The sequence below is a fragment of the Zonotrichia leucophrys genome, chromosome 1A (assembly GCF_028769735.1).
Source record: "Zonotrichia leucophrys gambelii isolate GWCS_2022_RI chromosome 1A, RI_Zleu_2.0, whole genome shotgun sequence".
NCBI classification, from domain to species: Eukaryota; Metazoa; Chordata; class Aves; order Passeriformes; family Passerellidae; genus Zonotrichia; species Zonotrichia leucophrys.
This window is the reverse complement of record NC_088170.1, coordinates 50,836,225-50,908,313: the sequence shown is the minus strand read 5'-3', so window position 1 is coordinate 50,908,313 and position 72,089 is coordinate 50,836,225. Positions and strand designations below refer to the sequence as shown.

The 72,089-nt window shown below is 39.7% G+C and overlaps 1 protein-coding gene and 1 long non-coding RNA gene across 4 annotated transcripts; one reads left to right on the top strand and one right to left on the bottom strand.

Moving 5' to 3' along the window:
• The first annotated feature begins 11,905 nt into the window (after positions 1 to 11,905).
• LOC135457862 (uncharacterized) lies at positions 11,906 to 19,907 on the top strand. 3 transcript variants are annotated; one of them, XR_010442786.1, is made up of 5 exons: positions 11,906 to 11,984; positions 13,950 to 14,748; positions 16,520 to 16,624; positions 17,486 to 18,115; positions 18,891 to 19,907. It is a non-coding gene; the product is annotated as an uncharacterized LOC135457862 (long non-coding RNA). The 3 variants fall into 3 exon arrangements; XR_010442784.1 differs by having other exon boundaries at positions 17,486 to 19,907; XR_010442785.1 differs by lacking the exon at positions 16,520 to 16,624 and having other exon boundaries at positions 17,486 to 19,907.
• Positions 19,908 to 37,583: 17,676 nt separating this feature from the next.
• LOC135442669 (ADP-ribosylation factor-like protein 8B) lies at positions 37,584 to 60,410 on the bottom strand. Its single transcript, XM_064702740.1, has 7 exons — positions 60,058 to 60,410; positions 55,476 to 55,556; positions 46,981 to 47,054; positions 46,481 to 46,574; positions 43,982 to 44,049; positions 40,668 to 40,738; positions 37,584 to 37,990 (listed from the first exon to the last, which is right to left on the bottom strand). The coding sequence occupies exons 1-7, from the start codon at positions 60,244 to 60,246 to the stop codon at positions 37,941 to 37,943; spliced, it is 627 nt and encodes a 208-aa protein (XP_064558810.1). The 5' UTR covers positions 60,247 to 60,410; the 3' UTR covers positions 37,584 to 37,940.
• Positions 60,411 to 72,089: the final 11,679 nt, after the last annotated feature.

Below are 72,089 nucleotides of genomic sequence, written 5' to 3'. Positions count from 1 at the left end.
GAGCAGGAAAAAAAAGAGTGGAACAACATACCCAAAGGACAGAAATGATGACCAAAATAAACTTTTGTTGGTATTATGTGCTTCACACAATCAATTTTTGTTTTGTGTCTGAGAGATTTTCTTCTTGAAAAATCTGAAGTGTAGCAAGTGCTAGGTTATGTCCCACAGCTGAATCAACTGTGTCACCAATTCATCACATCCAGAAGACTGTTCATATCATTTATTTGCTTGCTAAACTAGCTAAAACCCAAGTTTTTACGTGAAGGGATATTCTACAGATGTTTGCTCTGATACAAAACCTGTGGGTGTTTCCCAGGAGCCTTCTTATGACTTAAACAGGGCTGTATCGAAAGCTGTGCATTGAAATCTGAGTGCTCAGCCATAGGCTGTCATGTCATTCTGGCTGGAAGAAAATGCTGCCAGCTGTGCTGAATAAGACTGCAACTGAATACCAAGTAGTAGAAGAAAACAGGAATTGGTTTTTCCTTTTTATGTTGTTTTGGTTTTGGAATTGATTTTTTTAGTAGAAGTCCAGCCAAAATAAATTTCTTACATCTTCCTGTATTAAAGAGTTTTCCTTGATGCTAGAACAACAAATAACTGGACTGATTCCATAATGTCGTATTTTCCCTGTGTTCCAGGAAGATACTCTATCCCATGAAGCCATGGCACAGTTCATACAGCACATCCATCTCCCCCCATACCTCTGTGACCCAGTGGGTTCCCTGAACTCAGCACCAGCTGGCACCCTGTGACAGGGTGGGAGCCAGCAGAGGATGCCCTGTTGTCTGCAGTGCCACTTCAGTTTCGGATCTTTAAGTCAGGAAGAGAAAATTAGGGAGGGGATTCTATTTGAGTCATTCAAGTCTTGACTTTCAATGTGGCTTCGTGTTAGTCTGGATGAGGGGAAGCAGAGAAGCTGTTTCTAACCCTCCTCATGTAACTGCCCAAATTCTTGCTTGGTTAGTGGAGAAAAAAATTAGCCAATCTGCCTTGTTGACATGGGGCTTAGGGAGATGATTTGTGGTGGAGCTAAGATTGTTATGTTTATGGTTGGACTTGGTTATCTTAAAGGTAATTTCCAACCTAAATGATTCTGCGATTCTGTGAAAAGGATCTCTCTTCTCCAATGAGTTACACAGCAGAACAGAACAAGTCCTTTTGCTTAGATTGGGAAACTACCACTCTCACTAAGAATACAAGTAAGTCAATTGGAAATACTAGACCTTCATCTTCCCAGCATCCCATTTGAAGAGCTCTCTTACAAAGATAACTGGAAAAGATCAAAGGAGATGATGGTAGCACTTGAAATACACATTGCTTGAAGTCTCCCCAAGGAAAGAATGCCTTTGGTCAGGCTGAGGGAAATTGTGTCCATGTGTTTCCTGTACACAAATCTGAGGCATAGGGTACTCAAGGTGAGAGCAATCATCCCCTGTATCCCTCAGGAGGCACCACTACACAGGGAGGATCCCATGCCAAGACAGCAAAATTCCAGAGAGAGTCAAACTCAGTACTAGGGAAAGTGTATGTGGTTACAAAAACCTTCATATGTTTTCATAAAAGCAAACAAACAAACAAACATTTTTTTAAAAGCAAGAATAATCTTTATAAAGGAAGGAAAGTGCTCCTTTCAACTTCCCCATCCCTCTCCAAGTGAACCTTAAACCAGCATCATTTGAACTCTTAGCTGACCTCCCTTTGCCCTGACATTGCCATGCTTTTCAGTACACATTAAAAGATGAGAAAAATATGTAAAGTGTAGGAGAGAGGAACTTCAGCCTGTAAAATCTGCCTGGCAGAAACACCTAGAGACTAACTTTAGGAAAGTGGATGAGTGCCTGTGGTACATCTGGGCTAGAGGAAGAGAAAAGAAGTTAATGATTTGCTTCACATTGCGCTGACACCTCTGGCCAAAGCAGAGCTGAAGAGGTGCCTCTTTTTTAGCAGGTTACCATCTTTTCACTTTGGGTGTGCAGCTGCATGCATGTTTGGTTATAAATGAATGGTCATGTTTCGATTCCTTTGAGTTTTTCATTCCAGGCCTCTTGACTAGTTATTTGAAACAAATATCTTTATGGTTGTCATAACTCCTGGAAGCAAAATATCCTCTGACAGCTAAAATCTTTTAGAACTCACAGAGCAGGAAATGGCAGCACTTCACACTTTCTGACTAAACTACACTGAATGAAAAAGTAATATTCCTTTAAAAAAGTGCAGAAATCAAATGTACATACTTCAGAAGTGAAAACTCTCTCCATTAATATGATATTCAATTTCCTCTCTCCTTTGGTTAGCTGAAATTATCACCCACTTAGGTTTCATATTCAGATACATTAAAATCCTGGTGTTCACCACAGCCATTCACTTTGCAATGTCAAGGGAGAAGACCTGCAGGCCAAAGAAAACAGAGAAAAAGACCTCTCTTTGTGGGGTGAAAAAGGGAGGAAAGAGTCTAAATGGCCTTCAATAGAAATAAAAAGTATTTATGAGAGAAGAAGCTTTAGAACTGCTTTCATTCAGCATTACAAGACAATAACAAGTTTCAGCTGCCCCTGGCTCTGCTATCATGTAAGATGAGGTAGTCTTATGCCAGTGGGGTTGAAAATGTCAATTCAATCACTTGTGCCTGAATGATTTCCAGTGCAAATCTATAGGCCTGAAATGTTCAATACTGCACATTTCTTCCCCTATTCTTTGCTTTCTCCTCAGAGGGTGGGTACTTGGGGCTGGAGGGGGAAGAGGGTGGAAGTTTACAGATAGGCTGACTGATGAAAAGAAGAAAACTTAAGGGGTAGAAAAACAAATCACAGTGGCCTTATGGAGCAATGTCCATTTTTTTTCCTATGGAAATCATGAAGCCCACATAAAGTGAAGCCAATTAATCAAAATTGCACAGAATACATTAAAATTTGAGTCTGAAGACAGCAAAGGCACATGTGAATGCACATTGGTTTCAGGTTAAATGGAACAAAAACTCAAGGGACAAGGAGGTTTCAAGAACTTCTGAGTTTGAAATGCTCGTCCAAACTTCCCCAAACTCTTCAGTCCCATGCACATTCATGTCTTGGATGTTGTGAAAAAAAGGTGTCCCTTAGATGATGTGTGAAAGTTATGAGACCTGCTTTGCCTTTCTACTGCAGATGGTGGAAATATTGGTCATTCCTCTCCTGGCAAACCAAATCCAGCAGAATGCCATCACCCTTTCTTGCTTCTTTAATATGATGATGAAGGGTCCTCATAAAGGTTTTTTCTGCCACTTAGATTATAGCTTTACTACCATAACCCAAATCCAATGATTCTGTGAATCTAACATCGTGCTTCATACTCATATCTGCTAATCAGAAAATGTCTTCATAAACCCCCAGATTTTGTAATCATGTTATTTTGTCAATATCTTACAGTAAGTATTCTTATGAGATTTGAGTGACTTTTCTTCATTGAATAAAATTAGCAGATGAGATATTTGAGGTATCAAGCAGTTTGTATCTAATGGGTTCTAGAAGATTAACTCTTCAGTCACTTCAAGTAAAGAGTTGAAATTCAGCTTATTCATTGGAAACAACTATTCCAACCAGTAGGCAGCTAAATCAATAGTTAAGCAAAACCAGTTTGACAGTAGCTGAATAAAATACTTATGCTCGTTCAGTAATGATAAATCCAGCTTTGTCTCTATTGCAGATGCAAGAAGTACTTGGAAGCAAAACACTGAGGGGGAGAGCTGACTGAACAGAGTATCTCATCCAGCATGAATTAGTAGATTACTGTATTTTTTTAGGTTTTTTGCAAGGAAAAAAAATAATTCTTTCTTTCCATTCAATTAGAATGGAATTATTCACTTTCTCTTCTCCATTAAATGCAAAAAACAAAACAAAACAAAAAAAAAAATAGAAGGTATTATTTAATGGGATTATAGCTTTAAAAAAATAGGATTTTTTTTTAAAATTACCAAAGGATTAAAAATATTGGTCAGGCCTAAGTGGATTGAAGTCCAGTACAAGAACATCAAGGAGGAGAAACATAGTATGTGAGGATTTGAAGAAGTGAGGATTTGAAGAAGCCATGTGCAGCATATAACTGAAGTGAGGTGTTGTGGGATTCTATAAATTCCTGAGTATTTTGTAAATAGTCTGAGAAAGGACAGAAATGGCATGATATCTGAAGAAAAAGCAGTTAACAAAAGCTGTACAGATGTAAGCAAAACCAAGACAAAGACATCAGTGTTTTCAATGTGTTGATGATCTTTTTACAGACTCTAATTTGTGTTTTGTTAGAATAACCTAGTCACCCATTTCAATATTTTCAATGTGTGTGAATATATAACTGTTACAATTTAGCTGTGATAGATAGCTACTTTCCTCACATTATACATTGCTATCTGCTAATACAACAGAAAAGGCAGGTTCCTTAATTTTTAAAGGCATTCCATATAAATAATTTATTTTATTATTTATCACGAACTGTAAGAACTTCTTCTGCAGTACCGCTGTTTAAATGTGAATCCCAAAAGCCCTACCTGCCCATTGACTCATAGTACTGCCATGTGAAATTTTCAGAAAGAACAATTCCTCTGCTGAGATACTGGTATGAAACAGATGATCACACAGTTGATTGGAGTTAGAAAATAATTCTAAGTTAAACTTTACCGTGAATGCAGTTTCTCTATCTAATTCTCTTCTGATTTCCTTTCATTCCCCAGCTTTAGCTAACACTCAAGCAGTATGATTATGTATATTGATGCACACTTTTAAAGCTCAGTGAAGTCATGAGACTCTCCTCTAGCTGAAGTGGGCATTGGATCAGGATTCACATGGGTCAGCATAACATCACCAAGGGATTATTTTCGTATATGGAGACTTCTACCTCATGGTCTGCCAAGAGAAATGAAGAATAGCACTTATGGGGCAGAGTTTTCACAGCAAAGTAGATTAATACTTCTACAGAACGTGGTGCTAATAAGACCAAGGTTGTGCATTCAGTCCCTGGCTGCGCCATTTACTTAAGAGCTGGACTTGATGATTCTTGTGGGTCCCTTCCATCTCAAAATATTCTGTGAATCTGCAAATCTGCTGAGGCTTTATTTTTAATGGAGATGGCACACCTAATCCAGCATAAATAACATGGAGCAAATTTAGTAACAACACTCCATTAACAGTGTTCCCCCTCAGCTGCAAAGGTTTGTTGTACACCCCTATAGCAAAGTGGAGGTGGAAAATACCCAAAGTGCTTAATGGTATACTGAGAAGGCTCTGGGACAGACTGGTGCATAAAAGAGGCCAAAGGCTGACAGCTGCAGGAATGGCATCCAATAAGTCATAAATGTTTCTCTTCTTTCTTGTTTTCAAATGTTCTCAAGACATTTGTATGCTCTTGCTACAGGGAGCGCATGATGCTCTCTGTGAATTCTAAAACTGGCCCAGCTTGCTGCCCCAAAAGAACTGGCAGTGCAAACAGGTAAAAGGGAGGTAAAGTGCCTGGCCAGAAATCACCAGAAGGCTGGTCACAGGATCCAGGTTGTCTCAATCCTACACCACTGCCCAATACTTTGCACTGTTTTGCCTTTCATCATTTATGCTCCCAAATCTTCAATCTTTTTAAAAAATGCTGTTTATCTAACAAATTACCAAAGGTTAGGCTGCACAATCCTTAGTGCCTTTACATACACTTCCCCCTAGTGCTCAAAGGTAGCAACTCAACGTGTTCCCAGGAGCTATTAGCTCGTCTTTGATTGCCACACTTACTGTCAGCATCACATTCCTCTCTGCAGTAAAATAACATCAAAATAAATAGCACCTTAAGTATTATAGGAAAAAAAAATCCTATCACTTTCTGTCCTTCAAGAGATACTGCAAGTCACGAGAAGAATCACAAAGTCAGGGTAAAGATTCAGAGCCATAACATATTCATTAAATCCTGTCAGGTATTTGTGCTCTACAGCTGTGTGTTAATATTGGACCTGACTTTCAATCATTACCTAAGACAGTACTGCTGATATTAGGAGTATTACAAAGTAGAATATGCTTTTGTCTGGGTGTGTGAAAGGACATACTGACAAGTAATGCCCTTCAGCATAATAGCTGTCAAGCCAAATTCAGAGGGCATGCTCTGAAAGTCTCTTATTCTAGCCATGGTCAAGGAAGTCACTGAGTTTATTAAGCCATATAGTGGCTTAAAATTTGAAATACTGTAAGAGGATATTCATGCTAAATTATAAACATGGAGGAAAAAAAAATCCCTGTTAACCAGACTGGACATTTAGAGAAATATGAATACTGTGAACAAAGCCATTCAGCCAAAGGAGAATCCATCTGAAAGCAGACGAATAGTCTAATGGGTTAAAAAAATTCATTCAACAAGAACAAAATTTTCACAATATATGTTAAAAAAAAGAAGTCTTTGTCCCTGAACAAGTGGGTATATTTTGGCTGGTCAATACCTGAAGCCATTTCTACTTGGTAATCATATTTCAATTAACTAACATGAGAAAAGTGTCACCTTAGCTACACTAAACACTGTCCTGACGCAGCTTGTCATATCTTTTTATGTGTTAATAAAAACGAAAAGAAAGTTCTAGATAAACCCTTTAAAACTGTCCATGGGTACCTTTATAAGCAGTATGAGGGCTCCTGAAACTTGCCACAGTAACATTAGCATTAATTTTCCAGTGTCCTCTTGCTTCTTCCTAAATAATCTTTTCAGCTCCTATTTGGATCCCCCATGATCTTCCATCCCTGCTGACGAAGGAGCTGATGCAAATGAATGCAAACTGTTGCTGTTGTGATTAGGTGGTGCTTGCTCCAATTACCTCACAGAGGTAAACATCCAAAGGAGACCAAAAACACAAGAGATTTAGCTTCTCTATTCACAGGGCTGTGCTCTGTTATATTCGGGAACCTGAGCACAACAGGTGCCTAACACAGTCACAGAAAATGTCTTCTGGGATTCATTTAATTAATAAAGCTGTGACCCTACAATTCTCCCCGCTTGGATGTGCTTGCTTCAGCATCACCATTTTGGTAAGTCACATACATAACATTTATTTGGTTCACAGTTGCAACTGGACAATGAAATACACAGGACCAGGCCTCAAGTTCTGAGGATTTAACTCTTGAAAAACTGAAATAGGTAAAAACCTAATACAGATGTTCTGAAGAAAGACTGACCAACCTTTTTTGGACTGCTAAATGTTTGCAAAAAATTGAGTTCAAAGAAACTGAGTCTGCTAGGATTGAATGAAGCAAATAATTTTGTTTATAAAAATGAAGGAAAGAGTTGGAATACTCCTTTTTAAAAATTCCTATGTTAAACATCTTGACACCAACATGTGTTGCAGGTGGATTCCTTAAAAGAAAATAAAGCCAATAGCTGAAATCTTGTTATCTCCCTGTCACTTTTCCAGATTTTTCCTTTAATCTCAGAGCCAAAATGCAATCCAGTGCTTTTACTACACAACCCCTCCTGCTTCTGACTTTCTGCTTTTCATGTGGCCCTCTAGACTTCTTTTGGTACCTCCAAACAGGTAGTCTGTAGTTTTGTTTGTGTAAATTAAAAACTAAAGATTTCTCTTGAATACTGCAATTGAAGAAGGCTGCTTAGAGGAAGGTGGCATAACTAGAAAGACTCATAAGAGATATTTATATTTTCATATGCATACTTATACATGAAAGTGGAAAGACACTAGTTGACTAATATAGGAGCTGAAGGAACATGAAGATTTTCCCTTCTAAGCCACTTTTATAAATTATGTCTAAAAATGCTCCTATCACATCATAGCTTTCTCTCCTTATGCAAATTGCCTGGCATTTTACTTCTTGAGTAATTAACTTCAGAGAGGTATAACTTGGAATGAAACACTCAGCAATATGACCCAGAGCAAAACTCAGTGACCCACTGCACACACACATTGACTGTCTGCCAAGAAAACTCCCACAAGTAAATCTCCTGCAGAGTTGAAGTCTCTAATTTTAAGTTTAGTAATTAATCAAAAACAACTTGTGTGGGATTCATGCCTGCTATCCAAAGTCCTTTAACAGTTGTGTCTTGAAGCCTTGCTCCCCACCCTTTGCTCTGTGTAGTAAATAAAGTGAAAGAGCTTAGAGAGGTGATTCCTTTGTCCTGTCTTCCTTATGAGAGTTGGACAAAATTACTTTCTGGAGGTTAATATTTCTGTACACTGAATGTAAAAATATTTAAGGGTAAAAAATTCAGATATGCAAGTCCAACTGCTAGATGGCTACTTTGGGGCCAGTGAATCCTTTCATTAGCTCAGACGTGACAGTGGCTGTCTGAGACAGGACAGAGATTACTCAGAAAGGCAGCATCTCTTCCCTGAGATGCACCAGTGAGTTTGCACATTGTATAAGTGGTCAGTCTAGCTGAGGAGTTAAGTCACAACATACCTCATAAATCCCAAATTAAGCAATAAATAATTAAATTATAAATTCAACTGACAAGTTGTTTTTGCTGACTAGGGTTGCCATCTGGTTAACTTGCTCTTTTTTGCATGTGGGTTTTGGGATGAGGGATAAACTATTGGTTTTTAACAATCTAAAAATGAGTTTGAATAGAAACAAAGATAGAAAAAAATCTTCACAATACTCTGCTTGTGACATAAGAAAGCTTATAATACAATTTTCTTCTCTGTTAATCTGAACTGAGGAGCAGACAGTGTTGCCCTGTTAATATAATTACTATTCAGATCTTTTCCAGTTAACCATTAAAGTTCTGGCCTTCACTGTAACAGCCTGACTTTTATGTGATGTACTCTGAATGTTTATTTGTGAACTGCTACACATAATTGAGGTCATCAAAACTCCCAAAAACATTTGATGCATCTCAGAAAAGCTGGGTTTATATCTTTTTTTCTTTTAAGTGCATTCAGTAGAGGTTCAGAGAAGCTAGCTGTCAGTCCATTTTCATCAAACTTGTTCAGATCATGTCTACAGCTGCATTTTGCTTAAGACATAAGTATGCCAAAAGTAAGGGATGCATCTGTATAACAGGCTATAAAAGTAGGTCAATATACAAAGGCATTCTCTCAGTGACAGTTCTATGTCTTAAAGCAATAGAGCATCCAAGACTACTTGTGTTTTGAATTCTGATAGTGAATTTTCAAGTAAAGATATGAAGTTGATGTATGGTCCTTTAGCATTCAGTTTTATTCATTGAAATCTGTCCATGGAAATTTCAGTTCTAGGTAATATCTTTCCTAAAAGGTCAAAGTTAGCAGGGGCACTGAATTGTCTTATTCCTTCTTTCCTCTTAAGCAAAGTTCTTGCACATCGGCATTGTCATACTCTGCCTACAATATCCAAGAGTTGAAAAAGTCAAGTTTAAGGATCTCTGCAAAAACTGTCAGAACTACAATTGTTGGGCAGGTAATGAGTAACTCAATATTCACTCATGTAAACTCATATGGATGTTTGAAAAGGAGATATAATGTTCCCAGCCAATGAATCTCTTCCTAAAGCCTGAAAAAGCTTCAGCAATACAAACACTTAAAACCAGGGGCCAATGGACAACCAAATGGTTAATTCTTTCTAAAGATTGATGGATTTGATTTCAGTCGTCTTTTTTTTTTTTTTTTTCCTTAAAATTTGCAATGCAAGCTCTTCTCAATACCTATGGCTTATTTGGAAGCATTACTAAGGGACTAGATTTTGAATTTGTTGACTGAAATTATTCATTTTAATTATACATTATGCTAACCAAGCCTGTTGGTATTGTTTTTGTTTTCTGCCTGTGATCAAATTTTTTTCATGCTGAATAATGAATAATGAATGACAGGCACAAGTCCAAGATTTTAATCACTAGCAGAAAAATAACACTGAAATATTTGAGGGATTCTCAGCCATTTGCACACAATAGACTCTATTCACAGTGATATTTATGTATAAAGGACAACATGGACCCCAGAAAAAGCCACAAACTTAGGACAGCACCACATATTATTGGAAAATTGCAGTCTCAGCTACTTTTTAGGAAAAAAATATTTTTTGACATATTTAGGGAGTGTTAGTCTTCTTGGCCACTGCTACTTTTTGAATCTTCTCAGACCAATGAATAGTGTGAATGAAAGTGCCAGTAGTAGAATATCATTCTTCCTTCAAACCTCTCATCTAAAAGTGGTTTTCTTCCACTGTACGAGAAAACTGAAAACTCAAGAAGAAGTTATTGCTATTTTAATGGTTATTTGTTACATTGCAACTAGCATGATCTGTTCTCATTCATTATCTGTAGTACAGTAAGTTCTCAAGGCTTGGAATACAGCATGATGCCAGGGAGCAAGGCATAGCACAGAAACAGAAAACCACTGTTCCACTGTAGAGCTTACAATATAGAAAGGAATGTAATTGTTAAAAAATCCTCTACAAAGTATGATACAGTCAGGCTCAGCAAAATGAAATAACAAAAACTCTTAGCAGCTCAGGCAGCATAAAATCACATAGACATCAAGTTTTGAGTTTTCTGTTCTGCTGTACACCAATAGTTTTTAATTTCCTATATTAGGAAGAAAGAACGACTTCAGTAGTCAAAAATTCCCCTACTAAGAATCTTAAAACTTCAATGCCTAGAAATTTTACTGCAAAAACCCAAAAAAAACAAGGAAATAAACCAACCCAAAAACCATGAATAAACCATACTATAGGTCATAATGTGGTCTTTTCCAAAAAAAGAAATGTAGAAAGGTACAGCTAAAGTCTCAGAAGAAACACTGATCAGTGTGGACCCTCTGTTACTGGCACAATGATGCCACAGAAAACTGAGAGTCCAGCTATGAGCAGTCAACATGAAAAAAAGTCTAGAAAATATTTTTGGCAAGCTGATTTGTTTAAATTTACACTGACAATCATTTGTACTGTCAAGACACAAGAAACTTCTTTGTGAATTACACACAGGGCAACATATCATGACTTATCTAGTGACCTACTCAGACTGAGAGAGTACAATGTTTCTCTTATAAATGCATATAAGAGAAGACCTGGAAGGCAAGAAGGCAGCAAGTTGTTTCTTTCCAGAAGAGAAGGAATAGGCAAGCATTATGTTATGAAATGCTCGTGGCTCAGCCTGCTGAGAAATGGAGAAACAGGCTCTGGAATAACCTTCCCAAGAAATGCATTGAACTCTGATACTACAAGAGGTGAAAGTGGAAAAAGATTAAAAAACAAAGGCCAATAGAAAAATTTTTACTGCCTGCTGTTCAGTGATGAGAACAGATTCTGGTAAATTCTGAGAGTCTGCAAATTCCAAATATATTTTTCCTGGAGAATCATGTACATCTTTTGCTGAATCAGACAGTAATAACTAATCAACAGAATAAATGCAGCAAAGTAATTAAGTTGTTTGTATATTTGAGTTTCTTCTGAAAATGGAAGAAGTCAATCAGTATGAGCAGAGTCTGAACAGTCTAAAATTTGGGCAGTGCCATCTGAGGCTGAAAGATTTCTTACTGAATATTTTGCTGACGATGCTCTTGGGTGAAAAATTACAAAAAAAACAACACTGGAAAGGACCTTGGAATGTAATTTAATTTTCCCTGTGTCATGCTCAATAGCAGGTTTCACAGTATCTTGTTCCTCAAAGACATTGGTTTCATCTGTTCTTTAAAACCCTCAAAAAACAGTGATTTCACAACCTCCGCACACATTCTATTGAGTTCTTAACTCTCCTGCCTATTAGAAGATTTTGTTGAGCATCAGTCCCAAATTTTATTTAGTCCAGTTCAAGTTTCTCAGGCATTATTCTGTAGGGAGATAGAGTATAAGAAAGGCAGTATATTTTTACCTCTAAAAGTTGCAGCTGGGCTAGTTATTAAAGATTAGGAGCAGGCCTGACTTTAACAGACCACAGCTGTAGCCAATAAGAAGAAGAGTGCTATAAAAGAGTGGGTTGGTTTGTTGAGGGGAAGTTAGAATCTGTTAGCTACTGCATGAAGAGGGAGGATGTAGTGCTTGGAGGAAATACCCATGAGAAACATCAAGGAGGTACAAAACTCTTGCAATAAGGAGACAATAATATGGAAGCCCTACAATGTAATGACAACATTATTCCATCTGCAATATGCATGAGGACAGTTTATTTTCTTCCTTTCTGCAAAGATATTTTTTAAATATTTGAGATTATAGCTATATCTCCTGATTAGTCACTGTGCCATATTAATCTACCTCCTTCATTCTTTGCCCACAAATTCTGTTTTCCTCATTTTTCTGATGTTTGGCTCTAAAATTTGATCTACCCTGTCCATGTTTGTCTTGATGTGCAATATCCCACATGGATGTGATATTTCCTTAGAGGCGCTATTTACTACTGGCTCTAACGAATGAAATGTTAAATAGGATCTACCTGCTTCTTATTTATGTATCTCACTAAAAATCTTTTTCCTAAGAGGTCACTGATTCTTTTCCTATCTTGATTTTGTGTTATCCATTATTCCAATGCACAAATAGTCTTTTCAACTTCTTCCTGTTTAGCAGCCTCCTACTTTTCAAGAACATATTCTGAATTTATTGATACCTACTCAAAAGTATAGGACCTTCCCAACTGAATTCATCTTCAGATTTAATAGAAAACTCCAATTCCCACCTCCATCACTTTTAATTAAAATATTGAATGGACCCACAACAAAGATTCATGGAACTCTACTCAGTGTGAAACTTGCCAGTTTGGCAGTTAAGTATTGATAGCTGCTCTCTAATGACCAAAGTAATTTTATTTTAGACAAATTGTCAGAGTCTGGCCATTATAGGAAGAATTATTAAGCAAAAATATTGAGTAAGATACAAGCCCAAAGTTTTAATGATATGGGAAGAAAGTTTTAGCAAGGAGCATGAGATTTTACTTATAATGTTCTGTAATTCTCTTTTTAACACCCTAAGGTGTATTATTTGCCTCACAGTTAATACATAGCATTTTGAAATACAATGTCTGAAATGCCATTAAGTAAGTTTAATTTTTATGCATTGGTGCATGCTAACCAGATATTTTTGACTATTGGCCTTTTCTTTGGGAAGTGCAAATTTGCTGAGAACAATGGCCAGTGGCTCTCCAGTTGCTCTCCTCTCTGTCACACATGTCCCCCTGCACCCCAGACTTCAGCTCTGACCAGTCATTTGGAAGGCTGCAATAAGTTTATGCAGTAGGAATGTAATGTTTTATAGAGAGTGATTTCTACATGGCCACAATCATTACCCAGCTCTCTAACTCCTATGGGAATCTCTCTGCCTTGTTGGTTTGACAAACTGAAGGATGCAAAATGAATGGACCAAAAAATGGTCGACATAGAAAAGCACGAGTGAAAGTGTTTCAGTGCCAGCTGAGGACATTCAGCCCAGAAGGTTCTGCTTTCCTCAGGGTCCAAAGTGGAGTGCTCAGTGCCCCTCTCCTCCCCAGTGTAACAGCCCACTCTGAACCTCACAACTTTATGCTCGGAAAATGCTCACAGGGAAATACAACTCAGACAAATGTGGTTTTTTTAAGCATGTTTTATACCTCTTCTGTGAGGTTTTTGTCCCTCCTAGGAGAGAGTATGGCTGAACAAAATTGATCAGGATTCAGCTTAATCTACCCAACTTCTCCTTCCTTTCATTCATATGGCTTCCTTTGCTGCAGCTTCCTGACAGCTAGATATCCTTTTTTTAAGGCTATCTGTCTGGCACTACTCGTCCCAGACAAGTCCTGTTGCTCCCACTAACAGATGGGAACTGAGATAATTATCTGGAATGGATTTAGGTGGTGCAATGCTGAAACTTCCAAGGCTCTTGCAAGGTGCCTGAATCTCAGGAATTTGTTGCCCAAAAATGCCTGAGCATTGGGTCGGGAAGTCAAGCATCTCCAAATAAGACTGACAATAATTCATTACACTAAACAGTGTGTCTTAGGAGCTACCTAAGACAGCTATTAGGAAATGCTAAAATTAATGGTTTAGATAAACTCCAACTTTCTTTCTCCAGGCTCATAGTAAGGACACAAAGTCCCTCCAAGGTATCTATGTCAGAAAAGCATTTTGTATCTGGAGTTTCAAGAGACAATCTCACAGATAAGACAAGGGAGACATGGACTTTACATCCTCCTCAACAAAGGGACCTTGGTGGTTCAGGATGAATGCCTGATAGAGAAGGACTGGACTGCAGTAGCTTGGGAAACTTAGCAATTGAAATCTGAACTTCTGAGGGCTTGCCTAAAAGGTTTTAGGCTCACACTCTTAGACTAATATTGAGGATAAAAGAACCTTGTGCAAGTGTCAGTGGCACTGATGTGACTTTGGTGTTTCTGGGTGTATGTGAGTTGCCCAATGCTACACAGTGCAACCAGAATGGATTGAAGGGAGTGTTGTAAGGCCAGCAAGAGTCCACCACCCTGACTGAGGTCTGTTACACCAGAAAGAGCTGTTTTTCTGGGCAGATTGTAGGAGCAGTGACACACCCAGCACACGTATCAGCACTGAAACAGGCAGGGTCCTGGGCTGCGGCACCAAGCTGTGCACCAGAGATGGAGAGAATGAAGAATTTCACCGGTCTCATTTAATAAGATTGCTCTCTGTTAATGGGGTTGGTTTGCTTCCAGATGCTTTCAAATGTAAGACTAATTAACTAAATAACAAAAGGTGCATACGTGGAACATAAAGGTGAATAATATCAGCATGGTTCATGTAGCACTAAATAATGTGAACACAGCATCCACAATGCATGGCTTAACACTGGCTGAAGATAGGAGCACCTCTGAAAACTCATGTTGCTGATCTATCTCCAGGTAATTCCCCTCCTTAATTATCAATATAAAGTACAGTGGGATGAAAGTACTTCTCATGTCCAAATAGATTCTTGGTGGCTAGATGAAGGTTAAAACTCCTGTTGGCTAATTGCCTCAATTTAATGCTGTTAGCAGATGCATTTATAGTTTTTAAACCCCTTTTATTATGTCTAAGTAATTGCATCAATTTGGCAGCCATCTACTTAATTTTAAACAGCTTTAACAGAATGCCTACAGTTGAAAACAATTCTTGTCAATGCTTACATAAATTGACTCATTTTAACTGCTTTTTTTGTATAAGGGGGCAATTTGAACAATTACTCTGCATGGAAAACAGCTTTTGTCACTGCTAAATTGAGCTACTTAAACTGTTATTTACATGTGTTGTAAAATTTTATTTACTGCCAAAGGAATGTTCCTGCAATTGAATTTTCATTGTGATTCTTAGATTTTGTTTAGAGCGAAATAGTTAATTTATTGGCTTCCATTATGTGCTCATAGCTGGAAAAAAAGTGATCATAACCTGACTTATTAAAGTAAAATTCATCTCCATCCAGCATTACTTAGGTTAAAAAAAACCACCTTTATTCACTTCCAGTATTAAAAGGACTTTTATTGAAAGATGAGAGTCACTGATTGAGTTTTCATCATCTTCCATCTCAAAGCCCAGCTTCTCTCAGAATTTTGCAGCTGTTTCTATTACACAGCATATCCTTATATGCCAAAGTAACTGTAGATGCAGCAGCTAACCCCAGAAAAGATGCAAAATGTCCACTGCTGGTTAGCAACTAGCTGGTCCATCAGACAGCCCCAGCACTGCTGACATCAGTTATGTCACTGATGTCTCCCAGTTTCATGAATTGAAGCAGTTGTCAGAAGTGCCAGCTTTGGTGAGTTTAGGCTTATTTGACCAGATAAAGATGAGACACAAGCTGTGTTTCCTGCTCTGCCCTTTCAGCCTGCTTTATGGCTTGGTAGAGAGCTCACCTGAGATGAATGGTTTGGCCTCTGACCATTTGCAAAGGCCTGTGACGGGAGGACTCAGCTGGTGTAACTCACAGAGGGGCTGTACACGTGGGCTTGCCTGCATTAGGAATGATGAGCATTTGTCTGATGAGCAGTTATTTTTGTCTGACCTCAGGGCTGCTGGTGAATTGATAATTCACAAAGTGAAAGGTCTTAATGAAGAGAGGGACTGCAGTGGCTGTTTGACATTTTAAAATACCAACCAGCCTCCACTGCAGCAATGCAGAATGATCACACTTGGCTGAGTGGAGCTGGGATTTCCTGGGCATTTCAGCAGCCTCACCCCCACTATAACAAGGACTTCATTGCTTTTTCTGGATGATGATGGGATTAAAGTTTTGTGTGCCTTGGGCTAGTGGGTGAATTTAGTGGGAAATCTCTAGTTCCCCTTCAATTTGATTTCTCTGATGATTCTTCAGATTATTCTACCTCCATCCTCTGTGTCACACCCTGTCTCTCAACTTTTCCTCAGTTCTAGACGAGCATTACCCCTTAACCCTGGCTGTAAGCCCACCCAGCACACACATACTCCACCTCCTCTGCTTCTGGCTGGCAGTTCCTTGGTTTCTTTCTTGCAGACCTGCAGGCTGATCAGGGTTTCTGATCACACACACAATGTTTTCACTCATATTATAGGTGCAGCTTGTGGAGGGTATTGTCAAGGTCTTTCATCCTCATCTTCTTGAGGCTGCTGTCTCAGGATTCCACTGCAAATTAACTACAGATCTCTGTTTTTTTTCTTCAGTGCTGCGGTATGAATGATTCTCTTGTGCTAATGGCAGAACTGCCGCAGGCAGAAGAATCTGTTGTGTTTACTCAACAGCAGTGGCAGCAAATAGCTATTATTCTGGTCAATTTTAGTTCCTTTAATGCCACTATTCCTTTTGCTTCCAGAATCCCAAATGTTTTTTTTATTTTGGTTCCAAGAACTTCTTTGACCATCTTTTGATTTCTATTTTTGTTGTTGAATTTGCAGCTGTGGCATCAGGAAAGTCAGATGCCATCTCTTCCTTGCAGTTTAAATGGCTGCACCTTTTTCCCCATCATGTGCCTACACAGACTCACTAGTAGATATTGAGAGACAGGTGGTTATATATACAACAATCTAATGACTTGCTTGGCACATCTGGGCATTTTCAAATGAGTCATCATTATATAAGTGGGTTGTTTTTCTGTTAAATATGTTTGCTAAGAGATCAGACCTCTTTACTGTATTACTATTAATTAAAAAAAATGTTCTCTTTATAGTCAACCACAAAAGCCACCCTCCACCAAAGAGGGAAGCTATTTGGAGTAGTAAACCAGTGCATTAATTCTGAGTCCTTAAAATATATTACAGTTTTAGACTTCTTCCTAATTTGCTTAAATTCTGATGGATATGAGGGGATATTTCCCATACATCACAAATCTGATGTCCAGCTGCATATAATGTGCAGATTCCCAGTGCAGCATGCATACAGATCCTCTAAAAATAGGATATCATCCTGTAATTCAAAGACTGAACCATGATATCCCTGAACAAGCAGGGGTGTCTGGGTGCTCTTTACAAGAGCCCCTTTGGAGTGCTTAGTTTTGTAGCTTAACACTATGGGAGTATTTCTTTGTCTTGTATGATTAGATCCAATGTACATAAGACCCTTGAGGTGTTTTTATTATGAGATGCTGTGGTTATTTAAAATCTTTAAATCTTTTGTGGCTACTATATTTGTAGCAGGTGCACCATTTTCAATCTTGGCAACTGAGCATGGAGCCCTCGTCAGAGTCATGAGGCTGCACTGCAAAAACTGCAGAGAGCTGAGAGATGGGAAATGAAGGACTTTGATTATTGAATGGTTTTTCTGCAAGCATTTGACTTTGGAGCATCTATATTTGAAAGCCACTTTAGTCAAACAGGTAATCTAAGAATATATGGGAAAATTCAGATAGACACTGAAAAGCCCAAAGTACAGGGCAAAAAAGTTACAGGAATAGAAGTCCTCCCTATGTCCTTTTCATAGTATCCTTAAATGGCAAATTTTTTGCATCTGCATGAATGGATTTTAATTAAACGTATTCATAAATAGAATACTGAGATGACACATTTTGTTGCAAATACAATCTATCAGCAAACAGCATCTGGAAGATATGGTGCTCTGTCAGCTAAAGCAGATAAAGGAAGCCTGAGCCCACCTCTGTTCTCTGAAAATGATCCTCATGGACCCTTATTTCTCAGAGTTACAATGCAAGATTGATCTCTGATCATAGAGCCACCCTCATTGTTTCCAGTAACAAATTTATGATACCCACCCCATGTGAAAACTGCTCCAAGAGATCATCCATCTATGAGCATCCAACAGCAGAGGTAGGAAGCCTATTCTCCCTTCTTTGCCCACTAGAAATATCTTCATGGCAAATAAAAGAAGATGCAGATCTATGCCAACAAAAAGACCAATGCAGGCATCTGTTGTGGGCCTACTTGCATTTTAACATCATGGGCACCTGTTAAAGCACAGGGTAATTTTGAACAATAAATTTGAACAAAAGAAGGACAGGCTGTGTGCCAGTACCATCACTGACTGCCACACTGTGCACACACAGCCACCTGCCACATATGATGGGGTTGTTTTAAGCTGTGCCAAAAGCAACTTGTTTTCAATATTTATTTTAATATTCTTTCATGCAATAATTTCCTTTTACTGACTACTTTAAATTGTCTCCAAAATATAGAGCCAAGACTGAGGGTCATTAATTCTGAAGCACAAATACTTCAGTGAGATTTTTCCTCAGTTTGCGTATCTGAGACAAAGTCAGTCCACATATCAATGGCTGCAGATACTCACCTTGGTGCCTGGTGTGATCAGAAGTGCACATTATCAAAACAAGTCTTGCAAACTGGGGTCTCTGCACCCTACTGCCCTGCAATGATAGCACACCACAAATGCATGAGTGTGGGAGAAGGGAAGAAAGGCATAAACATGGATCCAGCTGGAATCTGGCAGGGTTTTGTCACAAATACTAAGAAAGCACTTGTAACATAAGGGTTTCAGGGCTTACTTTGGTAATAAAATAGCTGCAGCTTTTGGTAGGTGTGCTTAATTAGCACAAGGTGACACAAGCAATATGTATATATTTTCCAGGAGACATCTAAGCACACCAACTGTTATACTAAATCTGAGAGGAAGTTGCCTAGACTCAGTGTTGCACTCCTGCATTAAGAAAAAACAAGGCCTTTTTTGGAATCTGACTACTTTTCAGCAGTTCCTTTCTTCCCAAGACAGTGAGTTTACTCAGTATCAGTGCTCACCTCTTCTTAAAAACAGTTGCTCTCTCCTAAGCCCTTTCAGATTTTATTCAGCTGCCCAACTTTTTGGAATTCATTTCTTAAAAAAAAAAAATGGAATAACAAAAATTAATTTTTGTAAACTCAAATACACCATATATCCAGACCATGAAAAGATTGCCATGTGTTTTTGGGAACATGCACAGACTAATAAAAGCCAAAGCCAAATCCATAGAGAAGGGATGGGAGATCCCATGTTGTTGTCAGTGTCAGGAGAGATGAAACATAATCCCTAAGACTGGCATGTATTTTAATGAAGAGCAGTTCTTAACAATTAAAATGCTTGACTCCTAGTCCTTTATTAGTCTTTTGTTATCCACGTGGAGTGCTCATTACTTGTAACATTACCTTGTTTCTTAAATAATTTCAGCTTCTCTGCCTCAGAACATATTCTTAAACAAAAAAAAAAAAAAAACCAAAAAAAGCAAAACTGGGAACACTGAGAACACAGGGCACATGAGAGTGATTATGTGTGGTTGTCTCCATCCTTGAAGTCTGGTACAGTGCAACTTAGTGCTAGAGTAAAATGCAAGAGTCTGTGCTGTAACTTTGATATGCATCACTGCTTAGGCCCTGCATTGCAGAGCTACTGACCACATGAAAATGCTGAACTCAGCTACAAATCCAGTATTTACAAAAACTCAGCTGCAGAATGCAAGAATGCATGCTTATTCCTAGATATCTAGGCATATCCTTGGGGAAATGGTATTTTTTTTATATCCTTTGTTCATCTGGTGAGATGCCAATTAAGCTTCTGGTTCCTATTAGCAATTGCTGAGTGGCATATGTGGTGTTTCTCACAGAAAACATTGCATCAAATACAGCCTGAACAGAGTGATTCTTTTCCACAAATTTTACATTCCACCAGAAGCCACAGATTTGCAATCATATATTTCTGTTGTCTTTCATTAATGGCACAAAAAATGCGTAGTGGAACAAAACTTTCTCTGGGCATTAACAGAAGGGTGCAGCACAGATGGGCTGGAGGGGTTGAAGGAGTTCAGTCCAATGATGACATTAACATAATCAGAGGCACATCAGTTTCTTAATGTTTACAAAACTGCACAACTTCCATGCAGGGAGCTGTCACTTCCATGACAGAGATGGAGAACCCCCACACGGGGAACCTTAGCTGGATTCCACCCTACCAAACTAAGCTCATCTTAAAGTCAGGCAACTGTCCTTTTATACACAGTGCAAGCTGTCCAGGAAACATGCCCAACTGCTTTAAATGCACAACAGACAGGACAAGACAGCTCTGAACACCTCCAGAGAGCAATTTAGGGAGCCTAAATTAGGAGTTTGCTTCTCTCAACTTCCCAGGGTATGCAGGGACTCAAAGGGCCGCTTGTGCCTGCTCAGCTGAGCAGGCTGCCAGCCTGAGCTGACCAATAGCCAGCACTCAGCACAGGCTCTCAGCCCTGCCCGTGCCATCTGAAGCACAGCAGTGCTGCTCCGGTCTCCCTGCACAGCAGCCTGCTCCCCAGGGACCCTGCCAAGCAAGAGCAAGCCCTGAATCTGGGCTGTCCAAGCCTGGAATGGGTGCTGCTCTCCAGCTCCCTGGTACAGAGAGGGTAGCCATGGGTCAGAGGAGAAGGGATTCATGTGGGAACACCCCTCCATTTCCCTTCTCAGTCCAGACCACTATAAACCTGGGAAACATAAGATTTGTACTGGGAGAATGGTAGCTTGAGAAAATCTGATTTTTACCTAGAGGATCATGCTCTTATTAGAAGATGGCAAAGCCATGTGATATCTTTGGGTTATTTCTACATTTGTCATGCAGGCATCAGATGCATAAACAATCCTGTGGGTGGGTAGGACTGACTGGCAAGCAGAAGCATCAATTACTCTTTCACATCTCCTTGTTTCTGCCTGATAGTTTGATAATATTTCTCAACATGCAACATAAATTCATTAGGTGTATATTTGCAGTATCTGGGACTCTGTGTCTAAATAATTTCTTTCTTTGTCTCTGCTTTGATTCAGCAAGATCAATAAGGGCAAACAAATCTAAGGACAATTGAGAAACTTAGCTTTACAATCAACAGTAGGTGAGGCAAAGGCCCCCTCTTGCAGGACTCTAGATTTTACTATATCAGCAGCTATTATAAAAGGAGTGAGTGGAGACACACTTTTCCTATTCTGAAAACTGTGATTCTACTACTGATGTGATTATCCCAATAAATGGGCACAAAACAGGAAACCAATACTATTCCTAGACTTCCATAGCACTGTGTTCTTCCCTTTACCATAGAGTAGAAAGCAATTCAGCTCTTTCAGAGGCTATATTGGCTTTGTTTTCTTTTTTTCACACTGCCACAGAAAAATGTCAAGTTTTAGCAGAAGATGCTCTCTGTTTAACTTGTAGCTATAATGTTTCTCTGGAAATATTTCCTGAATGCAACAGAGCATTTGACTTGGCCTTTTAGAAGCTCCAGTGAATATGAAATTGAAAAAAAGCCACCGATTAAGCCAACAGTCACTTTCTTAAGATTACTGCTGTTAAAGAGAGAAAAAAAATCCAGCTGTGATTATCACAGAGGAGCACAGATGGATAACTAGCCACTGCTTAAAAAGCAAAGATACAAAATAAAATTTTCTGGGGAAATCTTCAGCATCGGGTGAAAAGGAATCTGGTTGCTTTTCACAGGAAAGTCAGTGTATTTTAATTTGGGGGGATTATATCCATATCTATCGATTGATCAATTGATAGATGGATGTTTAGAAGTCTACAGAATGGCAAAAACTTACCAGAGAACCTGCCTGACTTATCTAATGATATAAAAGTGCATTTATAACTTTAATAACTACTTTATTATTATAATAAGATCAAAGAACTTCATTTATCCTTGTAGTTCTGTAATGGTATTAGTTTACATAATTAATGGAAAACCTGTGAACTTTGATGTATACATTTTTGAAATCAGATTTCTCCCTTTTTATAACATTAACTTAGTGTTGCTGACTCCTCAAAGAAGTCAGAAAAGTTACTTACAGAATTTTAAAATATAATATCATGTCTGTTGTTACTGACATTAGCAGTTAATCTCATCCAAAATTAACAGTGGTATATATGGTATTTTCTGTATTGAAGCTCAAGTTTTTTGAAACCTGGAAGGTTCAAGTCCTATCTTCTAATCTTAATTGTTCTATAAAATATTAAATTATATTAATTAATTGTAAAGAGCAGCTTAGCTCAACAGCTACAGACTGATGTACTGATTAAAGAAAAAGAGGGCATGATGATACTTTAATAAAAGTCAAAATTCCAGCAGTATTTTGGACAATGACATACTGGCTGATTTTATATCATAGTCTGAGTACTGGATATACCCAACATGAGAATTGTTTTTTCTTCCTAGCTAATTAGCTGTGAAAGACAGGAAACATATTTTTATATACATGGAAGGCTAACTGAAGATGTTTCCCAGATGGAAGCTTCTCAAATTCCCTGATGTCTCTTAGTTACTGGCAACATGTCCATTTTCCATTTTAGAAAAATTTCATGTCTTCCCACTCGCAGCAAAGAACTGATCTCATTTTGACACAGATTATTAAAGATGTCGTGGATGAAATCCTGGCTTTATTGAAGTCAGCAGACATTTTGCCAGTGATTTAAGCAGAGTCAGGATATTACCTGGCTGTCTATAATGCCTGGAGCTTTACAGTAAAACTACAGTTGTTCATTCTCCCACTAGAGATAAATCTGCTGCCCAACTCAACAGTGCAGGCCTTTGAACCATACAGTAGTTTTGAGACAAAGCCTCCCATGACAGGAGACCTACAGGTTATTAAGGGCCCTCACACAACACACCATTATTTTGTGGAACTTAACCTTATGAGGCTTTCCTGAACTTACAGAAATAGCTGAAAAATTAAAGAGTTAGTTAAAACATAATAATTTCAGTTAAAGGTGAAAAGGCAAGAAGATTCTAAGCTTTCAGGTTGTGGGTTACAAAGAATATTTTCAAGTGTTATTTGATCACATTATAATGGTATGTTTGTGATATGGTTCCCATTATTATTCCTAAAAATATATTTTTGACTCTTACCCTCATGAAAGCATAAGGAGATAGAAAAGCTCTTGGTCTGTAGGGGAAATCATCAAGTAGAGGCAGTTGGAAAATGGTTGACTGAAGCAACATGAAAAATTACTCCGAAGACAGCCAGGATCTCATCACAGTCTACAACTTCCTTATGGGGGGAAGAGAAGAAGCAGGCACTGATCTCTTCTTTGAGGTGATCAGTGGCAGGACCTGAGGGAATGGCCTGAAGCTGTGTCAGGGAGGTTCAGGTAGGATGTCAGAAAAAGGTTCTTCACCCAGAGGGTGTTTGGGCACTGAACAGGCTCCCCAGGGCAGCGGTCACAGCACCAGCCTGACAGAGCTCAGGAAGTGTTTGGGCAACACTCTCAGGCACAGGGTGTGACCCCTGGGAATGGTGCTGTGCAGGGCAGGAGTTGGACTGGATGATCCTTGTTGGGCCCTTTCAACTCAGCATGTTCTGCTATTTTATGATTCTTCAGTCTCTTAATGGAGACTGAATATCTCCAGGAACATCCTTAGGAAAAACTTGCTGAGACACTGAGAGCAGTGTCTTGTTAACACCTGTGAACACGGCTCAGGGTGCCTACTTTGCTCAGCCTCACACAGGCAGATAACAGAGTGCTGATGTCATCTTGCAGTATAAGGACAAAAGCCTGCTTGGACTGGTCACAGGATGCATTAATCAGCACTGGAACGGCTGTTCAGCCCAGCTAGCATCGTACATGTTCCATGGCCACAGTGACTGTGCTGTGTCTCAGAAGCTGCTGCTGCACATGAACAGATAAATCACCCCATCTGTGCAGGCAGACAGTTGTTGCTGTGCCATATGTTCAAAGACTCTGGCAGGATTTTACTGTGCATGCCATCTAACCAGCCTGTGCACATACAGTACCTCTCTGGGATGATGGAGACATCTCCAGGAGTATTGCTCCCATGTCCTCCAAGATCCTGAATCTAGTCTATTCAGAGAATTTGCAGCTCTCCAAGGTAGAAAGCTGAATTTTAAAAAAGCAATGGAATTCAACAGAAAAAAGAATCTTTGTCCAACTCCTTACATAGTTTTATCATGATACAATAAGCAGAAGGAAGGTTGTAGCTTGAATACATCAGTGATTGTAGTCTGAAAGCTCTCCAAGGTAGAAAGCTGAATTTTAAAAAAGCAATAGAATTCAACAGAAAAAGGAATCTTTGTCCAACTCCTTACATAGTTTTATCATGATACAATAAGCAGAAGGAAGGTTGTAGCTTGAATACATCAGTGACTGTAGTCTGCAAAATTGCAATAAGGAAGATACGCAACACTTTTATTTGCATTTACCCAACATGTGCTAGAGATACTCTAAATTACAGCTTTGTCTGAAATGGCATGAGCACAAACAGTACTGATCCTTCCCAAATCTGTGGGATTTTTCATCCTGTTGCACCTGAAGTGCCACCAGGGACTACCTGGTACTTTATGAAGTCTGTCTGACAATCAGTGACATAGTACACCAAACGTGTGTGTCTCTGTCACACTGCAAATAAAGTCACTCTATTGAAAGCTGTTCCCTTTCTTTGGGTACTGCATGATACTAGTTCGTGTTGCAAGGCATAACTTCGTTTTATAGAGATATTCGCTAAAAGCCACCATTCTAAGATTATGTATTTAAAAAAAAAAAATCTAGTGTTTTCAAGGAACAGGGAAGAACTAAGAAAGTCCCTTCTTTCCCTGCATTTATCCAGTTCAGTTAAGATAGGAAAAGACTTTCCATGGAGTAAAGAGCATTCAATATTTCTCAGTAGCTCCCAAACTATGGGGTGATGGTTGCTGTTCTTTTCAGTGAAGAGGCAGCATTTCAGCAAACTTACTGCTCTGACCAATAACGAACACAGCATTCACTCATTCACACAGCCAAGCATACTCCAGGAAAGCCTACAGGAAAGGAAAAAAGAAATAAAGAAAGCAGCCCCAAATCTTACCAGTGATTTATGTTGGTTTAAATAGATTTATCTTGTTGCAATCCCTTGAATTCAGCTCAGGGTCTGTCACAGTCATAAAGACAATGGAAAATATCACTATTGCTCTCAGGGGAGAATGATGAAGGTACATCAGCTGGTGGCAAGTAGAACATGAGAATGGTTCTGGATAACCAATATATCTTTCTGCCACTTAACCATCCTAGCCTTCAAATAGATAGCTGTAGTATCCATCCTGAGTGCTTGCTCCATTATCAAAAGCAAGATGAAGTTTGTTTTGAGCAACTACTGTGTTCTGACACCAATATGTCTATATCTCCAAATATCTTAGTTTATTTTTCCTCTCCTGAAAGAAGAATGGGGAGCACATTGCATTGCTTACTGGTTTTGGCATAGTACATTTCTGAGGTCCATTTCCTCAAATTAAGTTTCACATTATAATATATAATAATATACAGTAATATCTTAAATATTTAGCTTGTAAAATAGATTAGAAAAGAAAATCAAGTAATTGTGCTTCATTACTCTCTAACTGCAAAAGAATATACAGAGTTTTCTTTAATTCACAGTCTCTACATGTAACTTCAGCTAAATTAAACTAGTGGTAAAAAACATATTTTTAGTACATACATATCTCCCTGTCACCCCAAAGCTACCAATTTCAGCAATATCTAGGCCAGTTTAATAAACACAGAAAGACACAAATATCTCCAGGTGGCTAAGAGAAGAAATTTCTCCCAGAGACAGAAAGGAGTTCTTCGCTATATCAACTCCAAGTCATATGTATGTTAAAAGCATCATCAATTGTTGCAAAAGAGACTGAATCAAGATTAGCAACCTGTGCAGCTAATACAAAAGCCAGTCCATCACCCTTAAACCCTTCCCAATCAAGAACAATGCTCTAAGGAGTCAAGGAGCTGTTAGGTTTCCCAATGTCCTGTTTCAAAAGATGACAATGTAAGCAGGAAAGGGATGCCTTGACATCTGAAAGTGGCTTTAAAAATAGCTTTATATCATAAGAGGAAATCTTTAAAAATAGATTTATTTCATAATAAGATCTCATATCTCTTAATGTGAAAGTAAAAAAATAAAGCTTATTTGCTAAACACAAGGCAGAAGACACATTTGCAAAATACAAAGCCACAAATGTGCAGAAATTAAAGTAAATGAGCATTTATCTATAATAGGTTTCCCATGCTTCAGTAAAGGAATTTAGTAAGGTATCTAATGCTGATGGCTTTTTACCAAACATTTTGCTGGGAAAAGCTTAAACTTCTGACCAAAGCTCATTAACACATTATATCATATATTTAAATAAAAAGTGTATCAGCTATCATACAATATAGCCATGTGTACACATGTGTGTGTGTGTTACATACATATCTTGTACAAATATTCTGCTATTTTTGATTGAGAGCGGATACAACAGTGAACCAACTACTTTACAACAACCTTCAGGGTGAGCTGCTTCTGGCTTTGAGGAACAAGGAGGCAACAGTGTTTTTGCTCAGTTCTCCTCCATTTCCCTTCCTTTCCCTTCATTCTGGTCATATACAGACCTTGTATATCAATATCTTCAGAGAAATCCATCTCACTTCATCAAGAAGGTTGCCTCTTGCCGGCTGCCTCCCTCTCAGGCAGTAGCTGATAGTTCCATTCCCAGAAGGAAGGAAAAAGACCTAGGATTAATTACTCTCTAGCTAAGTGCAGAAAACAGATTTTCCATTACACATTTATCATATCAGAACATTCCAAAAATTCTAATATCTTGCACTTTAAATGGAAAGCCAGGGACTTTTTTCTAAGAAGCCAGAATTTAATTTCAGATGCACCAGAGCAGAGACAGTAGGTGAGGGACTGTAAGAAGGAAGATGGAAGTAAAGAAAGGTATAACTGCATTATTTCTCAGCTGAGTTTAGGTGCAATATAGCAGGACAAAAATGAGAGCTTTACTCAAGTTTTGCCCAAGTGGATCTCCTAGCTCTTTGTAAAAGTCCCAGCAGAATTGAGTCTTGTGTGTAATCTACAGCCAGAGCACTATTTTCATTGGAAGTAGCAGGAATCCTCCTGCTGATCAGCATAGACTTGGGCTACCACCTCAGCAGCCCAGCTCTGCCTCACAGCTTCTGCCAGGGAAGCCTGTCAGGCAGAGGTTAACCAAGGAGGCAATAAACCAGCTCACTCCTAGCTCAGCAGCTCACAGATTGCTAACCAACGCAGCACCAGGCAGGGCTGCAGCTGCAGTGCAGGGCTGCAGCCCATCCAGCACCCGTGCTCTGAGGAGATCACTCTGGCACAGAGGTGGCATGAGGAGATGGGCTAAGGAGCTTCCTCAGCTGCAACAGCTCCACTGCCATCCAAACCACCTCAGTGGTGGCTAAGAGGCCAGCAAGGTGCAGCCCCATGTACTCCAGCAGCAATGGAGTGGCATGGGAGGAGCGGGAGGCAGCAGTAAGTGAAGTAGACAAATGAGCATCATTAGGGAGCAGCACAAAAAAAAGAAGCCAGATGAAAGGGATGCGGGAAACAGCCACATAAATCTTCACCCCCTTTGTGTATCACATTAATTTGCATGGTTGTTATTTTTGTGAGGATTTTTCTTTTCCTGAGGAGTAATCTGTCAGTTTTCATTAGCCCCTGGACCGGGAAGCCTCAGTCAGCAATGATGACCTCCAACTCTCCTCCCCAAAAGATGCCATTCCCACTCCACGTTTCACACAGCATGTTTTGGATTGTTTGGTAGTGCAGATTGGCTGCACTTGATGTAAAATAAGGGACTTGAGCCTCCCTGTATCTCTGACTCCACTGACTTCACTGATTTATACTAGCTCAGCATCAGGCATTAAATTTTATTGCACTGAAAACTAATGGCAAAAATTTTACAGTGCCCATTAAAATCCTCTGTTTAAGACTTAAAGTGCAGCAATTAAGGGTCATTAAAAATATCCACAAAGATTATTAATACCTTTTGTTCTGTGCAATGTGAAAATATCTCTTGCTGTTCCCTCATATTTCATCTAATTTTAAAGACATTGATTTATTAGTTTACAGCTCAAGTAAATTGAGAAATTCTGATGCTCAGATTTCTTACATGTGACTTTGGAGTCTCATTTCTCAAATATATTGCACAGTTATTTTGACAGTTATGCCAGATTTAATTAGCAATCAGTTTCCCAACAGTTTGACTACTGCAGCATTATTTTGTTTGTGTTTTCCTCTTTTATGCTTAGTACAACATAGACTGAGCTACAACTTTCAACTTTATTTTGGTAAGGCAGTGTGGCAGCTTGGCTTTCTTTTCAATAAAAATCAATTAATAAACACCAGTCAGAAAATTAGTAGAAAAACAAAGTTCTTGTGAATATTAATCACTCCCTTCAATAAAACTTGCCTTGTTTCTCAATTCTTTTAATTTTTTGGTTTTTGTTTATAGACGTCTATAAACCCATTCACAAAATATTTCCAGAAGATCATATAAAGGAAAAAAGTGCTTCAGTGACTTTACTATAATGTGATTTCAAAGAAATACTCCAAGCAATGAAATTGCAAATTTGTATGGGATTAATTGCTAATCTCTTTAGCAATATCTTTAAAATCTAAGTCATAAGGGTATTCCATTCTCTTTCTGCATTCCTACATTTCCAAAGCACAGGATTTTCAGAGAGAATGGTTGGTGCTAGCATGATAGATTTTTCTGAGTAGTCTTTATTAAATTTTGCTTTCTTGAAGCACTAAAGGTATCATTCTACCCCCACTTACAGGCCATTCAGCTCTGATTTTTGTGTAATTGATGCAAATGAAGCATGTAATAGTGTTTTGTCACATGCATGAAAAACAGATTTAAGACTTCCTAGTTAATGGAGAAATGAGAATGAAGAGAATTTGAGGACTTAAAGAAGGTTAAGAAGACATTAGATGATTTCATTCTTCCACTGATCAAAATTCCTTCCAATTCCTCTTCTGCCTCCAAGCCTGAACAGGTCCTGCGCCTGGGAAAGAATAAACCCAGGTTATAGGTACTGGCTGGGGAACAGCCTGCTGGAAAGCAACTCTGCAGAGAGGGATCTGGAGGTTCTGTCGGACAACAAGCTGCCAATGCCACAGCAGTGTCCTTGTAGCCAGGGTGGCCCATGGAATCCCACGGTGCCTTGGAAAGAGCTTTGACAGACACCAAGGGAGGCAATCCTGCCTCCTTACTCAACCCTGGTGCGGCCACAGTGTTCAAGCCTGGGCTTTTTGGGACAAGAGAAATGGAGCCCCTGCAGTGGGTCCAGCAGAGAGAAACAAAGATAATTAAGGGACTGGGGCATGTCTAAGGGAGCTGGGCCTGTTCAGCCTCTAGAAGAGAGAGCTGAGAGGTGGCCTCATCAAATGCCTATAAATATCTGAAGGGAGGGTGCCAAGAGAATGGAGCCAGGCTCTTCTCAGTAGTGCTGAGCAACAGGACAAGAGGCAATGGGCAGAAACTGATGCATAGAAAGTTCCACTTTACTATGAGTAAGAACTACTTTACTGTGTAGGTGACCAAACACCAGAAAAGGCTACCCAGAGAGGCTGCGGAGTCTCCCTCACAGGAGATATTCAAGAAGTGTCCAAACACAATCTCATGCAATGTGCTCTGGGATGACACTGCTTGATCAGGGAGGTTGGACCAGATGATCCACTGTGGTCCCTTCCAACCTGAGCCATGCTGTGTGATATGCTAACTTAACTTTTCACAGATAAAATACCTTTACTTTCTAGAGCATGCAGCAAACAGACCAAGGGGATTAGCAGCAATAGGAATAGTATGTAGAATAAGTTATGTGTATTTGCTGATGGTCATGGGCAAAACATAAAGCACTTCTGGCTTATGAAGTCGTCACTATATTAACTAAAATAGTATCTTCAAACAGGTATTTTATGTTCTATCCACTTTTTTTTTTTCACTCAGTGCATTCACAAAAGAGCTGCTAACCCAAAAGGTTGAAACTCACAGCTAATAACATTTCAGAAGTTCAGTACAGGTTGGGTCATAAACACGGAAAAAAATCTCAGAGTGCAGAGAAGGCTGTGCAAAGCCAAATAAACAGGGTCTGAGGTGACAAAAAAGTTAAAAGGCTCACTGCCTGGAATATCTGGCTTCCTCACAAGCAAAACTAACAAAATCAAACTCTCAAGTCCTGGAAATAGAGGACAGCCCTCCAGAGAATTTTATATGAAGAGCATATATTCTCTTCCATTTCATTTCATGGGAGACTTGCTTTACAGTGACAGTAATTCATCTTTCTCAAAGATGATGCAATTTCTCAAGGCAAATGAAACTTACTTTCTGACCAACCCATTTCTCCACTCCTCAGGAGGTCCTCAAGAAAACCAGTGGAGTTTTCTGTATAGCACAAGGGGATAAATCATCTGATAAATAGGTGCATGATAAAAATTTTTTCCTTCACTCAGCATGGAAGCTGAGGTTATAGAAACATGAAAGTTGTCTTAATGTGGCAGTTGTCAGATTAACAGTCCAACCAAGGGTGCTCAGGGCATTTTCCAGCTGCTGCATACCAAGAAAATGGGCAGAGTTATAGTTTGGGAGCTGAACTCTGGGAGCTGAGGAATGATCCAAGATGGCACATGCCGAAGGCTGTCAGATGTGGAGTGGTATTACAGGCTCTTAATTCATCTGATCTGAAAGCTGAATTGAGTGGCACGGTGTATAATAAATATCAAAATTAACATGCACTATCTTGATAGATTCTTTCTGAAGCACTTAAAGACCTCCATGCACCGTAAATACACCAAAATTGCTTACAGATAATCCACATTAATTTCTACGGAAGAGAGGCTGTGTAGGGCTCTTTCTTCCTGGTGACTGATGACCTCTCCTTCCAAATATCTGGTTCATTTTGACCTTAATCAAGTAGGCAGGCAGCCAACTGCATGTACAACTACATGTAAAGTACATGGATGTACACTTTTATATCCCATCAAAGTTGTTGCATGTGTGTTTGGGGTTGTGAATGGATTAAGACCTAGGGTGTGGCTTTAGATTAAAGGTTTAAAAACAAAGCTAAAGCCTAAGCCTTCAAAATACAGTTTACTTCTTTCTACGGACTGAAAAGGTGTGACTATTTTCCTAAAAGTCTAATTTTAGCTATTTTTTGAAAAATGCGCTTACATATTGTCCAAGATATGTCAAGAAATACTCCTTGTCTATGTCTGATATACATTCAACCACTTCATGCACTAATACATACATATATATATATATACACATTTCTATGCTGGGTTATGAATTATAGAGGCATCAGATCACCTCTTTCTCAGCCAGAAAGTTGCATTTCTGGATACAGAAGCAGCAGCTTACTCTGTGAGATCTACTCATCCATAGAGTTTCTGTGTTCCTATGTGAGCAGAAAGGGGAAGCTGACAAAGTGTATCTCACCACTAGACTTCACCCCACCTGCCAAAAATAAAAAAGGACACCTATTTGGGTGTTTTAAAATACTCTATATAAGTCCTACTGCTACCAACTTTGGGAACTAAAAAAAAAAGATGAAGGAAGGTACAAGATGCTGCATAAATGGTCTTGACTACTTTAGGATCTACTCCTGTCTCTTTTTCAGACTAGAGGACAACTTCATCATAGCATATAAGCAGGATAACTTTGCTTAAATAATGTTACCAATATTACAAGGAACGGGCTGTTTGGAAACATGGGAGATCTTTTATTCTTGGGTTTTTGCAACACTGTTCTTGGTCCAATGATACCCCCAAATCAAGTGACATGCTGCAAATTTGTATTTCTTGTCCTTTAATTGGCAAATAACTTTAAATACCAGCAGTGCACATGCCTGGTTTTACATTGAGGGATGGATTAGGGAAATACATTGACTTGCTTTCCACTAGAGTGAAAATACTTTCCCTGAAATCTATAGATAACAATAAGCAAAGAGTCAGGCAATGCTTCTTAACAAATCTACTCACTTCAAGTGCACTTATCTACAAATAACTTACCCTGACAAAGAGTACTGCCTACATAGATGCATCATGGTGCTTCAGTTTTTGAAACTCAAAGGTAGACAAGCTACCCTCCTTGGGGACCATTTTGCAAAATTATATGCACTAGGTGCAATCTGGTCCAACTCAGACAAAAAACAGAAGCATTTTCTAAATGACTACCTTTGAGTCCCAGGAACAAATTGCCTCTATTAGCAAGGATTAGGTGTCCAAAGATTACAGCGAAATCACTTGCCTATTTCTTCAATGCAGTGGAGCTTTGACTCCGTCACAGGATGTGCTGGAATCATACAAAGCCCATGAAAAATAGACCCATCCAGTGCAGCAGCTCTCAAACCAAAATATTAAAAGGCTGCACACCTTGTCCACACTATCATGGCCTTGGAGAGATATTGGGAAAATCTATACAAAGATGGCTAACCTTTCTCAGTATTTTATTTCAGTGCAAATCCAAATACTTCTGCTGGCTGACAGTCACCTCCAGAGGGACCAAGGCCACCAGTGAATCCCAGCAGCAGCTGGACAAAGTCTGTTCATGGGATGTCACAGGACTGCCTGTCCACTCTATTAAAAGCTGTGCTTCTTCAAAATTTCTCAGACAGAATAAATGATCCCATCCTTCATCAGAATGAATGCATTTCCAGGCACCTGCAAGGAGGATTACCTAATCATGTCACAAAGACACTGCCACCCAAGTGATCATGGAGAAACTGTACAGCAGGGCAGTAGTCTTCCTTACCCTGCTCCCTCCTTTCCAAGTGGAGAGCAGAGACTCACAGATGGCTGCCATGAGCTGCACATCTCCTGTCCTTTTTCCTTTCCAAGCCATCAGGCCTGCAAGGCTCAGGAAGCACTGAGCCTTGAGGAGGGTGCTGGCCAACCCCCTCAGCTGCCACAGGACTATGGCAGCATCAGCTTTCTGCCCTTCCCCAGGAGTTGGTGAAGACCTGCTCAGCAGCCACACCTGAAAAGGCAAGAGAGACAGTATTCCAGGGCCAGAAAATACAACCACACAGGTAGAGAAAAGGTTGGGATAAGTGAGGGGCTTGGACACTGTTCAAACATGCAGCACTCAAGGGCTGCCACTGTCTGCTGCTTGGCTCCGCCGAGCTCTTTGCAGAACTGGGGTCTGGTGAAAGGACTACCCCTGATGGTAGCACACCACAAACTCATGTTTTCTCACACTGCCCATACAACTTGGACTGCATTTCCGCTTCAGCTTTTCTTTTTAGCCCAGTTCCAGATTGCCTTTTCTTCTTGGGGTCCTGTATGTGATGATGCAACGAAGACAGTGTCCTCAAGAAATGGGATATGATGTTTTCTTTCAAGATGATTTTAGCACTAAGAAGACTCTCTGGATTCCACCCATTTTACCAGGAAGCAAAGTGTAGAAAGAATGGAAATAAACAGCAGCTCCTGAAAAGGGTTAAAGCCAGGATGGATAACTGCCAGGTCACTTGTCTGAGTTGCAGGAGAAAATGCCTGTCCTGGCAGGGGGCCAACTGAGAAAGGCAGAGCTTGCTGCTGTTGAGGGTAACACCATTGCCAGTGTGCCACAAGTAATCTGGAAAGGCTTCTGCTTAAAGCTGGAAACAACAGAATCCAGTCAGCAGTCTGTCATGGAGTCCTTGTATCTGCTGAGGGAACAGAGTATGACTCCTCACAGATCTTCCACTTCTTCTGCAGTGGAGGAAAACAAAAGTAGCTTACCCTGTCCCATGCCCTGAGACTTTTAGATGACTGTATCTTCTGAGAGTCTGTGTTCTTTTAATTTACTAGTGATGGGTAGTCCATGATGACGTGAACCGTTTGATTTCCATAGCGCAACATCATCTCTTGCCAGGAATACAATTTGATCATATCACATTTGATGTCACATGATGTTTGTTCTTATTCATTGCTCCACAGATCTTAAAACCATCCTTCTCCAGAAGTAAAGAGGATGTAAGGACACCTCACACTTGATTTCAACACCTTGCCCTCCACCAACCACTCTGTGCTGTTGACCTCTGGCTCTAGACTGGATTCACAAGCACCCCCCATAAAAGAGTATGTCTGTTTCTTAGGTCCCAAGCATAACCATATAATGAAGACATACTATGGCTCTGGTTAGTGTGCCCTGGGATTTTTGAAGGCAAATGTACAAATGTGTCCTGCTCTTTGAGGGCATTTGAGTAAGACAAATCCATAGCAACAAATGCTGCACAGGTATACTGTACAGATGGGTACTTACTGACTCCAAGGCATGAACTGGCCTGGAAACCACAGTGCGGAAAACAGCCAGAAGCCCTTCTCCCAAACCCCACTCCCTTACAGGCTTCCAAGTGAAGACATTGTGGTCTGGGTTAGGCAGGGTTTGCTGTGCTGGCCCTTGCAGGATCACAGTGCGTGTGACACTGACCAGGCTGGGGCACAGCCAGAGGCAGAAGAGGCTTGTTGGGGACATGAGCCAAAACCACAGTCTGTTCTGTTTCACAAACTTGAAAAGTTTGAGGTCACTATACACAATTCTTGTATTTGTTCCATCATCTGCTCGAAAGTCTTGTGACAGCTGCTATGTACACCCTGTCCTAAAGCAAGAACAGAGGCTTTCATTTTAACATGCCGCTCAGGTGACTGAAAAAACAGCATCTTACAAAATAGCTTATTCAGGAACAAATTATGTATGTGTCACTGCTCTCTGCAATAAACGTAGAAGTTTTATAGTGCATTTTTTAAAAACTTGACTTTGGGGTGTTTTTTTTAATATCATTTAACTAAAATTTTATGTTCATGATTTCCTCCAACAATACACAATGCAAATGGAGAAAAAATATGGGGGAAATTACATTGCTAGCAGGAAACAAAAACTCATAAATAAAATGTGCTGGAAGTAAAACAGATGGTTGGCACCTGGTGGTCCTTTATAACCCTGGGTGACAGTTAGAACTATTCCTACACTTGGAGAAGGAAATAAAGGAAGTGAAACTTGTCTGTATCACTATTACTCTTGCGCTGCTTTAGGGTTCTTGACATTGTAGGGTGTGGGATTTCTAGCTGTGCCTAAACTGAAGGTCAGTCCTTGCTCCTCAGCTGTCCACATCCCCAACACTGCTCTTTTCCCAGAGCCTGGACGATGTTGTTCATGTAGATCAGATAGCAGCACCACACATGCTGGGTGGGCACAGTAGGGTACTCACCCCCTCCCAGGCAGAGCCAGAGCACAACAGCAGCCTCTGCTGCTCTGTCTTGCAGTCAGTTCACCTTCTCAGTGCTGAGAAGCAGGAAGCAGCGTGCTCACTCCTTGTCTCTGCTTCTGAAACACCGAGTGAGGATCCATGCAAGGCACTGCATTATGTGCTGCTGCCTGAGCAAGGGGACACACTCCCTGCACAGAGGTTCCCTGGCTGACATGTTTGTGACCTCTCCAAACAATTCTGGTGCAATGATGTCTCCAGCGGTCTTGATCTCTGTAACCCTTCCCAGCAATACAATCTCAGAAATAAGATGCCACAGCTGTCAGTCATCAACAATTCATCTTTCCCACAAAGCTATTGGATGTGACAGTAAACACTCACCTTCAGCTAAGCTCATTCTGAAAAATTACTTGAAGGCAAATTGTTGAAAAACAGACAGACTGTTGCAAATGGGAACAGTGAGACCAGTGCCTGTGCTGATTTGCCTAAGGTATGGATACAAGGTCACACAGTAGGAGAAATGAGGAAAAAAATCAGCATATGGTGCATAATGGGATAATTTTAGTTAAAAAATTGCTATTTTTCACCTCTTATTCCCAAAGATTCATTTGGCTAATCTGGAACCTGACCTCCTCCCTCCATGGGCTGTTCTTAGGTTGCACTGGTACTTGACGGCACCACGCAGAGGAAGATTACCTCATTGGTCACCTCCCAAGGAAATTCTGCACTGAGCAAAGCAAGGGAAGGATAGGAGGCAGCACTGCTTTTATACCAACTGCAATAACCTGCAAAAGTTGTGTCCACTCCAAAAACATTCTGCAGGAAGGGGTGAGAGAAGGGGCTCAGATTAAGGAGTGATTAGTGAGGGGGAGTTCTTATGCCAGAAGCATGGCTTTCCATGCCAGGATGATTTTTCTGAAGGATGAGGCACTACTGCCAAATAAGTGTAACAGGGAGGATACTGAGACCACTCATGCAGAAGTAGCTCTTCTCATGTGTTGTATGCATAGTGAGTACAATTCCAGTGTATTTTACAAGGGCTCTACTAGTTCAAAAGTCCAAGAGCAACAAGAGTACTTGAAATTCACCACCTTTGCCACCAAGTGTTGTTTTTTCATCATACAAATTGTCAGTAGACGGATTACACATCAGGTTTTGGAAGGTCATATGCACCATTGCCTTTCGGAAGCATCCGCCACTTATTTATGTACTGAGCACTCAGCACTTAGCCAAATTATTTTCATGTTATCACAGAACAAGGAGCCCCTGTAGCCACAGGGTGAGACCACAGATATTATCAGCAAGTGCTGTAACGTTTACCATGTCTGTAGTAGCATTCCTATAACACTCAAGAAAGATTCTATCAAGTCTGTGCTGTACATTCTTAGCAGCTTTTGAGAGCCACCAGCCTAAAAGCATTCTCAAGCAGAAGTGACAAAAAAGTTGCTATTTCTGTAGTTCATGTACTTAAGTGCAAGAACTGCATACATGACTTACAGCCCTTTCAACACTACAGCAATCGATCAACTACGGCATCTTTAGAACTCCATGCCTGAACTCCTCCCTCTTAGATCTGCAAGTGCCCTTGAAACACCTGGCCACTCTCTGTCTACTGTTTCTGGACATGAACTTTCCATATGTAAAAGAATTTCCATACAGAAAAGTTCCCATCAGAGTGCATTTTAAGTGAAGCACTTGGAAGAAGGTATCTGTAAGATGTTAGTGAGTAATCAAAATTTTAAAAGTGAATTGCTTCTTCAATCTGTTTCCAAAGGACTAATCCTATTTCAGATTCCAGCTATTTTATGTTGTACACTTGAAAATTTTAAAGATTCAGGAATGGACAGAGTAGTCCACAAACACAATTTCATTTACAGTAACAATGCTTAGGAAATCCATGAATTTTGGGGGTTAATAACATCAGAGAAGATGCACATGATCTCATCAGCTATCTCACTCTCTAAGAAAGAAAAATATCCACTACAATTCTAGACTCTTTCCTTTCTCAATACAGAAGGACAATATTGTCTAGAATATTTTATTTTTCAATTCCAAAAGAATATTCATATGAATGATTCACATTAGTGACTGGAAAAACTAAGTAACTACAGATACATACCTTCTTTTCTCCAGAGTAAACAACTTTTCTCTAGAGTATGTGAAAATGTTCTGAATATCAGCATTTTGTTCAAATAAGAAGCTCTTAATTATAGTTTTAATTGATTTAATTGATTGAATGTACTTAACTCCATGTGTTCAGAGGGAAGAAATCCTGTGTGAATAATTATATGTGACATTCAAACAAACCAGTCATTTGTTTCCACTGCACAATTTATTCAGTTTCAAATTAGAAAAAAAGTACCATGTATTTGACAATTTGCATGCATAAACTCAAAACATTTCAGCTCAAAAAATTATTGATTTCTTCCAGTCTTGTATTAAGGCGTTCAGGAATTTAGCTAGGCAGACAAATATCTGAATTAAAAAAAAAAAAAAAAAGAAACCAGACAGACAAGTTACAAGCCAGATTTACAAGCCAGATTACTTCTGTTAACAAATATGACCACAGTGAGTCCTGGTAGTAGACAGTTGCATTCCTTATCTTTTCAGTGTGTATAGGTGATAGGAGTCAAAGTGATTGGGGAAGAGTTATCTTCAGCAATAGTTTCTTCAACTGTTTCTTGATTTGGAGTGCTGAATAAGCCATTGTAATGTTATGTCTGTCAGGATAAATAAAACAAAATGAGAAACTCAAGAGCCTGTTTGCAACTGTAGAAGTACAACAGAACACCAGCAGGCTAATACAAATACAAAAACCCCAACCAAACAAAACCCAGAAACCCACAGGTTCTCATTCCCACATAACTGAAGTTCAGAACATCAACCTCCAGGTGGCCCTTTTCTGGTTATTTTTGTATGTTTTTAAATCATGTGCATTTTGTATTTTCGAAATACAGTGACTGACATCAAGTACTCTAAGCCACAGATAGATAAGGAACTCTTGAAAAAGCAAAGATTCAAGATGAGCATAAAACAAACTGTAAAATCCAGACTAGAATGAAATGCTGAGTGAGAACAAAGGCAAATACACAATATATTAAGAAGCTGACAATATATTAAGAAGCTATTTAGGTAGGTTGTAGGAGTCCAAGGTCTCTGAAAGACATGCAACATTGGACTAAAATTTGATAGCTGAAATTGGCACCCCTCCTGATGCAATCCAAGGCATTGAGCTGAAAACTGCAGCAGTTCACAAACTGATTCATGAGCAGATTAGATTTTTTTGCCTCAAGGCAGTAACATCTGTCAGGAAGGCAGAAAGGATGTCAGGGGGCAGCAGCAGCTCTAGCCCTCAAATTGAAATTTGTTGCCATATTTGTCTTAAGTTCAAGACAGCACTCCATGAATATCCTTGCAGACCAGCTTAGGCTCTGAGACTGCAGAAAAAAGCAACCCACTGCACTTATATCAAAGCTAATAACTATATAATTATTTTCCACAGTCTCTCAGGACACAGTAACTGGCAGCCTTACACCTACAGCTCCTGATGAGACCAGTGAGCTAGGCTGCAGTTCACACTGCAAAACCAGTATCACATCTCATTCAACTGCGCTGGCATCAGCCAAGAACACAGAGGAAGAAGACAGCTGCCAGTCTTCTCCTTAAAAGACTAGTAGTTTCATCCCTTTAATAAGCTAACATAACAGTCTTTCTTTATAAATTGAGCCCTTTGGTCTTCCTAGCTTCTCACCCAACCTCTTTTCTCAAGGTCTTCCTCAAAATATGGCATATGGTGCTCCAACAATGCCCACAGTCTGAAATGGTATACGCAGTGTGCTCCCATTCTTTATTTTGCTTTTGCAAACATTCAAGAGCCTGGCTAGTCTTTCTAGGCACAGTATTACACTGGAAGATACCTGACCAAGTCTCAGTTAGGATTTTTTCCATCACTACTCCCAGATCTTCCACAAGTAAGGGATCTATACTGTTCCTGCATTAATGATCATTCTTTCATGCAAATTTTAGTATGCTTTTTGTTGCATGCTTTTCTCCTCCAGGGCATCCAGATAAAGAGACTATTATCAAAATCTATTTCCTCCATTAGTCTTTCAGAAATTAAGCTGGTTTTACTACTTTCCAGTCACAATCCCACTTTTAAGAACCTCCACTGCAGCCTTGCCAATTTGATAAAGATCAAGCACAGCATTTCAAAAACCTCGATCACATTCACTGCCCTTCAACGACTGAGATTATCCTGTGTTGTCTTCTACAGTCCTTATCTCCTGAAGTCTAATCTTCCCCACTGTAGCACCACCTTCTATGAATCTCCCTCACTCAGAGATAACAGCTGCACCCCAAGCTTCAGCAAACATGTGTCTGGTTTCCTTCCAACTAACACACCCAAGTCATCTACACCATTTGCAGGAGAAGCCCTCAGTGCCTAACCCATCTCTGCACAGAGCTGAACTCTCCCCCAGCTCACTGAAGTCCAGGTGCCATGGTACAGTCTCCTCACCATCTCCACTACCTGCTTCTCTCTGTGGAGGATGGAAATTTCCCCTGCAGCTGAGAGAAAGTGGCTTTCTTCCCATTCCCACTCTCACAGTTCCTCACTCAGCTGAGCCCTACAGAGCTGCCCAGCTCTTCTATCAAGTCTGGTTTCCTCACATAGCAGCTATAAATATCTAGCCAGGCTGGATCCCATCCCATCCAGCACCACTTGTTTCAGCAGCATGCAGAGAAGGGTGGCACAGAGGTAGCAGGGCCCCAGATAATTGCTGCTGCTGCTAGCTCAGCCTGTGGAGGGAAGGGAATGGGAGAAAATTACAGAGGAAAGGGACAGGAAAGTGGAAGACAGCAGAGAGAGGAAAAGGCAAAAAGCAAAGGCAGATGGAAGACAAGTTAATGGGGATAGATCTTCACTGACTACAGGATACACTCATTGAATTTCCTCTTGGAAAAAGTACCCATCCCTCAGTTAGAGGAACAGCCACATGCTCATAAAACTTGCTTACCAAATAAAACCATGTGTGGAGTAAATCACCAACAGTTTTTTAGGATCACCTAATAATTGGAAGGCCTTCACAGACAGCTACTGTTTCTTCAAAAGTAACACAGGTTTCTTGTAAAGGATTCAATTAATCCAGGTTTTAAATACACTTTTCCATGGTCCCTGTCAAATTAACTTCTCATGGAACTAAATATTTCAACAAGGTTTTTCTTAATTAAACATAATTCTATGTTGAAACAAATACAGTGGCATACAATAATTGCAAAATACCTTTCAATGTAAATTGAGATCTATTGAGATCTTCAATAGTATAGTGGAGGCAGATGTTCAAACCTGATCTGATCCAAATTCCAAAGTATACACTGATGATACTAGAAGAAGCTTACCTATGTTATCCTTCTCTTTACAGGAAATAGAATAGCAACAGATTTCTCTGTCTTGAATAGCTGAAAGGTTTCTACAGAAACAAAAATGATAAGTACTGTTATAATCCCATAAACACTGAGAATAGAAATTTCCATTAAATTATATGTTTTCTGCTTTTTACTCAGTGGGTTCAATTCTATTCTCAGATGTTAAATTCTTAAAATATGCCACTGCACAGAGAAAACCATGCATTTCTTAAACTATAAGGATTAAAAGTTTATAAAGTAATTTCACAAAAATTTTAATTTCACATTAGGTCAGTGTAATAGTGAGAAATAAAACCACAGATTCCATAAGCTAAAAATAAGATTTTGTTATTTTTATATCTTGTTATGCAACCAAGTATTACCCATGTCTTAGCATTCACCTTTCACTAAGAATTCAGAGGGTTTTTTTTGTCCAGTAAATCATAATAAAATATCAGTGCTCAAATGATCACACCATTTATCTTCAGGATGTTTACTATATGATACTTAATATATCACATCTGACTCCTACTGAAAGGATGCCTCTGCATTTAGGAAGAAACTGATTCTTAATCAACTTCTTTCTGGGAATTCTCCAGCCTCCCTCAGAGCTTCTGAACAGTCTTATTTTTTCATTTATTTATCCTCACACAAGTGACACAGACATGCACAAACAATTTTCCTGAACAGGTGGGAAGTGAAGGTACTGAGAAGTCTGAAGACCATACAAGAGCAGCAAAGAAGAGAACTAAACAGGGACCTCCCTGGACTTCAGGAGAGCAGACCCAGCCTCTCCAGGGATCTGTTTGGGAAAGTCCCATGTAGTTAGGCCCTGTAGCAAAGAAGGGATAAAGAAAGCTAACTAATATCCAAAGCTCCTCTCCAAATTTAAGAATAACCTATCCTAATTAGCCTGGAAAAAAAGCCAAAAGACATTAAGTGGATGAACAGTAAGTTCATTAACATAGTAATTAAAAGGAAGCACAGAGAAGGTCGGAGCAGAGACAGGTAACCTAGGAGGAATACAGAAACACTGTCCAAGAATGCAGAGACACCAGCAGCTCAGCCAAAGCCCAGCTGAAGCTGGATCTCATGAGGGATGTCAAAGAAAACTAGAAAGTGACAAGTGGAAGACAGGAGAAAATGTGCACCCACTGCTCAATGAGACAGAGGACCTGGTTACACAGGACATGAAAACCCTGCCTTTGCTAGCAAGATTGGCCTTCACAAACCCCAGAGATCATGAGTCAGAGCAAACAAGTTGTACCCCTGATGGAAAATTACCTAACCAGGGAATAAATAAGCAGACTTGACATGGAGAAGTCCATCAGCCCTGGTGGGAAGCACCTGCAGTGATAAAGGAACCAGCTGATGTCATTGTGAGGCACTTTGAACAACCATGTCACCTGGGAGAGGTGCCTAAGAGCAGAGGAAGGCAAATGTCACTCTTCAGAAAAAGGAGGACCTGGGGAAGTACATGACAGTCAGCCCCACCTTGATTCTGGGAAGGTGATGATGCAACTAATCCTAGAAACTATTCCCAGGCATGTGACAGACAAGAAGGTGACCAGGAGTAGTCAGCATGGATTCACACAAGGGTAATCATGCTTGACCAACTCAAAAACCTTCTACAATGAAATCTACAGTTTGGTAGCTGACAGAGAGCAACAGATATTGTGCACCTTGACTTGATTAAGGCTTTGACAGTGCCTTCCATAATATCCCCACAGACAAGGTGAGGAAGTATGGGTTGGATGCACAGACTGGCTGAACACTGGGTGATCAGTGGCACAAAGGCAAGCTGGAACCCAGCGACTACCAGTGTACACCAGGACCAACACTGGTCCAATCCTGTTCTAAATCTTCATTTGTTGCGAATGATGGGGCAAAGCACAAATTTGCTGATGGCAGATAACTGGGAGGAGTGGCTGATACACCAGAGGGTCATGCTGCCACCCAGAGGGACCTCACAAGCTGGAGAAAAGAGCGGGCAGGGGACCTCATGCAGGTCAAAACAGGAAAGTCCAAAGTCCTGCACCTGGGGAGAAACAACCCCAGGCACCAGAACAGGTCAGATGCCAACTGTCTGGAAAAGCAGCTTTGCAGGAAAGGACCTGGGAGTCTTGGCAGATCACCAGGTTGAACACGACCAAGCAGTGTGGTAAAAGTGCTAATGGTGTTCTGGGGTGCACTAGGAGGGCTGCCAGCAGGCTGAAGGGAGGTGATCTCTCCCTTTTACTCAGCACCAGTAAGGCTGTACCTGACCAGCTGTGGACCATCAGTACAAGAGAGACATGAATCTATGGAATAGGGCCCAACAAAGGACAACTAAAATAATGAGCAGCTCACATACTAAGAAAAGCTGAAGAGCTGGGACTGTTCAGCCTAGAGAAGAAAAGGCTTAGAGAACTTCTTATTAATGTGTACAAAAATCTGAAGGGAGCCTGTAAAGAAGATGGAGCCCACTGATGGGACAAGAGACAATGGCCATAAATTAAAACACAGGAAGCTCTCTCTGAACACAAAGAAACACTTTTTAGCTCTGAGAGTGACCAAGCACTAGCAAAGGCTGCCCAGAGAGGCTGCTAAGGCTCCATCCTTGGAGATATTTAAAAGCTGTCTGGATATGGTCCAGAGCAAGCAGCTCCAATGGGAAAAGTCTCTTCTGGAGCAGGCAGATGACCTCAAGGTTCCTTCCAACCTCAGCCATTCTAAGAGCCCCAGTCTTTGGAACACCCTTACTATAGCAAAACTTCACTTTCACACTAATTCAAATTATGTGACTTGGGAATCCAATTTTACAAAATTAGTACTATACTGGTCATTTTTACAAAGTAGTGTATTTTCTTTACAATTACATTTACTATGCATCAATTTGTTACTTTCAGTAATCCCTAAGTTATGCTTTGGATATTTGGCAAAATTACCTGACTTGCTTAAATTTACCAACACTAGATTGATATGGCTCTGCTCTAATGCCATTCAGGCATTAAACTGACACTGCATTGTACTGCAAGAAGTCAAAATGACCCTTTCAGTATGCCTATCAGTTCTTTCCTCAGTGATGGGAAAACAGGATTATCTGAAATAACTTCACACAACCAAACAACAATCAAGAGAGATTCAAAACTACGGCGGTCAGTGATCAGCCCAGATCACTACATCAGGCACCAGCAGAGCTCGAATGGAATATCTGAGCATGCAAAAAAGCATCTTTTATAGCCAGTTATTGTCATAGACTACCAATAATTTTGATTTACATATCAAACTTCACAGTGTCTCAGTTTTTACAAAAGCCAGCTACTTACAATTTCTCAATTAACTGCTTCTCATCCAGTGCACCTGGGAGGTCTCGTTTATTTCCAAGAACTAACACCTGAAAGAAAGAATTCATATGCCTATTAAATCCAGGAGCAATGAAATTTCATTTTTGTCTGTAACTTTTTGCTGGCATTATTCTGGATCTTGCAGCTATTTAGAATGTAACAGAGGACATATTCAAAACGATCAATGATGTGGGAACATCATGGAAATCCTGCTGCTAGTCAGGACCAGATGCTGGATGTATACCCTCTGAAAACTGGATCAAATTTTTTCTAGGTGTGTTAGTATCAAAAGTCTCCTCAGAAAGTGAATCTCTCCATTCTGGATGGCATTACAAGATGGTATCAGACTAAATGCAAAGAAATTTGGAAGCCAGCATGCATCAGGTACACTCAAGCCACCAAAGGATATTCAATTCAGAGGACCAGACTGATGTTAATCAAAAGTAGGGCCCCAGCAGAAGAGGCTGGTCCTAAAGACCCAGACAAAATTCTCTCCACAATATTTTTCTCCCTTGTTTCTTAACACTGATGCACTGAACAGCTCAGCCTACAAACCATGTATCACCTAAGCACCAGCCACCTCTCTGTCCAATTTGAGCATCCATGGTAAAAATCTGAAAGGCAGCCATTAGGAATCAAGTCCATGAAATGCAGAAAATTTACCCAATAGATGCTGGAACTTCAGAGTTCCTATTTAAGGCCTCAAGAATAAATTAAGGTCAGATAAATGGGTTGAGCACATTCTAAGATAAACTAAGCAATGGAAGATTTTTCTAGTTATGATTGCATTATTGTTTTCCAGATGTGCTACAATTCTAAGACTGTCCCATTATATCTCATGAATCTGGAACATATTAAGCTCATTACTTGCAGTAATTTAGAGTCCAGATTAATAAAGCTGCTCTAAAATCTATAGTGGCAAATAATCAGCACAATAAATTGAAGGAAGTTCAATACTAATTACTACATATGAAGTAAAAGTAAGTAAAAAATACATCACTGCACCTTGGAAATTACTGTGTGGGTCAGGCTGGGCATTTGGAATGTGATATTATAACATACAAGAGGCAAGGAACTTAATTAAATAGTACTGAAGATATGAGAGACCAATCATTTTAGTAAGGAAAAGCGAGAAGCAAAAGAGCATGCAAAGAGAGTACAAAGGACAGGCAATTGTCACTCCCCATGAGCAGCATAACTGCCTATTTCTGTAGGATTTTTTCAATAGATAATTAACATATAAAATCACAACAAAAATAGGAAGCGTTATAAAAAAGACGGTGAATCACTTGAAAAACTCTCCTTTGAGAATAGTGGGACCAAAGGAGGGAGAGAGAGAGGGAGACTGACTGCATGCTGGAGGTACCATTTTCATACAGACCAAGTCCCAGGTTTCCACAGGGTGTAGATGCTATTCCCATAACCAATGGCATGTGCACAAACACTTCCTTTCCCACAGTTTGCCATGGTGGCAACACCCACATAGGCAGCATGTTCAGATACTAATTAAACATTCAGCTCCATTAGGCCTGGAATTAGTTTCTGCCTGCTGTGGCATCTGTGCTTATCTCATATTCCTGCTGTGGTGGCTTATCTTATGGGAAGTTCCTTCTGTGGCTTTGACAGTGTTTTGACACACTTCAAGTGCATTCTTTAAGTCCTTACACTGTCCACTCACCCTCAGGTAACTTTGATTACCTGTAGTGGCCAAGTGTCCAAATTACTGCTCACAAAAAAGGAGCCAAGGAAGAGCCATCAAGTCATGAGTTATTTCTTCCTCATTTGTATGTAGGACTGTTTTCTTTCTTATAATCAAGGTATGAACTCTTGTTTGGTGATGTCAACATAAAGACCAATGACAACCTGATGGATTCCTAATTCCTAAATGTAAAGATTACATTTAAATAAACAACATTAGTCTCCACCTTCATATTCCTCATTAGAATTTCAGCTGAATACACTATTCTTTGACACTTCCAACTGGAGAACAGGCGCATATTTGCATTTTTTCCACACAATTTAGTTTGAAATACTAAGTCAAGAAAAAGTCAGGACAAATAAAAAAAGCTCCTTCACAATCTCTGGAGGCAGAGGACACTAGTTGATGTTACTGTCTGCCAACCTGCAGAAATATTGATCTCACATGCCATAAGAACTGCCAGAAACATACCTGGGTCACTGCTGAAACCCAGCCACCCAGGGACTGACTGCAATTCATTACTGTCTGATAATGCCACATGTGAAAACAATTTTTTGAAATCTATCCTGACCTTTAGACAAGAAATTGTACTAACACAAAGCAGCACTCTTAAGTTGCTGAGTACTATGAAAAAAAACCACAATCATTTTTCTAAGAATGCTCAATGTATCAAGGCTGCATCATATATAACCCAGTATTTTTAACAGACCAGAGAAATCAACTCAGGAGGATTTAGGCCACACTGTCAACATTCAGGTAAGAATAATAATGAAAATACTTACTGGAATTCCATGCAATTGTGGCTTATCTATCAAGCTGTGAAGTTCATTCTTTGAAGCTTCTACTTTTTCTAAGTCTGCTGCATCCACCATGTAACTACAACAAAGAAGAGTTATTTATGGCATTGACCACTACCTGCAGAAATTTGTATTAAAACATTTGAAATGTGACAAACGTGTTGATATTAACAAGAGCATTAGAAAAATCCAAAGTTATATATGTCCCGCATTTACTGATATAGGAAGATATTGATATAGGAAGATAACAGATTTAGGCTGTTAAATATAGCCTGTGGGGGAAAAATGGCTTGGAATATGCAATTACTTACATGTCTTACATGTGCAAAACACACTACTTTTATTGTATTGGGTCTTCTTATGTGATAGAGGTCAACAGAAAAAAAACCCCAATTTTCTTTATGTGTAATATAATGTAATACCTAATTTTACAATAATATATATTACAAAGTACATTTTCTGTGGACATACAAAAGAAAACTTACACAACTGCATTGACTCCTCTGCAGTAACGCTCCCACATGCTTCGAAACCTTGGCTGTCCTCCAATGTCCCACACCTGAAAAGGGAAAACACTCCAGCCTCAAAACACTTTTTAACTACATAGCCCTAACCCAACAGAATAAATTAAGTCTTACATGCAGCATTCAGATTGCATTGCCAATTCCAAAATTTAATTAAAAGGTCTTCTTGGTCCCTTCTAGCTAATGGAGGGGGACATGCACATTCACAGAGTATTTCAGGCCTGTGACACTAAAAGCTCCAAATGTTTTTTGGAGAATGTTACCCTTTCCCACTCACTAAAAGAAAAGTCTTACTCAGATACTGAAGTGAATTATTGAGACTGTGCAAATGCACAGTCTCAAAACCAAAAAGAGTATCATCATTGTATGAAACAGTTATGCAGGTTAATATTTAATGTGGCTAGAGAGGCCTGAGTTAAGAAGGTATCAGATTTTCAACAGGCTAAAGACAGATAGTAAATAAACAAAGAGTTGGTCAGAGAGCAGACTGAATCCACAAAAGGGATAATGCTCCCCACTCCAAGGAGCTCCAATACCTCCACAGCTCTCCCACTGGTTCAACAGATGTGCTTTAACAGACACATGGATTAATTAATCATATCCAGAAAGGAAACAGTAGTATAGGTAGGCCTGAAGTGATTAAGCAATGTTTCTTGAAAAAAGCAAGCTCAAATTCTGCTTATACTACCACAAAAGCTCAAATCCTATAAATACTTACATACGCTATTAGTGCCCAGCAACCCCATGGAATTCCTAAATTTGTTAAAACATTAACACACTATTTTTCTGTAAAGGAGTTACGTATTTTCCTTTACTTGCAAAAAGATTGGTATTTTTGGTGGATGACAGAATGTTGTTTCAAAACTGTTTCTCAGATCAAAGTACCAGGTAACATATATACATCATGCAGGTCAGGGCTATACGATAATGTATCTGTTACAGCTACATCCAAAAACAGTCCTGTTACAAGTGACACACAGATTAAGACAGTGATGAACACTGAAAAATAAAAGTAATGGATTTGTTCCTCTACCAAGGACAAAGAGAATTATTTCTTATTTTAAGCAGATTTAGCTGTCAAAACAATATATACTGCATACCAGATCTAGGAGGCATATATATTACAGAAGCAACTGAATTTGGAAGTAATATATACAGAAACAAATTTTTTAAATAGTAGTCCTCACATTTACACTATAAATCTAAATTAAGCCTTCTGTGGCAACAAAACTTTTCACAAAAGAGCAAGGCTTCACAGACCCATGGGGTAAGGCCTTTTTCAATGAATGTCCACTATTTTTTAATTTCACAGCCTGTAAATAGTTTTTATGTATCAATTTCTATATAATTTTCAATATCTTATATTCATATTTTAGAAAGAAGTACTTTCAATTCACCAGTAAAAATCATTCCCTGATTGATATCTTAACAGTCCTTCCAACATAAAATTATTGTATCACCTAAATGTAGAGTGCTTTTTGATTCCCTGAATAAGATCAAAAAATTTTACACATGAAAGAGCTTCTGACCATGAAGTGGGTATCAATTAATATCTGTACTGACATTTGAAGCACTGTATCAAAGGTCTTAGTAAAATAAACCTTTATACTTTAAAAGCTTGAACGTAATGAGTACTCAGCATTATGGTTAGGTGACAAAACTTACACCAACACTAATTACTCCAATAACTCATCAAGACCTTGAAACTATCCAAAGCCATCTGGTGCACATCTGCGTGTCTTGAAAAAGAAACTAAATTATTTTCTTGGTAGACCAGAGGAAAAAGAAAAGGGAAAGATGATAGGGCAGGCAAGTAGTCAGAATAGATTTTTGGAATTCTGATAGCCATGAAAATCTACAAGATGATGCAGCATGGACTAATCACAAAATAAATAATACAAGACAAAAAATCCTGGGTTTGCCCTTGCTTGATATATATCTTGCAGTATTAAATTGCATTGTAGAACAAGATTACTCTCATTAGGAGAAAAAGTCACCTTGAAACAATGGGAAGATAAGTCATTTCCAGTCAGTTTCCCTAATCAGGCTTACAGCTATTCATTAAAGTACAACATGAAGGACACAATATAGACTAGGTGTTATTAACAGAGCTTTAGAACCAAATTTACATCAACATAGTAATAAGTACATGATATATGAAAAAAATAAATGCATTAAATTAAAAAAAAATCCTTACTTCTTTCCCTTTGAAATCAAAATGTTTTTAATAGTAACTTTCTAATACTCTTTATTATATTGAATAGCCAATGAAAGAGTTAACTACTTAATTCAAAACACAAAATCCTGCACCAACCATTTTCATAGTACATGACTGAACAGACAGAACTGTGAGAATACAAGAGGTACCCAGGAAGGAAAGGGGAGAGGTCTTAGTGTTAAAGAAGTTTTCTTACATGAGCCTTACACGTTTTGTATACCAACAATTTTTGCACCCCAGCATTTAATACACAGGTAAAAAGTATGTTCTGGGTATGAATAGGCAAGAGACTAAACTTGAACGTACAGGTATCTATAAAAAGAAGTTTACTTTGTCTGGTTGTTTTTTAAAAGAGGCTGGTCTTCAAATCCTCCCATGGCTTTTACTGGCCCCTCAGGAATAAAAGTTTCTTAATATTTAAAGATAATTTTACCCCTATTGATAAAATTGTGATTTTAAGAATCAGCCAAGATTACAGAATGACCAAATTGAGAGAAAGTTTCTTTTGATACACAGTACCATTGCCTCACAGGAGATTAAAATCTCAATGATTTGTTGCTCAGGCTCAAACTCAAAGGCACATATCTTGTTGGTACTGCATTTTAATCTGTTTTATTCATTTCTATCTACTTCTGCAGTGTAGTAATTCTTATTGCACTTGCAGGTCTACTGTGTCATTAAGTAGTGCAATGCATTAATCTGTAAACTAGATCACCAGGATGGAACCACTATACTTACCTGAGTAAGTACCATGTACTTACCTAAGATACACTGAATTCTTCTGAAAGAGGAAACTTTGGATTTATCTCTTTCCAATTTTTCAGGAGGATCTAAGGCTCCATCTTAAGACTGTAGCTATTAGCTGTGTTTAAGGAGCAGATCCTTTTCTTTTGCACACAGCTCTATCATGGCAGTTGAGCAAAAATGCACATGAAAAGGTTCAAAGACTTTTGAAAGCTTTCAGTTACAGGAAGGTTCATTAACACTCTAGCTGTGTTTCTTCAAATTAGCTCATATTGTGGGAAGGCTTGATGGTTCATGAGAAAGTTGCAGGAAAAGCATTTTCTAGATGTCATGTTACATGGCTTTTTTCAGATATGCTGGGTAGGAGATTTCTTGTGGACAGAGATTACAATGACAAATTTCTATCTTGATGTCAGTGTGTGGGCTCAGTACCTACAATCTCACAGTAGTCAGCAAAGTCTAGACAGCCTTTCAGCTGATCACATATAACATCTTGTTTAGGATGACAGAATTATGCTCTAGGCTTGACAGCACTGATGACAGCTCCTCTGACTATTACTAAAAGAGCTTAAGCCTCACTGCAGACATATAGATGTTTACACGCAGACATCTCAACCTGCAAGATGAATCCAACACTGCAAATATTTGAACTTGGAAATGTATCTTTCATCTTGGAAGTATGCAGAAAGTACCAGCCATAAAACCTAACCCAAACAAACAGGTGAGGAATTTGTTAAGCAGAGAGGAGTATTTGGAGAGAATAAGGCAGCACCAGTAACATCCACCATCCCAATAGACACAGAGACCAATGAGCTCACACACACACAGCAGTCATTGCACTCAGAGCCAGCTGTGTGTAACAGGGAGCTGTAACATGGGACAACTTCAATCACCTAAAATTTAGGCATTTAATCCAGGTGACTAAAATTTCTCTTTGGCTACTGAAGTGCTCAAAGGGCACCAACAGCAGGAAATTTTTCTGTTTGTTTCACCCACCTTAGCTACCTGGTGAAGCACCCACTGCTCCCCAGCAAGTTCAGACAACTGGCTCAGGCTGGGTTACTTACCACCTGTCCAAGCTCATGAAGGACAAATCCTAAACAATCACCTATTCTAGACTGGAATCTTCAACCAAAAATATCCTTTTTTTTTTGCCCAATAAACAGAAGAATAAAAAACCTAATAACCTTAATTTTTTTTAATAAATTGCCCTGTATATACAAACCTACACAGCCCAACCGGTAGTACCTACCAGCCATGTAACTTAATATGGAAGTTAGAATATCTTACTACTTTAGAATACTTACTAATTATTATCCTATATATTGGAAATGCCTTCATAGTCGTCCTTAAGAGTCAAAAAAATGTGCAATGTGGTTACATTTTCTGCAGGCAGTATTTCTCAGAACAATATGTTCTTTGAAATCAGTCTTGGCCCTTTAAAGAACTCTGTTCTTCCTCCTCCCTGGTGATAAAGTCCAACTTAGGCATTTTAATCATGTCAAATAAAAGAAAAAAACTATATGCACATTTCAATGTTTATAATTTAATATTTCCACTGAAGAACTGAAAATAGAATTGCAAGAAAAAATGTTCACAACGTATCTTCAACTCTTGACAACAAGCACTGAGGCATTTTAATGGGAGAGAGTATTTCTAAGTGATCAGGGGCTATTTGCCATTTTATCAGACACAAAACACAATGCTAGAAGGATCAACAGGACACAAAAGCAAAGTCCTTGTACTTCCATAACTTCCTAGAAATAGTCCTACCAGTCTATTTCTCTCACCTGTCAAGGTCCTTCTGGGTGGCAGCAGAACCCTCTGCTGCACCAGCCACTCCTCCCAGTTTTGTAGTACCAGCAACCGCCCAGGTCACTAATGAACACACTAAACAACCCCTGGGATTTAGCACCAGTAACTGGGCTTCCAGCTGTGGATCAGCCCTTTTGAACCACCAGTACAGCTCTTCCTCACAGACAACTATCATTAAACACAGGGACATCCAGCAAAAATTCTTTTTTTACAGAAATAACCACTTTGACTTGAAATCAGGCCAGACACAGCACAGCTTCTTCAGAGTGATCCAAGTCATACCGAATAGCCATTATGTGCTGAAACACTGCTGGAGCTACATTCAGAGTACACACATAAACTTGTATTTGAAATGACAATAAGACAGGTAAGAAATCCTAACTAGCAGGAGGAAGCATTACAAAGCAGGAGGATTCTGCTTCTGTGAGGATGCATAGAGACCTGAAAACACTACTGTCCAGAGCAGAAGTGCTGCAACAAAGGAAGCGGGCAGAGGAATGCACAGAGCTGGTGTCCTTCTCCTGCCTCCCTGCCTCATCAGAGCAAAGTGCAGCAGCAGGAAGCTCAGCCGGGCTCTCCCGCAGCCGGGCTGTGCAGGGAGTGGTGGAGGGACACCGGCACCTAGCGGTGACAGCCGGGGTGACCACAGCCCGGCCCGCCAGCTCCAGGGCCCTGAGCACCTGCTCTCCACTCCCTCGGACCACTATGGCCACGAAGTGCAGAATCTGCCTGGCCATGCTATTTGCCAATGCAAGAGCAAGGGAAATGAATCTGTGGCATCATCTGTGCATACACATGTCTGTGGTGCTCTCTTTCCTTTTAACTGAGACTGTTCTAAACCATCACTGCAATAACCAAAGGTTGCTTGGCTGGGGATTCCCGATCACTTTAAACAGGAGTTCACAATTCAAGTCTTCTGAGGTTCTTAAAACTTGGCTTGCTAAAGTAAATTTTTGTAATTACTTTCTAGCTTGTTGAACAGTAAATCTCACCTAAGCAAAAGGACTGCTAATACCAAGCAGATCCAGAAAAATCATCAAAATCAAATCACTCACCAACAGCAAAACTTGTTTGTAATTAAAATCCCAAAGCAATTCAGTCAGATATTCTTCTCAGGGAAAAAAAATATATAGCCATCAGTTTTGTAATGAACTTCAACAGAACAGTTCTAGCATATCCCTACATTGTAGTACATAAAATGCTTTGATGCTAGAAATCATTCTGTACTTCAGTACCTCAACCACAACCTCAAAATATAAAGCTCCCTGCTTAGATTTCAAACAATGTGCGGTAAAATCCTTCTTTTATTGCCTTCTCTTCTCGGAAGTAACAGGTGACAGATTATTAAACATATTGGTAAGTCAGAATTTGACAATTCATGGTTAAAGCTGACAGCCTTACATTTCTAAACAGGTTTAGCTTCAATTCAAGAACATCTGAAACTGGCATTTTCCTACAAAATGTTTTGGCTCAAGTAAATAATCAGCATTTTTCTTTTAGCATGGTTCAGATAAATACTCATACACACACACACACACCAGTGACCATACTTTTACATATTAAGATTAGATACTAAAAATAAATCTATCAGCTTTTGGAAATGACTGCCAAAATTAGAAGAAAGAAAAGTAGACCATGGGTTTCAGTTCTTTCTGCCTTATGGAATTGTGTGGAATCTGCAGATGGAACTGAAGTAAAGAAACCAGGCAGTGACACTGCCCTAGCATAGTACTTCCTTCTTAGTGGCCTACCCCAAGGTAGAGCAAATAACAGATAAAGGATTAGTATCACCTAATTGCTGGGTTTGCAACTTACTTTTCCAAAAGTGATCAATCTTAATACTTCTAGAATGCCAATTTTTCACTTGATGACTTTTTGACCTAGCTGACTTCTCAGCCTGAACCTTATAGTAAGTTTAATTGATTCTGTTTTGCAGTGCCCCATGAAACCTTCAAAAAAGGTCAGACACAATGTCAGGTCTTTGCTTAGCAAAAACATCATTCCTGTCATGTTTAAAGAACTTCATGGGTTTAGTAAAATAATATTTTATCCATTACTTTTAATAGCTGACAGTTGAATGTCATAGTATTTCTGTGAGAAGGGTTACCTGTTTTGTTGGGATAAAAAGGTTAAAGAAAATTTTAGTGTGAATTCTTGTTACTGGGCTGCATAGTTCATAAAAGGATTCTAGCAAGAGGCACTGCCTCATCATTCTTGAGTCATCAACTTATCAAAAGATTATGTCATTTTTCTCTGAGTAAAATAATTATGAAAACCTTATTTAGCAATGGCCTGTAGGATTCTAACCTAGATACAGGATTGGTGACATACAAGTAGCTTATCCGACAGACTGTTAAGGAAATAAGCATCTATGCCTAAGAGTTATATTCCCCTACACCTCTTTCTTGTACTGAATGCTGTTGTAGCAGAGACACTGTGAGAATGAAACAAGATATTTTCCTAGGCAGACTGGCTTCCAAATTAAATATGGTTTTTGAAACTATTAAACATATTAATTATGTTAGCATTATCTCTTTATTCTTAAAAATTCTATTATAGCAACTATATATAAAATTACTTTTGAGATCAAAGAGTAAAACAAGGCACAGTTCCACAGAAACTCACCCACACCCTCTCTGCACAACTTAATCTTGCAACATCATTTGCTCAGACAACTCTGGTATAAACTATTAGTCAGTTCCTTCTTGAACTATCCTGCCTCAAAAAATACTTTATCTTGATAACTGCTTACTAGTAAAAGATTTTTGCCTAGTTTAATGAACCATCCACAACTTTTCTGTTTTCTTCTACATCTGCCAATTCTGCAGCAGCATTGGTACACTCCTCCACCTATGCTTTATGTTTTCTCTCTATCAATCATGGCTTCATTGCTTCTGTGCAAAAGAAAAAAAAAACACAGGAAATTCCTATTCCTGTGGCTTATTTATCAACTATGTCTGAATGCAGTAACTTTTTTATTGACTGTGGCACGTCTGGAATTTGATCAGTAGTTTAGGAGTCATGCCAGACCAGAGGAACTGAGGGTGAAAAGAACTTACATATTATGGAAAAGGAGGGAAAAATCAAGGTAAAGACAAAAATCCAGATTCCCTTAATCTAATTTTAGCTAGAAGTTGTGAATTTCATTAAGACTAATCAAACAACAGACAGCACCTTAATGCTATTGGAGTGATTGATCTCTATTTTGATGCCTATGTGTCTCTATAGCTGTCAGAGACAGTTCTCCGATAAATGATTTAAGCTAGATGTCCTACTTCAGCATAGCTAGCATGTGAGCTAAACCACACTCTCCAGTGAGATACCTAAGTTAAGGGTCAAGCCACTCAAGATTCCACTTACAGCTGGGAGGAGGGGGGAAGAGAGAAGATAGATACACCCTCAGGAGTCAACTCAGCTACCTCAGTATCTCCACATTTTATGACCTTCCTGAATCAAAAAAGTGCAACAAAGCTTCTGCCTGGCATGGAATACAATGAAATCACACAGATTAATATAACAGAGAAATAGATTACTATTGCTTTAAAAAAAGTTAGTCTGGAGCTAGAAAAATAGATAAGGGATCCTATAACCTTAAAAGAAATTTCCTGTCTTTCCTATTTCCAGTTGAAATTACTCTATTATTTATTCACTCTGTATCAATTCAAACATGCACACCTACCTTTATGGTAACATTGCCTTTTGTTATTTTTCTCATATTGAAGCCTACTGTAGGAATCATATCTTCTGTGAACTGCCCCGACTGGAATAGAAAACCAAAATTATATTTATTATAAAACAGTTGATACGTACAAGAAAGGTTCTCATTTGCAACCTAAAAGATGTTATTTTACAATACTGTAGATTATCACATTCATTTTCAGCAAGAGCACTGGCCAGCACTTCAATTACTGCATTGTCACATCATGGAAGACTGTTCATTTCAGTCCCTTTAAATGATCTTTTATTCTCTTCAGCAACAAAGATCACCCCAGAAACCACGAGACTTCAGATAATTCTTTATCTGATCCTTTGGCAGCACAGCCAAAATATAGAATTGTAGGATGATTTCAGTTGAAAGAAACCTTCAAAGGTCACCTAGTCCTTCCCCCAATATGATAAAATATTATAAAACTGGTCACACCATGATTTTTCCTGTAGTTTCTCACTACTGTTACCAGTAATTTAACTCCAAATATAAAAACTACCCGTGCAGAGAGCACTATGTGCAGACTTGTTCCCTCTGCATAGGTGACAGCAGAGGAATCCTGCTGCAGAGCTAAGAGAATGTCATTAAGACAGAAAAGGACAAGGTGCTAACTCAGTGTACCACAAACCCTCAGCACAAAAATGCTGCCTCCTCCCCCACTTGGGAGAAATATTCCCACAACAGAGACACTTCTCATCAAACCAATGGCAATCTTACAGACTTCTACACACTACAAAAGACACCTTTGGAGGATTAAGACGGAACTCAGATCTGAGTTGGAAACTCATCACTCATTCTTCCTTTTGAAAATGAATCACTAACAATGAATCATTAACATTATCCTGGACAGGATACATTAACAGGCAATAGTTACTGATGTCCATACAGAGGCCCAGGTGCTCTCTGAACCTGGTTTTCCAATCATCCAGCAAGGAAAGCAGCCCCTTCTGGGGCTGCCACTGCCCTCCCACATCTATCAGCCCATATTTACCTATCAACCCTTGTGCCCTGGGCTGTCAGTTGTTTTTGGTTTTGCTTTTTTTTGTAGGAATATACGGGTATATGGATAAGGCAAGATGCAGTCATGTTCCATCAACTGCCTCTCATCTAAGAAATGGAGGATCAGAGCTTGAAGGTGCACTGGAACAGCAATGTGTCTCTCAGTCTACCCCTCCAGGGCTATTCCTGGGATCTGTACAATTTCTGAAACTTTTCTCTTTCCTGTTTGTGGAGTGAGAATACACTCTGCCTCCAGTTTGCATTTACAATTAAAGGTCAACAGTTTTTAATCTGGGGCTTTAAAAGCTGTGTAACTCTTGACAGTTACATGATTGTCTCACAAGATTTTAGAATTAGATCCTTCAGGAAAGAAACAACTTCTACTTGTTTGTTCAACCTTACTTATGGGAATCTTCTTGCTAAATTCTCTACTATACATCTTCATCATCCTTTGTCTTTTTCTTCCCTGCATCAGTAACTTGTCAACAGCAGTAGGAAAAAAAAAAGTGAAAATAAAAGCCCATGCAGTTTTATACAGATACACATACCCAGCACTGACAGAAGTTTTTAGCTGGATGTAGTATGACAAAGCCAACCAGTAAACCCTCTTGTGTACCAGGTACTGCTCTGCCCAGGAAAATGGTGGAGTCACCATCCCTGGAAGCAGCCAAGAATGGACTGGATGTGGCACTTTGTGCTATGGCTTAGTTGACAGGGTGGTGTTTGGTCAAATGTTGGACTTGATGATGTTTGAGTTCTTTCCCAATCTTAATGATTCTATAATTATGTGATTTTTTAAAAATATGTAATACCTGTATTTGTGGAGGACTGATGTATAAACACATATGAACACAAACACTGAAAATGTAGCATCATTACTCAAGGACAGGAATGCCTGGAAAACCTGAGTTAACTCAGGAGCCTGCAGAAAGTCAGAATTCTACTTTTGTCAGCAAATTATACATCACATGTAATACACTAAAGTGGAAGACAAAAAATAAATAAAAAAACCAAACCACCATAACTCCTCTAGTATTGGGGATAGAATGCAAAGAATTAACATGCTCTGGATTGTTCTTCAGTCTTTTGCTCTAAAAATTCCCCATTCTGGTTGAATGGAATCAGATAAAAAGAAAGTATTATGTCTACAGTTTTTCATTTTCCCACACAGGGAAAAGACAGGAACAGGTTCAATTGTTTGCTCATGTTAGTCCAAGAGCTGTTTATTGTGTTGTTATGATCTGACCACCATAAAGTAAAAAGTTTTTCCTACAGTGCTTGCTAAGGAAGGTTTACATTACCTAAAATTGCCTATTTTTGTGAATATTTAAGAAGTGCAAAAAAATTTATTGCCATATTCCAATAAAAAACAGATTACCTCCTGACACAAATGAAAAATCACCAATGCTACAATGTAATGTCGTCTGAAAGTTTCTGAATATTGAACTGATAAGGAACAGTGTCATTACCCCCTACTATATCAATAACCATGGACCAGATTCTACTGTATTATATCAATGCACATCCACAGTACAAGGCAGTGACTTTATCCAAAGTTTCCATTGGTAACTAAGGACTAAATATGGCTCAAACTCTGAAGAGTAGAGACTGACTCAAAGGGTGTATATTCAGTCTTAGCATGACAGGATCTCTGAGTGCTCTTGCGAAGTGAAAAATATTGTAATTTCCAATGTTTTTTCTCGATCCACTACAGCTTGCATTTTAAGGAGCCACTATTTCACAACAGCTAATTTCATTGTCACACTCTAGATATGTATTCAGAAACATACTAGAGTTCCAAATCTGTTTGCCCTTCACATATCAACGGTATTCAACAGAAAATTATTATTAATATTCTAATATGAATATTATTTTATTGTTAATAAATATACAGTTATTATGTATAATATTACTTAGCCTTGTCCTAATTTTTTTTTTTTCAAAAATCTCCAACTACTTTTCTTTGATGATTATCATGGCACTTCATCTCCAGACTGGAAGATCCAAAATCTATAAAACCTGCAATGTGTAACCCTCCCTAAGTCACAAGACACGAATGCCTTGTAGAACATTCTTAAGAAATAACATTTGCAGGGAAAATCAGATCTGCAGTAACAGGAGAGCTCTGGTGTTGAAGATAACATCCCAAACACCATGGGATTCCATTGGTCCAGGGAGTGGAATAAGAGTTACACACAGAAATTCTGCCACCACACACTACTGAGGTCTCTGAGCTGCTGTGCTCTTCTCTGCTCTGTTCATGAAAACAACCCAAGAAGCAATGTAACTTATCATGCCTTTTCCCCATTCCTCAGCAAGGCCCTCCCTTGGGGAATGAACACTTCCAATGGGCATAAAATGCACCGAGGCCTACCTCAGCAATATTATTTGAGTGCCTGACAAACCAACTAAAATACCAGCTACAGGTGTATTCCATTGATTGCTGATGTCACCCAAAACATACTTTCATGGGACACCTGCCATTCCTTTTTCTCTCCACTTCTTCATTCACACTAATGCATACTGTCTTATTTTTCCCTTATTCCATAATCATATACAAAAGCAAGTACCAAATATCATACTCAGGTTTTCATTGCCTTGATGTCTCTGACTTGGACCCATACACCTCCCAGTTCAGTTTTTAGCTTTTCATGATAAGGACTAAAGAACATCTAGAAATTTTCATCTTCTAGCAGCTGAAGCTGCGATACACCTAATAAGAGATACCACCTTGCAGAAAAGCTTCAGTAAGCTTCATGATTAATAGTTAGCAAATATAACATATTTACATATATATTTATTTATTTATTTCCATCCTCTGATGGAAAGCAAATCTGGACTCAAATGCAGTTTCGAGGGCACAGCAAATGAAGAGGAGAAATGTATTTCAGCATGGTAAAAGGGAATATGTCATGGTAGGTGTCAGCACTAGAGAGGCTGCAAGGCCATCACCAGAGGGGGAACAGAATGCTGGAATCAGGCTTGAATGCTGGGGAAGATCTATGGAGGATTTGTGGGAGGCATCAGTATTGCTGCAACTGCTGGGAGGAGAGAATTCAGTAACGGACAAGCCGCGGCCTTGAGGGATGCACAGCCTATTATTCTGGGATACACTGGATATGGAAAGCCAACCTGAACCGCGGCAAGAGCCCATGCCCACGAATCTGCTCCAAGATGGGCACATTTTGCAGCCAGACCCAGAAGACATCTTCCTCCTCCCTCTGAAAACACTTTCACACACACCTTAGCATCCTGCTGTGAAATTCTCGAGGTGGCAACGATGCAAAAGCTGCCTCATGCTCTCTCCCGCCCGGCCCCCCTTCCTCCCTCCCTCCGCATCCCACCGCATCGCCGCGGGACCTCACGGCAGGCGGCGGCACCACCGCAGCAGCAAAGCCCGCACTTGTTGCCGGGGAAAGGCCGCGGGACGGCGGCCCCGGGCGGGCGGGCAGCCCCTCTAGCCCCGCCGGGCGGCCGCGCCCGCCGCGCCCCGCGGCCCTGCCCCGCCGGTGGGCACCGCTCCGCACCGCCCTGCCCCGGGCCGGGGGCCGCGTACCGCCAGCACGGTGAGCAGCGTGGTCTTGCCCGAGTACTGCAGCCCCACCAGCGTGAGCTCCATCTCCTCCTTCCAGAACAGCGAGCGCAGCCACTCCAGCAGCCGCGCCACCAGCGACAGCATCCCGCCCAGCGCCCCCGACCTGCGGCAGGCGCCCAGCCCCAGCGGCACCGCTTCGCTGCTGGGCATGGGAGCGACGGAGGAGCCCAGGCGAGCTGAGGCGAGGCGAGGCGGCGGCGAGGCTCGGGCCGGGCTGGGGCGGCGGCGGCAGCGGGACTGCGCGGGGAGCCGAGCGCCAGGCAGGGCCTCACGTGACGGCGCCGCCGCCCTTCTCCCGCCGCCACCCGCTGCAGACAGGGGAGGGGCCGGGCCGAGCCGGGCTGGGCTGGACCGAGCCGGGCCGGGCCGAGCTGGGCCGGGCTGGGCTGGGCTGAGCCGGGCCGGGCCGGGCGGGGAGCGGCGGCAGCGCTCTGCGAGCGGCTGGGGTTGGCCGAGGTGTGGCGGCCCCGAGCGCCCAGCGAGGGGATGCAGCTGCGGGGCTGCTCGGCACACCGCGGATATCCTGTGCGGGAACAGCTGGTCCCTGCGGTGGTGTGGAAGGATGGCACGGCCCGGCACAGCACAGTCCTGCCGCCATGGGCGGCCTTTACAGCATCCCCCACCCAGCGAAGGGGGGCCGAGGCCTTACGAAAGTTGCTGGGCTTGGGCTGCGTGACAGCATCGGTTTTGTAGGTTCATCGCGTCTGGTGGTGGCAGTTCTCGCACCCCTAGACTAGGACCTCCACCGTTCCCAGAAAACTCTGGTTGAATTCTTCATTGTGTGGTGACAGGCTTCCAGATCCAGGACCTACCATGGTTTTATTTGGTTTTTCCTGTGATAATTTTTGGAAAATCACCCATAGTACGACCCTTGGCTCAAGAGATGCTTGTGATGGTTGGTTTTGTATAGTGATCAATGATGAGAACATGCCACTTTACCAAGAATCTGCCTGCACCGAATAAGTAACGTTCAGTATAGTCTTGCCATAGAGCATTAGAGAAAGGCTTGTTTTTCCCATACCCACAGGGCTAACACTTTTGGATCCATCTGCCAGTCTCAGAACTTGGAAATGAAATGTGGTGCTCTGGAGAGGTCACAGTGCTGGTGGTATTGGGTGATGAAGGACATTCATACAGCTATAAAGGCACATACACCTTTACTGCGGATACCTTTTCTATTGAAACATGGCACAATCATCAAAGCATTTTGAAATTTGGTTTTCTTGGTCTTTTTAGAGACATAATTCAGCAATCTGGAGGATGCAGTTGGTGACAAAACTTCACTGCTTATATCAGTTCAACCACAAAAGCATGAAGCTCCCAAGAACAGTTGGTTGTGGGCTAGCTGTAGAGGTGAAAAACTTCATGGTTTTTCATGCCTTGGTTTTAGATACAGTCAAAACTACTAGTAGTGTATATTGGAATATGTATCCCAATATAACCAGTTAGATGGTGCCCAGGCCAGTTCTGACCTTCGCTGCTGGGCCACAGGCAGCACTGTGGTGTTTAACCGCAGAGATACCTTGGCTGGCGGCAGAGTGCAGCGGGGCACAAGACAGGACTCCGTTCTCCTCAGGAGAGAGCTTCTGGCGATGGTGGAGAGAAAGGGAATGGATTCTGCTAGAAGGTAGCCAGATGTTTATTCCATGAGTACAGATACGTCTGCACTGGGCCACTGCTGGTAACAGAATGAAGCCGCATGGTCTCATTCACATTTTAAGCTCGGGGACAGGGGAAGGGGAGGGGACAGGTGAGTTACCAACCAGGTGAAGGGGGCAGGGTCTCAAGGGAGGATGACACTTAGACAGGCCAATGACCCCCAGGCCTGAGGAGCATCCTTTGAAATCGACGAATCACACGACGCCTTGCTGGTATGTTAGCCTGATTGACAGGGCACACTCAGCAAGGGGTGAGGGGGAAGGGAGAAGGGCTAGGTACACATGGGAAGGGCCCCGGACGTTTAAAACCGGACATTGCAACACACCACAACAGTAGTGTAATTCTTAAAGTACTGAATTATTACTCTTGTAAATTTAATTGCACATTTCCAAAATTAAATTGGGCACTGGACCTGGCCCTGCCACCCAATGGTAATGTTGGAGAATAATTTTTCATAGCTTCTCTTAAATCTGATTGCTTTCAACAGAGGGCACTTTTTTTTTTTTTCGCAGTAGCATCAGGTTTTGTTCTGGTTTCAGGTAGTCCATTTCTCCTAAAGGTGTTGCATTGGTATTTTGGGTGGAGTCAGAATTTTGAATGCCACTCTTAAAACTGTGACAGTGATCGTGTCTTCGACAGTTTCAAAGTATGATATAGCTCATGAAGTTGCTTGAAAATTGGTGGCAGAGTAATAACAGGAACCAGGTCAGATCCTGTACAGAGGGAGAGTGTAGCAGAACTCTGCTGGTTTACTTGTCTCTGAGCAGCAGCCAGATGGCTGCTCCATACATAGGTGCATCCTCAGCAGCAGTCACAAATGTTTTGGCCAGTTTACCATTTATGCTACAACTAAATGGGGAAATCACTGGGGAAATGAGTGGAAAGTTGGTGAAGTGATTTATTCTGGTTGGATGTGTAAAAGGACTGGGAAATAATTCACAGGCAAATCACTAAACTTTCATTTTTCTGCTATGTGTCTTGCAATTTTTAAAAACTTGTTTTGGCCAAAGCAGTTACTGAATTTTGGGTGAATAGGTGAAATGTTTCTGGCTGCCTTAAAACTGATAAATATAAGAATTTCCCCCATCTCCCCTCATCTGGTGATGTGTAAAATAAAGACAATCCATTTGTGAGAGTGATTTCTGGGAATGAAGTGGTTCTGATTATGGCATGGGGGACAACTCACATAAAATTGAGCAGTCCCTATTTTTGCAAGAAATATTGAATTTTTAAGTAGTGCTTGAGTCTCATAGTGCTGGAAGTTTACTTAAAAATAGATAGTGCTTGACGTTTACTTAGTAATACATTGTAAATATAATAACATTCTGAAAAAATACATTTCAGGCATATCTTCATAATAGGCTGGCAGAAGATGCACAGATAAATTCCAAAACATTAATTCACTTGTACAATGACTGAAGTCTTTTATAGTGTCTCAGGGGTTTCTCCAGGTTTAAAGTTCTGTTATATTGTTCTAAAATCTGTTATATCTTTTGCAAAACTGCATGATTATAAAATGCATTCTTAATTTTACAGACTCTTTGGTAATAGAGTATTGTACATAAACATATTGCTACCTTGCTGCAATTAGCAGCTCAGCAGACATTTGTTTTCATAGCTAAAAGCTATCCTGTTATCCTGTGTGGCTGTAGACAGACAAGCCACTTAATCTTTCTAGGAAACATTTAACCACTGATAAAATATTTTGTGATGGTGTTCACAGGGGTCCCAGGAAGTGGGAAGAGATGAGAATCTTGACTTCATGTTTCAGAAGGCTGATTTATTATTTTATGATATATATTATATTAAGACAAAAGGATATATAAAACTATACTAAAAGAATAGAAGAAAGGATTTCATCAGAAGGCTTGAAAGGGAAGGAATGGAGTGATAATAAAATCTTGTGACTGACCAGACAGTCCAAGCAGCTGGACTGTGATTGGCCCTTAATTAAAAACAACCACATGAAACCAATCAAAGATGCACCTATTGCATTCCTCAGCAGCAGATAATTATTGTTTACATTTCATTTCAGGCCTCTGAGCTTCTTAAAGGCCTCTCAGCTTCTCAGGAGAAAAAATCCTAATGAAAGGATTTTTCATAAAATGTGTCTATGACAGTATTTTACTTTTCTGTCTTTTCCAGTGAGTTTTACACACTGCAGGACCATTTTAACAGTGTTATGGGACCATGCAGCACCCAGCTTGTTGAGTCTTCCAAGTGCTCTGAAGGGATAGCAAAGCTACTTACTCCTTTCAGAGACTTATTTGTGCTATAAAAATTTATAAAAGTGTATGCTACATTTCAGGTAACAATGGTGGGGATGCAATAAACACATGGTCAGCAAAATTACTTCAACCAACTCTGCATATCCAGATCTTTCAGATTTGGGGAGAAACGAGGTATTTGAGACTCAGATTTGTAGTTTGAAGCACTACCAAAGAGATTGAACCCCGTTATCTGTATTTTAAGCATGCATTCACTAAAATACATGAAAATTCACTAAACAGCTGAAGATCATAGAATGATTATGATTGAAAAAGACGTCCAAGATCATCAAGTCCAACCTTTGAGTGATCACCACTTTGTAAACTAGACCACAGTGCTAAGTGCCACATTTAGTTGTTTCTTGAATGTTTCCAGGGATGGTGATTCAGCCACCTCCCTGGACAGATCTTAAGGAGAAGAAGCTTGCAGCTGAATGAAATCTCCAGAGAAGAGAGCATGAGAAGAAGTAATGTCTCACTGGTATATTCAGGTTTGTCCTGATATACCAGATGTTTGGGGAAAAAAGCCTGTAGAATCAGTCATTTCTGCTAGTGAGGCACTACATTAGGGAATGACTAGTCATCTTATCTGTTTGTAGGCCAGAGTCAAGCTGCTGCATTGCTGAAGGGAACAGAAAACCATGTTGAACTTTTTAGTGAGATACCCACCAGTGTCTGCATGTGTCATCTGTGCCCTCTGCTGGCTGCAGCCCCTGAGGCTCTAGTATGTGCCCTAAATTTTTGTCATGCTCTGGTGAGGGAAAAGGTGAAGAAGGGTTTCTGTTAGGACTGTTAAAGTGGCAGATTAAGGTTTTTAACTCAAAAATGCTGTGATTTGGATGCCTAAACTTGGTATATGCAGTTCGTGCTGAAATAGTACAGAGGATTTACAGGCAGCCTAAGTCTCTTAATTACTGGCTGCCCCAGCACCAAGGTACTTTGTACTCTGTTGTGGCATTAACCATATTATTGTTGTGGGATTGCAGGGTGCCCTTAGCCTCCCTTTAAACAGATGGCTGTTTTGTACCTGCCTCAGGAAATGATCACTTGACACAGGCAAGCTGTCTCTTGTCTCAACCTGCTGGTAGCCTGAGGGAGCAGTGTGGTCCATGAGACTGCTAGCATATGATATATTTCTTCTGCATGATCCTGAAGAGTTCTGTGGAATAAATATATTTCCTGATATGAAAACAAAGGCAAAGACAGGTGATTGCATATGGTCTAGAGCCCACATAAATAGTGTGCTGAACACCACCCTCTGGAATTGTGTGCACAGAGCCAAAATGTCGGTTGAATATATAAAGTAATGATCCATGTTAATTTTCATGCTGTCTGTGTCTAATTACTAATCAGTAAAATACCTTATCAGTTATAAACTAAGGCTTATACAACTGTATACTAAAAAAGTAATCTAATTACCACTAACTAAGGAGAAATATAATCAATATACCATGATGGTGGTAACACAGTAGTGAACATAATTAAATCCAAATTTATTCCCTTAAGGATGTTAATATTGATAGGTGCCCTTTACATTCTTGCCCTTTACATTCTTGCCCTTTACTTTATTATATATAAGAAGGGGACAACAAATGTGGGAAGCTTTTGCAGTCCTGAGTGTCAGTGACAATGAAGAGAGGATGACAGTGAAGAGCTGCAAGAGTATTGAAACAACTACATGAAAGAACTATTCTCTAGAGACCCTGATCCTTGACTGGTATACAGAAAAGCTTAGAATTCATCTTGAATACAGCATGCTGGCATCATCATCATCATGAAAAATATTGTGAAGTAGGATTAATATTCAATGAAGCACTTCCACAAAAACAGACAGGAAGGCCTGGAATAGCCACACTTTAGGAATAATTTAGAAGTGGTAAGGGATAAAGTTAGACTACGAAGCTTTGTGAATCTGTTTCCAGCCATCTATACGATGGCTTTCAGTAGCACAGGAGAAAAAATTACAAGAACTAACAACAAAAAAAGTCTTTAGGAAAGATGAAATCATTAAACAAAACAGTATTTTTTAAGACACACAATAAACATTTTTTTTTTGTATCAATTTTTTTTTTTAAATGAAACTCATTACTCCAACTTGAAGTCTCAGGCCCTAATTTTGCTGGCTATCTGCCAGTGCAAAAGAGCTGGCACAAGCACAGTGTGAAAAAATCTTTCAAGTAAGATTTAAGTGCATATGCTTAAAGGATGGAATCCTTTAAGGATTCCTTTAGTTGGAATGGAATGATGGAATCCTTTAGTTGTCATCTTAAAAAGGTCATCTGTGCTCTATAACTGAATAAAATTTTTATTCTGTGTTTTAAAATTATGTAACTGTCTCTACTGTCTTGTTGTTTGTACTGAAAAGTGATGGATAGGTACATGTAGAAATCTAATCTGTCTGGAAGTTGTCTAGAACTTATTGCACAGGTCTGAAATCTTCTGTACAATTCTTTGCTGATATATATATGTACAACAGGGTATCCCCGTGTGATGTAGGGAATAAAGCAAATTTTGCTGAACTCTTCAGGATCACATCCTAGGCTGTCTACAAAGTGATCTTGCTGGCCTCACAAAACATCTCTCTGTATTGTCATTTTTACCCAAAAAAAACCCTGTAAGGTGATGATTAGACTATGTTTTTATTCTGTTCAGATTCCTTAAGTGCCAATTGCTATCTCCCTTTGAAGTACTAATATCTTTGTATGTCCCAGAATAAGCAACACAAGAAACTAGATCCAGATTTTTCAGATCGAGAAGCAGAATTTCAATTAAATTTTTAGCATAATGTCAAAACATCGAAGGAGGGTATTTAACAGCTTTCCCTTAAACAGACCCTTTCATCAAACCCACTTTGCATTTCCCTGTCCCTAAGTATTACCAGCCTGAGGTTTCTCTAGAAAGGAGAAATACAAAAATAATGAATGGCAATCAAAGTGAACTGTTCCTCTAGTGTTTAATCTTTCCAAAATTACAAGAATGCAAGAAATTAAAACTATAAGGCTAACTTATGATTACAGGCAATACAGTGAATAGAAGAAAATCTCTTTGGAAGAGAGTCCACTTAGGAGAAAATAAATTTGTCTTTGAACATGTGACAGTCACCAGCAATGCAAGCCATAGCACTCCTTTCTTTCTTTTTTCCTTTTACTCCATGGAGACTCACTGGCTCCATGGTGACTCTTTATCATAGAATATAGGTAAGATAAATATAATAAGAGAAAAATAATATATTTGGAAAATACTGTAATTTAACACATAGCAGACCTAAATCCTGAAGTCTGCAGGATTTAAAGCATGAATTGTAGATACACATAGGTAACATAAATAATCCTGAATGAACATTTGAAAGGTGGCTGGCAAAGCACTGTGCATCAGAGCACAAGGTAGGTAGCTACACGTGCAGCTTAGGAAGGCACAGTTCATTGCAATAGACTGCTTTCCTCTCATCTTCCCTTTACTTTCCTGGTCCTGGCTGTTCTCAAGAAAAAAAAGGTATGGGATTGGATGAATAAGTCTAATATATCAGTTAGTGTGTTCCTTTATCTTTACAGTGAGCCTTGGGGAAATGTTGTCAATATTAAGTAACAGGTAGATAAAAATGCTGAGTGGGAAGAGACTGGTCTGTCCACATTCCCTACTGCTTCACTCTTTCATTTCGGCAGTTCACTTCCTCTGCATCCTGGGTGCACCCAGGGAAGTCCTGGGTGCTCTGTTTCAACTCTTCTGTGTTTTTCTCTTCTCATTCCTCCTTTTTTGGTGATTTCCTGCTTGAATCATCACAAATGTTCTGTTTGATATTACCTGGCTGATAGTCAAAAGTATTCATGGCAAGACCTGCAGACTTTTTGAACCTGCAAGCTGTCTTACCATAAAGTGCTCAGATCCAGTATCTTTCAGTTTAGCCATGTCAAAGTGTTGTGAAAAAAAATAGAATTTCATATAAGTCATACAAGTTTTGTTAAGGCATTACTAGTGATATTTCCAGTTTTTAGAAACTGTTTGATAGTTACCACAAATGCAGTGTGAAGGGAGATCAGGCGCAGGAGTTATGATACCAAGCCTTTTCTTTGCCCAGGATGAAATAACCAATATCAAAACTTCAGTGGAAAAAAGTATGCTTTTGCACAGGTGATCAAAACCAGATGGACTCTTTTGTGCTGAACAGTCTGCTGCACATATATATATATTTTTATTCATGATTCCCCTTGGAACTGTAAAGGCAGAAACAGCTCTGATTCGTGGACTTATCACTGTAACTGGGATGAGAAAATTGTTACTTCCTCTTGAGAACTTGCTCTTCAAAAGCCATAAAACATTATTTCTCCATGTTAAGTCTAAAGGCTTCATCTATTTTTTCTGCATCTCTGTTATGACCAACAACCTGAAAATTCAAAGAAAATGGATATAATAATATGTGTTTTCTGCTAGATTAAGGAATGAACTTTTTATAAGTAAATGGCCACTATATTGAAATCCTGGTTGTTTTCATTAGTGAGGCAGCCTATATCTGTGAGAGATGGTGAATTATTTATGCAGATCATGCCTGGCTCTGGGGAGATTTTTAATGTATCCATGCCAGCAGCCACTCTTCACCCATCAGAAAGCCAACTGTCTATTTAGCGTCTGACATAATAATTTGAAAAGGTTATTTTATCAAATAAACTACAGCTAATTGCTTCTAAATGCTTTAACTGACTATATGTTAATCATAACTAGACTCCTGATACGATACTGAAAGTAGTTTTCTTCTGAGGTATCTCTGCCACTTTCATAACGCTTTTGGCAATGGAATAGTATTAAGCAAATACTTTCAGTTCTGTCAGCAAACTGAATCAGAAAGGTGGTCCTGAGATTGTCTCAGGTTTCCAGTGACACTTATCTTTCTGCCTCCACTGCTGAGTTTTCCTAAGGAGCAAAATGAGGAGTCTCTTTTTACCAAAGAGGCTCCTCAGGAATAACAAGGCACACAGTCCCATGCACAGACTTTTGTCTACATGGCACATACAGCCCTATCCAGTTCCTAGGGATGGCTGTATGGAGAAACTAGGACTGGTGACCTGTGCTGCAGGGAATGCACAGGCAGAGCATGCTGAGATTCATAAAATTAGAGGGTTTTGAGAAAGTGGTTAAAAAAGCAGGCCTCTGAGAGAAGATTTGCGAACATTACTAATACAGCGAAGAGTTTTCTAAGCAGTAGAGCAGATGTGAGAAATAGCACAATAGACTTTTGCAATGTGTCTTTACAAATTGCAGCAAAGTTATTTAATGTATATCTTTAGAAAGTTAGTATGAATGAGTCTCTGTGCTTTGTCTCTCATGAACGAGCGATTGCGTTAACTACCATTACGTATGTTTCATATGATTAGATAGAATTTTTGTCAACATGTTTTGCTCTATGTGTGATTAGCTGAAACCTAAGCTGAGATAGCTTTATGCTATGCTGTAATGTAACACGTCCTAAGCATTCCCTTTAGATCAGAGAGCTGTTAACATAATCTGTCTCCATTGTCCTAACAAAGTACTGAGACTGATGTGCTGAATAAATAGCGCACGACACTAGTTCAGAGTGCCCCGTCTCATTCGTGAATGTATATAGTTCCCAGCAGCAAATGGCAACTATAGATGTGTGGAAAGGGGAGATGAAAAGACGTTTTGTGATAAAGAGACTGTGTATTCTAAAGTTGTACATGCAAGGACAGTGAAAACTGATTTGGAGTCTACTCTCCCTGATGGGGGGGCTGGGACTGTGAGGGTCGCTCCTTCTCGGGAAATTGCCCCTCCGGGTTCAGTTCAAACGTGTCGGGTGCTTGGGAATTCGGAGAGTTCTTTTTTGGTGAACTGTGCCAATAAGTCACGGCCTAGATTTTCTGCAGTTTGTCAAGCTATTGATACAGAGAAAGAAAGAGCAGCTTTGCTTCCAGAGAGCAAATCGAATGCAATGATTAGCAGTGGTAGCCAAAAATTGAGTCAAAGTAGTAGAGGGAGGACAGAGCTGGATGAAAGAGTAGAACCTTTTCAAAAGTTCTCTAGAAAAACACAAGTTGAAGTTTTAAAAACCCCAGAGTTTGTTCCTTTTACTTTAGAGAAAAAATATAGAATTTTAAATCCTCAATTTAATGTTAGCAGCCCTCCAGCTGAGTTTTCGTTAGCAGGGAGACACTGTGAAACATGTAGTAATGTTTCTAAAGTTATCAGAGATATAAATTCGAAGACAAACACTGAGGCAAATTTTAGCTTTGTTCCTAGATCCGGAGAACATGCCTCCTTCCCAACCCCTTTGGGCAGAGCTTCGGAGGAGGCGTGTTGTTTGATAGAGCCCTCCCCTGTCCTTCATGGCAAGGCTCCAAGGGGAGCGTGTTGTTTAGAAGTCTCTGCCAAGAATCTAGAAGTATGTTCTCATGCTCACCCTAGCAGAATTCCCAAAAAAGCTAGTTGCTAGAGCAATGTCTCTGCCAAAAATTCAGACATTAGCAGACTTCCCAAGACATCTACTTTCAGTGAAATTGTTTGTTCCCCTGAGTTAGAAAAAGTGATGAAAGATAGACATAAAATGAAAACTACCATTAGACAAAGTGAAACAGAATCCTATAGTTCTTTTTTAGATAGATTAACTCAAGCAGTCGAAAGGCAATGTCCAGATGAACAAGCCTGTTCCTATATTGTTCAAAACCTTGCTTATGTAAATGCTAATGACGAATGTAGAAAAATTATTTTAACTTTGCCTGATCATACTCCAACCATTACCCAGATGCTAATAGCTTGCAGTAGACTTATAAATTCACAAAATCCTGCAAATTCACAAGTCAATGCTTTAGAAAAAACATTAGAAGACAATTTGACACAACAAATAGATAAAATTGAAAAGTTGTTAGCACTGGCAGTTAGATTCTGACGAAAGGCCTCATTGCTTTACTTGTTGTAAACCTAGTCATGTTAAAAAAAAAGATTGTCTTGTGTAAACATTCCAACCAAAACAACTTTCTACCTGTCATAAGATATGATTGTCATGATGTATATGATCTGCTAATGTCTTGTTGTACAAGTTTTGTCCTTAGTTCACAGAAGTTACCAAAATCCAAATTACTACACTACATAGATGATTTGCTCATCACAGCTTCAATGCAGACAGAGATGCAGCAAACCTGTGCTAGTGTTAAGACTAAAATCCAGAGTGCTAGACTTGACATTTCTACGACCAAAGTCCAAAGATACAAGAAAAATCCAAAGTTGAGACATCAACTCTCCAAAGAAGACAAGTTCATCGCTGCATTCCAGCTGTAGTTCGAGCTTTTCAGCTTTTCCCTCAACCTTTTAATTTAATCACAGATTCTGCCTATGTTGCTAATGTAGTTAAGAGATTAGTAGAGTCAATTTTAAAAGATGTTAGCAACGAAATTTTATATCGTTGGCTTTCATGTCTTTTTACAACTTTGCAATATAGAACTAATCCATATTTTGTTTCTCACATCAGGGCTCATTCTTCACTTCCTAAATTTTTAGTAGAAAGAAATGCAAGAGCAGACAAACTGACAATAGTTATTTCAAACACTTTGCCAAACATTTTTGAACAAGCAAAATTGAGTAATGCTTTTTTTCACCAAAATGCACAAGCACTTGTACGAATGTTTCAAATCTCTAAAAGTCAGGCTAAAGCTATCATCAGTACTTGCCCTGACTGTCAGCTTGTGCAACCTCCTGCTTCTACAGGAGCAGTCAACCCCCGAAGTTTGCAAAGTCTGCAGTTGTAGCAAACAGACATCACTAAATATCCTTCCTTTAGTAAATTCAAAAATATTCATGTTTCAGTCTACACGTTCTCTAGTGCAATTTTTGCTTCCCTTCACACAATTGAAACAGGAAATCATGCCTGTCATCATTTCCTGCAAGCTTTTGCTTCATTGGGTGTACCCCAAGAAGTGAAAACTGACAATAGTCCCGCATACATATCTCAAAAATTAGCCACCTTTCTAAACAAATGGAGTGTTCGACACATCTTTGGTATTCCCCACTCTCCCACAAGCCAAGCAATTATTGAAAAGGCACATCAAACCCTAAAACACATTTTAG

What these genes read in the sequence shown, in the direction of transcription:
- LOC135442669 (XM_064702740.1), bottom strand. Translation starts at nt 60,246, where the DNA reads ATGCCCAGCAGCGAAGCGGTGCCGCTGGGGCTGGGCGCCTGCCGCAGG. An exon ending in AGAGGAGTCAATGCAGTTGT is followed by an intron (nt 46,575 to 46,980) that starts GTAAGTTTTCTT and finishes TCTTTGTTGTAG; the next exon opens with TTACATGGTGGATGCAGCAG. An exon ending in AAGCAGTTAATTGAGAAATT is followed by an intron (nt 40,739 to 43,981) that starts GTAAGTAGCTGG and finishes TTGTTTCTGTAG; the next exon opens with AAACCTTTCAGCTATTCAAG.